General features: G+C 45.1%; 1 protein-coding gene and 1 long non-coding RNA gene across 5 annotated transcripts; both read left to right on the top strand.

Annotated features, from left to right (window-relative positions):
* Positions 1-2,019: 2,019 nt before the first annotated feature.
* On the top strand, positions 2,020-34,478 carry LOC127314309 (intermembrane lipid transfer protein VPS13). 3 transcript variants are annotated; one of them, XM_071823227.1, is made up of 48 exons: positions 2,030-2,337; positions 2,817-2,894; positions 3,027-3,139; positions 3,231-3,324; positions 3,766-3,809; positions 3,906-3,974; positions 4,846-4,919; positions 5,682-5,889; positions 6,054-6,119; positions 6,209-6,288; positions 6,657-6,806; positions 7,540-7,603; positions 8,455-8,556; positions 8,763-8,942; positions 9,038-9,160; positions 9,600-9,746; positions 9,827-9,916; positions 10,016-10,117; positions 10,627-10,685; positions 10,767-10,869; positions 12,068-12,256; positions 12,359-12,475; positions 12,658-12,920; positions 13,004-14,535; positions 14,628-15,787; positions 16,464-16,592; positions 16,666-16,818; positions 17,195-17,788; positions 17,857-17,928; positions 18,438-18,902; positions 18,978-19,164; positions 19,245-19,485; positions 19,597-19,971; positions 20,446-20,562; positions 20,908-21,181; positions 21,262-21,375; positions 21,560-21,643; positions 30,022-30,072; positions 30,154-30,327; positions 30,416-30,732; positions 30,816-31,160; positions 31,252-31,333; positions 31,956-32,102; positions 32,416-32,520; positions 32,601-32,711; positions 32,799-32,903; positions 33,175-33,244; positions 33,317-34,478. In XM_071823227.1, exons 1-48 carry the CDS (start codon positions 2,241-2,243, stop codon positions 33,976-33,978), a joined length of 10,278 nt encoding a protein of 3,425 aa, XP_071679328.1. In that variant the 5' UTR covers positions 2,030-2,240; the 3' UTR covers positions 33,979-34,478. The 3 variants fall into 3 exon arrangements, with proteins under 3 accessions (XP_071679330.1, XP_071679329.1, XP_071679328.1); XM_071823228.1 differs by lacking the exons at positions 33,175-33,244; positions 33,317-34,478 and adding an exon at positions 32,987-33,168 and having other exon boundaries at positions 2,026-2,337; XM_071823229.1 differs by lacking the exons at positions 30,022-30,072; positions 30,154-30,327; positions 30,416-30,732; ... (6 more) ...; positions 33,175-33,244; positions 33,317-34,478 and adding an exon at positions 21,731-23,051 and having other exon boundaries at positions 2,020-2,337.
* A 1,476-nt stretch (positions 34,479-35,954) lies between these two features.
* On the top strand, positions 35,955-44,013 carry LOC139833455 (uncharacterized). Of its 2 annotated transcripts, none has more exons than XR_011749255.1 (3): positions 35,955-36,471; positions 37,006-38,105; positions 43,704-44,013. It is a non-coding gene; the product is annotated as an uncharacterized lncRNA (long non-coding RNA). The 2 variants fall into 2 exon arrangements; XR_011749256.1 differs by having other exon boundaries at positions 43,708-44,013.
* The last annotated feature ends 27,561 nt before the right edge of the window (positions 44,014-71,574 follow it).

Below are 71,574 nucleotides of genomic sequence, written 5' to 3' on the forward strand. Positions count from 1 at the left end.
TCCATCTAGGAATATCAATGATTTCATCAAAAATACATCCAACCAAGAGATAATAGCTCAACGTAATTTTCTATGTAATGCAACTATCCCAAGAAAATGTTTTGAACCTTACAACATGAAAAATAACCCCTAAATAAGTTTGAATCTGCTTCATCATTTTACATAATTAGATGTATATATAAAGTGAACACATTCTGGCAAATGAGCAACTACACAATCAGAAATATTCCTTGAGAATCGGCAACTGGAAGCATATTTCGAAACCTTCTTTTCAGATTTCAGAGATCACATCAGTACAAAGCCATTTTGTATGGTAGGGACTGCTTTTCATGTGACATTCTGACTAAGAGGAAGACTGATGATTAACGCAATGAATTATACAGATAAACCGGATACTTGGACACGCATGTTAGAAATGTTGAACCGGTGAATTCCTAGCTTGTACTGCTGCTACAGAAGCTCATGGGTACAGTCAAACTGTTGCATGTCCAGCGCAAGAGCGACCCAGAATAAGAAGCCGATGATTGGCCATCGCCATGGTCAAACTCGCGTCGCTGGTTTTCCAGTGTAATTATCCCCAATAGTGAAAACAAATCTTTCTAGTCTGACCATTCGGGTGAGATACTAATGTGTAGTAGTAGTAAATATTGAACATTGGACTGGACTGGCCAATTGGAACAGTCCAAACACGGGCTCTCATATGAATTGCAATACGCAAGAGTGAAAATCCAGAACTCGTTATCAGTGCCATGTTTCTTCATGTGTAATTCTCCCCACTCCTGAAAACAATTTTTTCCTTCCTGCAAGAAGTTTTCTTTTCAGACTATTGCTAAAGATCGAATATCAGTGGACACCATTCAAAAATATTCAACTGTAGCAAAAGAACGAATCAAGCATAGATCGTTGAAAGAGATCCTGAAAGATGCACCAAGTAATACATAGACGGTAAAAAAGGCATGGCAACAGGAGGAACCTGGACATGAATAAAATCACCGGCAGGTGATTTGCTCTTCCCAGAACGTGTTACCAATGCCTATGCTCTGGATTGTAACCGAATTATGTCTCTTGATTAATTGAAACTTTTTAATACTCAAAAAAAAAATCACCGGCAGGTAAGGAAATCCAAAATATATTGAGGGGATCTTCTTATGGTAGGCAGGTTATGCCAGTGGCCTCCTGCAGTAATGCATGTGTCATCTGCTCTCCCACTAATTCCCGTGTGTTCTTGCAGAGACCTCTCTCCAACTTCATAATATTTAAGAGTAGATCAAGGAGAACAATGTCAGGTCAGTCCGCAGCTCATGACCATGGTCATGACGATGTCGGCGACGGATGAGCAGATTTGATAAGAGAAACCGCGGATCTGCCGAGAAGAACAACAAATTAAGCTTTGGTTTCTGACTGGGCTATTCATCTGTTGACTCCTCGAGGCTAGCTGCTAGCTCATGGGAACAAATAGCTAGAGGATTCCGTAATCAACAGTAGATGTATTTTCCGGGAGCCATACACTATAGGTCTATGGAAACGAACCCTCGGTGGTAAAGATGAACAGGTTAAGTAGAGATTGGGTAAAGGAAGGGGAAGAGAAAAAGGCAGGACGTAGAGGGTTGGGTGGAGTTGGAGGCGAGGAGACTCGATCCAAGGTGGTTATGGAAGGTGGAAAGATGGGGATGCAGAGAGGCGACGAAAAGTTCTCGTTCGTATGCTGTAAAAGAATTGATCGACATGGGTAGCACGACTTCATGCAAATGGTGGGAGCTCCATGGGACAACGTGGACACAGAATTAGGTGATGTGGTGGGACTGCTGAGGTGGCATAGCTGCATGTCAAAAGAAATATTTTAGTGGGGATAGACTTCTTAGTTATATATAGGATATAGGATACTGACATGCTAGTTCGTCATCGTAATACCAAGTATCCAAAGTACGGATACGGCCGTACAGAAATACGGTGCCGATTTGCGTGCATCGCACGGCTCCACGCAGGCAGCCACGCACCGGGGGAGCGGCCGGCTGGAGCCCGAATGCCCCGAACATCAGCAACACGAATCGAATCGCCGTCGCCTCCCTCCGCCTCCGCCTCCTCCTCCTCCTCCAAGCAAACGGAACTCCCAAACCCAACTCGACCTCCTCCCCTCCCCTCCACCCCGCGGCCTCGCCTCCACTCCACCCCGCGCCTCCACCACGCCATGGGAGCGCTGGTCCACTAGGGCTACTCCACCCTCACCCTCCCCCGCCGCCATGTTCGAGGGGGTGGTGAGCCAGGTGCTCGCCGGCCTGCTCGGCCGCTACGTCAAGGGCATCCAGAAGGAGCAGCTCAAGATCGGCATCTGGAACGGTTCGTCCTCGATCCCCCGCCTCCCAAGAGCACACCCGCGTCCCACTGCTTGGTTTGCCCCAATCACCCGCGAGCCAGCCAGCGGGTGTCCTGATCCCCGTTGTTCTCTACTTCGTGGCCCCGCGGCCGCCGCGGCAGCAAATTCGTTCGTCGGTTAATTCCACGACCGCGTCTAGTTCCCCGGATGTTCGAGTTCTGATTAACGCGTGGCTGGCATTGCGCTTGGTCGTCGTACCGGGAACTTTTCTCTGCACAGTTCGTGTCGATTTAATAATAATAATTATTATTATTAATAATAATAATTATTATTATTATGCTTGTTCATGCTTTGCGTCGGTCATTCGTACTGATACACGTACGAGTTGCTCCCGCTTAGAATTAGTACCACTCATGCGGCTTAGCTCCGGATTGGGCCGTCTCTCTGAACTCTGATGATGATGATGGCTAAGCGTCTGACCTGACGGCTTCATTTTCTGCAGAGGAAATCCTGCTGGAAAACGTAGAGCTCATTCTGGAAGCCTTCGACTACCTGCAGCTGCCATTCGCGCTCAAGACCGGTACGATCTGTCACCCCACTTCGACTGTCTGGCCGGATGCTGTCAACAGTACTTCTGCTATTTCGCTCGTCTGTAGATGAAAGCATGTGCAGGTGTAAATTCTAAGCTGTTCATGTTCCGCCGTTCCCGCAGGACGGATTGGGAAGCTAAGCATAAAGATTCCGTGGAAGAAACTCGGGTGGGACCCTATCATTATCGTCATCGAGGATGTGTTTGTGTGTGCGTGTCCACGGGAGGATTCCGAGGCATGCCACTGTTTTATCTGGTCGTGCGTACATTGGTTAGTTAGCGTGTCGATGGTGTTCTGACTCGGTGAATGCTCTGTTTCTTTACCAGTGGGGATCCGAGTCTCTTGATAAGAGGGAACTGGCGGGGAAATTGGCTAAACTTAATGCCATAGAGCTTGCTAAATTTTCCAGAAGAGTCACAGGTTTGTCGTGATTCCTCTGCTCTTCGTCATCTTCTGCAAATCACGTAGATCAGTTTGTCACTGCAATTCACTTCACCTGTCACCGTGCTAACTTCAGCTGTATGTGCTAGACTGCTAGTGGTAACTTCAGGTTTCTTTTCCTTACAGTTTTCGTTTACTTTTTTTTTGCATGTACATTAGCATGTATTATGAAAAGAAAATCTGCAATGTACATTTACATATATACTAAATACTGAATATGAGATCAGTTTCACAAAGATGCGAAAACGGAGTTTCCGAGGACATGTTATATCTACGAAATCACATCAGTATATCTCTAGGATTCCACTGATGAATTAACTATTACCAATTCATACCACACTTATTTACTTATATTTTTCACATTGTTAGTATAATTTTTGCAAATGGGATGCTGAAAATCCTGATTCTCTTGACTTCTAGATAACCAAACGGGACAATCACTTCTATCTTACATGTCAGCAAAGGTAATCAAATTATGGTTTTATTGTTTGAACAATTAAAACATTGATATGCTGAAACACTGGTAATTTTTGCTGCACTTGTTGGACTCTTATTGGCAGATACTGGACAACATCCAAGTTTCCATACGAAATGTTCACATCATATATGCTGAATCCCACAAAGATCAGGTATTCATGTTTATGTCGTACATTCCTTTTCTGTGGATTGAGTGACGTGTACAATTTTTATTTTAGTCACATGGAATTATGCTTTTGTTGCCAGATGGAAAAAGTTAGGAAGTATTTGAAGCTACTAATTACTGGGAAAACATCAATTACAAACCCATTTTTGTTATCATGGGGACGGTTGGGTTTAACTTGTATTGATCAGATTTAGAGGGACTTAGGTGGATTATTTGTTGTGTTATTTCTAAATCTATAAAGAGGCCATTTCCAAAATACTCATCCATGTGGCTCCTACATCGTGACCATTAAATTCTCTTTTTTTTCTTCTTCCGCTTTTATGTATTTTTGGGAGTTATACCACTCGATTTCTTCTTCTATCATGTAATGCTCTACTGTTAGAGTTTGAATAGTATAACCCAGTGGTATGTTTGCAGGAGACGTTCCTGCTGTTTTTAATTTGTAAAGCATAAAGGTCAACTGGTACCTGTTGTGCCTAGTCTGAACTTAGTTACATATCTACATACATACAGTCTGGCATATTGTTAATAAAACTCTTGGAATATCCACAGGTCGATATTCTATAGAAACTTCCTAAATGCTCTTTGTTATCCGAAACATCAATGGTTGTGCCACAGATAAATACTACTCCCTCTGTTTATAAATGTAAGACATTTTAGCTAGCTAGTCTAGCCTACTTAATCGTCTTATATTACCAAACGGAGGGAGTAGTAGAAAACTCGTTGCTTTTCAAGTGCATTTTACGCATGTATCACCTCTTCAATTCTGATCTTCAGTGCTGTCTTCATGTTTTTCCTGTTGTTATGTCTAGTATTCTCAGCTATACATGTTTTTCTGGGTAATATATCATTATCAGGGGGGCTTCATATTTGGTTTGGAATTCAGCAGTCTGTCAATACAAACAGATACGCAGAAGCAAAGCTTTGCCATGTGAGTGCGCCTGATCATTTGTTTTTCTATTTAAACCAAGAAAAAAGCTTCACTTTGCTAGTTAAGTCTAATCTTTTTTGTATACAACTGTTGTGGTACTGAAGATTAGGACAAAGTTTTGCATATAAACTGAGATGTTTTCTTAATAGCAACGAAAATGCTTCAAGTGACTGAAGTTACTTAAAATGTTAAAAACCAGTGGGAGCTGGAGCATATTTTGAGAGAGTGATTCTACATAACTAAGTCGACTTATGAGCTACGGGTCTTGAAGGAATCCAAAATTTCACTAGAAATTTAACTTCAGTTTCCTGTGGTGGCCTAAAAGTTTACAGTAACACACTTTAGTATTTTGGCTATATGCATTGGTGTAGCTAAAACAAAAAAGGAGACCCATGGACACTAGCACCCAGGGCATATTCTTATAGAAGAAGCTAAATGAGCCGCAAATCCGCGTCACATGAGATTCGAACCCGGGTTGCGGGGTAGCCACCAACTCGAGTTAATCATCTAACCCTCCGGTCATTCTCATGCATCGGTATAGCTGCTATGCAATATACCGTGAAAATCATCAAGACTTGTCATTTCGTTGTAAAAAATGTCGTCTACACTTTTTCCAAATAAAAACATGTTAATGGCTGGCTATCTATGGGCCAATATGCCTGTAAATGTTACTGTTTATCTTTATTATTTGTTAGGTTTGTCGATAGCTGAGAATTTCAAACATTGGATGGTGAATGTGTATTTTTTTTTCTTGTGCTTTAGGTCATTGATGGCTAGGTCCAGACAAGATGAAGTAAACAAGAAAATAAATATATCGAATGTTGGCATTTACTGTCATCAGTTAGAAGAACAGCATGATCTATATGATGTTGGTGCTCTTACTGAAGCTCATTCTAATTCCAGTCTTGGGTTGGCCCACCCAAGAGATGATTATCTTATAAATCCATTTTGTGTGACCGTGTCTGTGCTTGTAAGTGCATCTCTTCTTTGCACATATTTTCATCAATGATGGTATTATGAGGCATCTTTATTTGGCAAAAAGGCTGTCAAAAGCTTTCTGGTTACCTTTAAATCCGCCAATTTTTTCACTGAATGCTGAGCAGCTTGTCCTATGGAATTTCATCTTTATCACAGGCCAACAACTCTGGAAAGCGTGACGGTGCGCCTCAGTATGACATGACTGCAGAACTAACTGCATTGGTTCGTTCTTTTTCATTATTATTAACACAATGTAGATGTGTTGATCACTTCAGGGTTGATTTATCCTTACATTTTCATTTTCTCTGTAGGTTCTATCAATTGATGAAATCCAGCTTCAGCAAATTTTGAATCTTTGTGATTACTTCACCATCTGTGCTCTGCGGAAAAAGTATGCTGCTCTAATTTACATGACCAAAAACTAGTTTCTGATTACTGACATCTATTATAGGTTCCATTTCCATGTATTTGTTCATACTCCATTGGATTAATTATTTGCTCTTTTTTGTCAAAATCTTATTCTGACCTAAATGTAAACCTTAATGCACAATATTCCTCTTTTCTGCGTTGATGGAATAATGCTGTTGTAAATCTTCTAGCATCATGACCTGTGCTTGAACACTATGAGATCTTTGGTTTCACTGGTTCAGGGATTTGCTAAGTATGAACAAAAGATTACTTGAGCATTTGCTGACAGGATAACGTAATGTAACAATAAAGTCACCACTACCTTTAATGCTTATTGCCACTATTTCACAGATATGGACGTTACCGTCCGCCTGAGAGCTTTTTATCTAAGAGCCATAAAGGTTGGCAAAAAAGGTGGTGGCAGTATGCCCTGGAATCTATTATAGCAGATGTTCGCAGAAAATTGGAGAAAACTTCTTGGAGGTTCTTGGGACAGCGACTGTGAGTTTCTTATTAACTCTTCTCTGTTCAACTTGATCGGCAAGGTGTGCAAAGAGAAACTGTAGTTGAGTGGGTCCCAATTATTGCTAGACAGAATGATATCCATATATTTGAAACAAGTGTAAGTATGTAGGCTTTCGTAATCGCTTACAGAGGGTAGATTTGAAGGTTGCTTGAAATTTGTTTCTGAGGGCAAGGAACCTGATGAGTTGGCCCTTATCCTTTTTATATCAAGTTTAGGTTTGCCAATGGTAGCAAATTCAGTAAAGTATTTCATAAATATATACTCTACGTTGCTGTTTTCATTTTAAACAAGCTTTAGGGAGCTCAGAGCTTCACACCTAAACAATGCATGGAGCCTATCTGCTGACAAATAGTATCAGAAAGTCAGCATTTTCTGTACTGTAGGATACTAGCAATCACTGACTTAGGTTTTTTGTTCTAACCTAACAACTGCCACTCTTGTTCTTTAATTGAAAAGCAGAATATGGCTTTGTTGCTTAAACACTTCTAGTTTAATGATTTATGACTATGTAGTTATGTTTTTGTACTCTTTTTTGTGTGTTAACATGTTGCATTGACATGTGCAGTTTAACGATCTTAGTTTAAGTGATGTTGACCAATTTTCCATCTTTTGCTCATACAACATTTTTAAATCTATCATTTTCTTGATTAGTGTGTGCATATATTAGTTTCAAATGCTTTATGTATGTCTGTCTGGTATGGTTAACAGGGGAAACCGTCGGAAATATGTCAATCTGTACCGAACGAAATTGGAGCTATTGCAGAAAGGACAGGTGGTGTGATTTTCTCAGTATGGCATGCATTTCCTCATAATTTTTTTAGTGTTTCTGACGCACACATGAACAGATGGTTGTTACCAATAAAAAAAGGAAAGCCAATAGGGCAGGAGGAAGGGGTCTATACTACACTTTGTCATTATGTCAGACAAAATTGGTCATAAGATGTATTTACTGCTTTGTTTTCTATTATCTGTATAGACCGAATGCATATAATACACACCAACATCAGTACTATGTCAGCCGAAATTGGTGATAACATGCATTTTCTGCATGTTTTGTATTGTGTGTGTGTGATAGGCCAAATGGATATACGTACCAACATTAATACTACTCCCTCCGATCCATAATAAGTTTCGAGGTTTTAGTTAAAATTTAAGCTAATTTGAACTAAAACCCCGACACTTGTTATGGATCTGAGGGAGTACTTTCCTTAAGGATCGTGTTAACTATTTAGAAGTACCTATTGCGGAACTGTATGAACATTCTGTATGAAGAACATTATTGTCCTAAATGGACATGTTTTGTTAGTTGGAGCAAACATCTGATTCCAACTTTGTATAAATCATGTGCACGCCGGACTGACGTTCTGTATCATTTTTGTGTAACGAAATCAACTTACGAAGGAAAACGATGATATATCACATAAACATTTTTATTGTACGATGGTGTACCTACCATTCCCGGTCATATTTGTTTGACTAGATCCCGTTAAATATGTATATATGTCCATCCAGTTGTTTTGGTCACACAGGCTACATAGCACCAGTTAGATAAAATAATAGCGCAGGATGTATGATTATACAATGCTTTCCACGAACTTACTTGTTCAAGCTTGCCATTTTCAGCCTGTAAGTAATGACATTCTACAAAAGCTGGAAAGTCTGGACAAAGATTGTGATATAGATGATATAGTTAACTACAGAACAATTGCGGAGCAACAACTACAGGTACTTTGTACTTTTATTTGAAAAATAGTACTTCCTCCGATCCATATTACATGCCTCTAATATGGATGTATCTAGAACTAAGATGTGTCTAGATACATCTATGTTAGTGGCAAGTAATATGGATCAGAGGGAGTAGTAATGATACTATGAGTTATTGGAGGAGTTGGAGAGAGGCACCAGTGTAACATCTCAGTGGTTATTGGCAGGAGTTGTCTGCAAAATCTACAAAAGACAACTTTCCTAGTCCAGGAAGTCCTCGAACCGATGAGCAGTTAGCTGGGGCAGGCCGAGGATGGTTAAACTGGCTTTCTCTTGGAATGCTTGGTGCTGGTGGAACAGCTGACACTAGTTCATTTGCTGGTGTTGTTTCAGAAGACATTATTAAGGTTATATTCTAAACTATTGATCCATGACATATTCTTTTAGCATCTGCCAGTTTTAATGTAATGATATTCAGGAACATCTTAGTTTTTCATTTCAGGATATATACGAGGGGACGGAATTTCATCCTGTTTCTTCTGCTGAAAATCAGTTGACAAAAGAAAACTACTACTCTTTGAAATTATCTATTCCTCAGATACTTACTACTGTCACCTTCAAGCAAGTGTCTCCTCCCCTGTCCTCTCTGTGGTGGTTGTTTCATATTTTTATCTTGCAGTAATTCTGTTATTTGTAATAATAGCTTTACACTCAGTGTGTCATTGCTATGGTGTGCCATGCCATAGAAACAATTTAGTAAGTAAAGTTAGTCAAAGATAGTATTTGCTATTTTTAGTAAAATATTTCAGTAATGGCTCTAAATAGAACAGTTTGTACTTATTAGTTATCATTTCCTAAGATATTAAAACATAAGTACCCCCAAAAGCCCACTGTAATTTAGTAAAATATTTCCATTGACTCGTTCCGTTTTAAACAATTACAAATTACTTTTACTATTCTGTTTGCTGCCTGATTTTCGGTTTCTTGTTTACATGGTTTAGATTATGTGAGAGGCTCTTTGTTATCGTGATATTGTCTAACTTATGTGCTGATTTATTAGGAAGTTTGGCATGAAGCTTATTGATGCAATGTTTAGTGGGTTTGGGACTGAATATAAAATATGGGATGATTCAGCAACTATCCTTGCCTGGCTTGATTCACTTGAGATTACTAACCCGGCTAATAAAAGTAAAATCTTGCTGGCTGAAAAGGTACACATTACAGTTTGATCCTCAAGAGTTTTTTTTGGCCCTTCTGTGAACTGTATCTTTTAAACCGTAACATATTTTAGTGTAGCACTGTTGATGGTCTGGGAACACCTGTTATCAGTGTTCAACTTGACTTTCCGAAGTCAAATGAAAGCTCAGAAGCTTCAACACGGGTACTTGTATTCTTTACAGAAGATGGGTGAATTCATTGCATAGTATCCCTGTGGTGTTCTTCGTTGCTGATTTCTGTTATTTTGCCTGCCATTTGTTAGGTTGTTGTCCAGGAATTCAATGCCATCTACGAACCAGAATTCTTCTTCAATCTTCTGCACATCTATAAGATTTTTTCATCTTTCCAATTTCAGCACGATAGGGTAAGCATTCATGTTGTACGTTTATGCTCCACCGTTTGAGGAAAGATATACTATTTTCTGGGGTCTTGCTTTATTTTGTGAGTTTGTTTACAAATCAAATTTATTAAATATGGCTAACTGAAGCAAGAGAAAGATTCAATAGCCAATAAGCTAGTTGGATTATCAAGTGAAACTATTTTTGTGACTACATAGGCTGTATAAGGAACATTTACTGCAACTATATTCCACCGTCTGTAAAATCTGTGTTTCTCCATTCGTAGAAGTGCAGGGTAAGATCCAGCAATCTTGAATATGATATCCTCTTCCAATTTTCTTCTAAAAATCAGCTTTGATTTTAGGCATACTATGTTATTTTTTGTTTATTCTGAGTTGATATGAGCTCTCTCTGTCACCTGTTGTGCCTTTCAAGTACTTGAATATATGTTAACTTTTGCTAGGTTAGAGATTTTTGTCACCTGAAACGAGTTTAAATGCCAAAGTAATATTCTAGCAATTCTACATGCATGCAGGTGCTTTCTTCACTAAATCGTTTTGATAATTTTGGAACAAGACTTCTCTCCAAACTAAAGTATGTTCTCTCCTATTTACTTCGATATTTTTCTTGTTGTGTGCCAGTTGAATATAAGTAATTGTTTCAATTTGATTCTAGGTACATGTCTGGGAACCAAAAGAAACATCTTTGGGATTTAAGGATTCACCACTTCGTGTTTAGGCTACCATCACAAGATTGTGGAAGAGAAGAACTTACTATGGTATGTGCTAATGATAAACACCAGTGTTTTACATTTTGGCCATGGAGCATGTTAGTTCCATGGAATTTCTATGCTCACAAGGGTCCATGGATCAGGTTTCCAGATCCCCTTTGGGTTGGTTGCTACTTAATTGATTTCCCGGACATAACCGAGATTACAAAAATCAAATGAATTTTATTTGTTTCATTTGAGAATTAAATTTGACATTGTAGTAATAAACTAATAATTACAATACTAGGCAAATTTGTAGGGTATAACTACTCTCCTATGCTCATAGTGTTTCATAATATAAGGTCTCATGTGCCCTCGATTTTGTTTTGAATATAAAGCACCTATGGAAATGAACGTTGCAGTTAGTACACTTTTTGTATTTTACCTCCTTTTATGTTAGAATTGGGTCAAAAGTGTACTTCTTGAAATGGGTGGAAAAGTTTGCCTTTTTCCGTAAACCTTGATTTGATATTTCAAAATCTCGATTTGAAGTGCTACAGTATTTGTAATACTCCCTCCAATCCATAATAAATGTCGGTCCAAATTTGAATTAAAGCCCCAACACTTATTATGGATCGGAGGCAGTAATAAACAGAGGACATAATTGTTAACCGAAAGACAGTAACCTTGAAGTGTGGCAGCAGTCAGAGGAAATAGCTGGTCAGGTTGGTGAGATACCAGCGCCTAGTGGTGTGCTTAAACAGGATGTGTAGCAGTTGGTCAAGATAAACATATAAGGATAATGCATTCGTGGTGAATGCAAGCTAACAACAGATATTGACGTGCTTTATCGATAACAAATGAATTTCAGTAGTAATGATCTCAGCATGTAATACTGTGCATAGAATAGCCATAGGTTACTTTCACTTTGTCCATTTCACCGAATTCGGCAGCAGAAACAGTCATGCCATACAACAACAGCCAGTGCAATAGTTGAGATCAAGTCTGAATGGATTTACTTTATGGTCCCCGTTCTACATTACCATCCAATAGATTCTACCTCTGCAGCTAGGCTATATACGATTTCCACTTGATTTTTCCAGTCACACACAGGGAGGTGAATGAAATCATATGTAGGTTTTATATACGATTGGATGGTTCCAGCTCAATAGTATTGAAGGAAAGATGGTTCCAGCTGTCCCTCTTTATTTTTGAACTTCTGGTTCGTGGTAGGTAGCTTTGTCGTTGAAACCAGTGCAAATTGCAGGTTTTTGAGGCTGAAGATGTATCCGTGCGATCCAAAGATACAGTTGAGGAGGAATCTCAGGCGCAAGCCAATTGTTTTCTTGATTACATATCAAAGAAAACATCTACTTATTTTTCTGACAGCCTGCTGCCTGGTTTACAGTTGGATGACCTATATAATCATTTTGAGGTTAGCCTCACTGGATTCAAGGTTAGGCTCTGTGCATATTCTGTTTCGCTTTTTCCTTATTCAGCATCCACATGAACCAGTGAGAAATGTACATATATATGATGTATATATGTATGTTCGCAGGTGAAGGTGTCAATGGCTGGTAGACATGATAAAACCTCCACATTGGTCAAACTGGATGCTTCTATTGTTTTTGGATTGTGCATATTCTTGGATGAACCGATGCTGAAACAATTGGAGGTATTGTTTTTGAAGGATAGACGATTTCTTGTATGGTTTTAATGTTCTGGATCCTATTATATTCACAGGAATGCATACAGAAGATGGTTCGGTGTATAGTATATACTATGCGCTCATATATATTTTTCCTCTTTGTATGTAAGTCTCTGTGAACGTACTTTTTGGAACCATTGTTTTGGCAGGTTACTTCTCTTGTGCCATCTGCCGATATCTATTTTTCTCAGACAATGTACAGCGCTATTGTTAATGTGTCTACCTATCTGAAAGAAAGTAACCTAGTTGGAATCAACACTTCTGATGATACCAAGACCTGTGGACCCGAGAAACCTGCCTCAAATATGTCTGCATCTCTCAAGCTGGACAAATTGAGTGTAATTATTGACCTTGAAGACGATGGCAAGGAATGTTCATTCATCACTGTTGGTGTTGGAGATATTGATATCAGGTTAATCAATGTTCACAATCTTGCAATCTTGATTTGAATATCTTCTGTGATTTTATTGTGTGAATTGGTGTTGTTGTTTGTAGGTATGCTATGTGGGAATTACCAGAACTCTGGGTCATCACCAAGATGGTTGAAATTACGTCCACTGATCTGAAGAACAAATCGAGCTTGGATGTGCTATGTTCATCAGGAAACTCTAGAACTACTACTAACATGACAGGACGTCCTGAAAGTTCTGCTACTGAAGCTTGCTTAAAGTTGCACTACAGAACTCATAAATATAATGAACAAGTTCATCATGTATACCAGCTGAACTTAAATGATGTTGATCTGCATGTCCATCCTTCTGTAGTCGGCCAGATAAACAAGTTTTTGAGAAGTCTTGATGCACTATCTCCAGCTGGCAATGTTGTTGTGTCCCCAGCATTGGACCACAGTTCCATGAAATCTAAAGCAACCACTTCCAAATTTCCGAAGCTTTCCTTGTCAAATTTCTGTCCAGCTGAGAGCACATCATATGGTGGAGTTTCTGTTGATCACTTCCCTTTTTTACGTGCTGATATCATATCTGATTTTGGATGTTTAGAAACTCAAGGTGTTCAGGCCTTAGATATTGCATCTTCAAAGAGTAAACAGTGTGATGAGAGTTCAGGTTTAAATGGCCACTGTGGATCAGAGCTTGCAAGCAGCATACTGTGTAAAACTGAGCATTCTAACTGTTCATCCATATCCCCAAATGCTACCAATAATGTCAGCGCAACTATTCTGGATCTATCACTTGTTTCAGTTAGAGTGCATTTCCATGAATCATGTGGTATTTTAGCAACACTAACTGTTCCTGAGTCTATAGCAACACTGTCACTGGCAGACACAAACTCATGGGACCTATTATTGTCTGCTAAAGATATAATGCTTGCTTCATCGTGGACATCACCAAGTATTAATGAGCAACTCTGGAGTGCTTATTCACATGGTAATGCTAATGTACTCAACATACATGTTAAAAAAGATTTATCTGCACTCTCAACTGAAGTATGTATTGCAACCCAAAATGTTTGCTGCGTATTGCCATCAAAGTTGCTGGCGATGTTTATTGGATATTTTCTATTGGATGATTGGAATCCTGTGGTGGAACAGCGTCACTCTGTGGCAAGTAATGATAAGTGTTCTGGAGAATTGCATGACAGTATCACCTACAAATTTGAGATATGTGATTGTGTTATACTTTTTCCTGTCGAAAATCAAGAGATTTTTTGTATAAAGCTTGGTGTTCCATATTTTTTCTGTGAGTTCATTGCAACTGGAATCTCAGCAGAATTTGTCAAGCGTATTCCTAAAGAATTCTTCAGTTCAGAGTGTATGCTCTCCAGTAGATCTGATGTCATCAGCCTATGCTCAAGAAATGCATCCATATCGCTTGTATTCCTGAATGAGCAAAGAAATATTATCCTGAAGTTTGATGAGGACATGCCTACCAGAATCCATTCTCTTGTGGAAAAGCTTGATGCTGGTATATGGATTCAAGTTCCTTGCAAAGAACTATCCTGCTCTGAGCAGCCTTTGTTGCCCACATTCATCATGAGCAAAATATCAAAATGCAACTTAATTGCTGAAGGTATAGATTTGGGTCATACTTCTGCTTTTAAACATTTCTTGAAATGTATTGGTTCTACAATAATAGCATGTACTTTGTCTTCTCTTGTACAGATCTGAATTTTATGGATGGGCTGGAGGCAGTTTTTCGTATCACTGATGAGTTAAGTTCAATCGTCAAAGAAAGTAGAATGTACAAAGGCAATGCCCGGCAATTTTTAGAATGTGGAAGTTCCAATGAGGAGAGCGTTGAATCTAATGAGCCTACTAATATCACTATTTTTGCCAAGGATCTGATGATTCTCTTTGGTCACTCAAAAGATAAAGATTTACCATTGGAGAATGTTGCCACTGCAAACCTTGAGTTTGGTATTTCTGCTGTAATGGTTGGTGAAAACCCCGAGCGTGTTGACATGGATATTGTCTCTTTAGCTCTGCAATCATCTGGTGGTCACACTCTTGTCTCCATAGTTTCTGATGGGCCATCTTCTCCTGTTCTAATTAAGTTTACGAAGCATCTTGCTGGGCGAGACGAGATATTAATTGCTGTACCTCTTTTCGAGACTTGGTTATATTTAGTTGATTGGGATATCATTATCAACCATTTTCATTCCTACATAAGAAAGGAAGATAACAGTCTGGATGCGGGGCATCCAGCAGCTTTGCCTCATTTTTCAGACTCTGCAACGTCATCATTTCTTGCATCAGATTTTAGTTCGCAAGACAACTCTTACTTGGTGGTAACATGTGAAAATATTGTTGTTGTTGTTCATGTACCTATCTGGGAGAAAGAACAAATTCAGACAAACAATTATACAGGGGTTGATGGGAGTTCTGGTTCTAATTCAATGCACTGTACAGATGATACTCAATGCATTGAACCAAGAGGTTGCAAGTTTATCACCTTAACTGTTGAGAGTAAACATTTGGTGGTCATGTTCGGTGAAAGTTGGGCGAAATTCAAATGTGATTTAGATAGAGGAGAAGTAATTTTGGAGATGATTCAAGTGGACAAGGGTGCCTCTGTTCCGTTCATGCATATCTCCAAGATTAAAGTTAGTGGTTATATTGATCAATCAGAAATGAAATCACCACACCTTTCCGTTGATCTACAAGCAGAATACATGGATGTTAGTTTTTCGCACCAAATATTTAGTTTCTGGCGCAGTATGGAACTCAGATTTCCTAAATCGTCATCATCGGCTTCTTCGTTTTGTTCTGTGACGTTCAAGGCTGGGTTAAGAAAAGGTTCTCTCCTGCTAAATGATGGAAGGGTATGTTATGCTACACTGCTAGTTGTTGATTTCTTGTGATGAAATTCCACAGTCTAAGGATTAGGTGTCTATCAGATCTACCTAAACCAGCTATTTATTGAATATTTTATTCAGGTTTGTGAGATTGATATCACTGCAAAAAGTTGCAGTCTCAGGTGACCTTGCCATTTTCTTGGTCATCTGGTAGATAAAATGTCAACATAATTTGAATATATTGCCTTCAAGAAAGGAGCATTATGAAATATGAAGTACTAAAGTGAGCTGAATAGTGTTGAAAATGTTATAATGAAATGTTAGCTGGTACTACCTCCGCTCTAAAATAAGTGTCGCAACTTTGTCTAGATTTGGATGTACCTAGACAAATTTTAGTGTGTAGATACATCCGTATCTATAAAAAGTTGCGACACTTATTTTAGAGCGGAGGGAGTACCTTCCAAAGAAGGTTTAGTACCATGACCAGTAATGGATCGTTAACTCTGTTTGGTCAAACCTTGCAGTTCAATTTGTAAAGCGACTTTATAGTTTTATTTTGTCCTTAACAAAAAGAGAGTTTATTTTGGAATTAATCGAACAAGAAAATTTGGTTTATGTTTGCGTGTGCTTTATATGTACCCAAATACGCTCAAGTCAAGAATTAACATTTGACTCATTCTGATTCTTGGTAATGCTTTGACAGTGGAGTAGTCACGGGCCTGTTATAGAAACCTTGGTGAAGAACCTGTTACTGCAATTTAGTCAAATGCGTGATGGAACGGAAGTTTCTGTTTCTGTTGATTTTTTAATAAATTACAACAATATTGACAAGGTAAAGTCATCCTTTGTACTTGTCCAGTATTTCGTTCTTCATGGTAAAGGAATAACAATAGATACATGTGCAGGTTATGTGGGAGCCTTTTATAGAGCCCTCAAGCATTCAGTTAAATGTACTTCAAAAATGTGCTGATGATGCACTGGATGTATCTCCCAGTACCGAGGTGTCGCTGAATTCAAGCAAGCAGCTTAATGTAAATATATCAGAACCCTTGATCGAGGTACATGATCCTGGCATATTATACTTTCCAAACATGTCAAGAAGCAATTTGTTTTGTTTATCAATATTATATGTTTTTGATTAAATGGTGATTCAGGAACTAGGACAGTAGGTTCTGCAGATATATTGTAGCTATATATCTGTTCTCAAGGAACATTGACACATTCTCCGTCCAAAAATAAGTGACTCAACTTTTTCTAGATACGGATGTATTTAGATGCACAACCGTATCTAGAAAAAGTTGAGTCACTTATTTTTGGACGGAGGGAGTACTTAGCTTAATTTCTTAAAAATCAACTCAGTAATGTGGTATCTGCATGTGTTCTAAATCCTGATTCTCAGATATGTTGCTCTGATCTCATGATTTGCATCTGCAGGCTATCCTCAGACTTAGTGAGATGATTACAGATTCTCTTAATCCAAGTAGTGGTGGGGGTCTTCGAGAAGATCCTGGAATCCTGAGATTAAGCCGTGATGTGCACACACGAAGATATGCGCCATATATTCTCTCAAATGACACATCATTGCCATTTAGTTTCAAGGTGTATCGTGGTGCTGTTAATTCAGATGACATTGATAGTTTCTCTGTAGTAGATGAAAATTCTGTGCCAGCAGGATATTCTGTCCCAATTTATGTTGAAGAAACTCTAGATGAATTCTTCTTCCAGCACAGGGAAGCACGATCTTCTGAACACCTCATTGAGAAATGGATGAGTGCAGTCTCACACTATATGATTTCCATTGAGTTTGACGGAACTTCCGGGTCCTCTAAGCCAATTTCGATTGACCTTGTGGGCATTTACTTCTTTGAAGTAAACTTCTCTTCGAGTAAGAAGCCAGTTATTTGTGAAGAAAGCTTGGAAGCATTTGGATCCAATAGAAAGGGTAGTCATCATGATGGATTAATTGTGCCTGTCGTACTTGATGTTTCCTTACAGAATTATAGCAAACTCGTACGCGTTTACTCGACGGTAATAACCTTTTAAATGATCAGTTACATCATTAGCTGCATGCACGGGCTTATGGTCTCTTTTTATAGGTCATACTCCACAATGCAACATCAATGCCCCTTGAGTTGCGGTTTGATATACCATTTGGTGTTTCTTCAAAGGTATATCCATATACACCCTAATTCTCTTTGCAACTGTTTCAAAAAATATTGATAAAGGTAAATGGATGTTGGCCTCATTGTGCCGTTAGATTGTTCAGTCGTGTTTTAGATTAGAGAAAAACATGAAAAAAACTGGTTTGAAACTTGGCAAACAGCAGGTGGTTGGTAACTCCTGTTCGAACTTTAATGTCACGTTGATGCAAAATATTAATTTATGTGAAATAAAAGTAGACCAGGTGCCAAAGAACAATTCAACGATGAGCTCCGGTAGCTTGCCTGCTACCAGCAGCTTTTAACTCTGGTTGTATTCTTGCACAATGTGCAGAGTATGCTGCAGGGTGGATGCCCTGCTTAAGTCTGTGCATTTTTTCGCTTCTAAACGTGTTATTGTATACTTCATTGTCTACCTAATATCAACCTCTTGGCCACTCACAGTCGTGAACTCTTGATTACATTGATGAGCCACGAGGAACCAAACATGAGATTTCTCAAGAAACCTTGTTCTGCAGGTAATCGGGCCGATTCTTCCAAACAAAGAGATTCCCCTGCCGGTTCATTTGTCCGAGGCTGGTCACATTAGGTGGCATCCTGTCGGCAGAACTTATTTGTGGAGTGAAACTCACTCCTTATCAAGTTTACTTTCACGTGAAAGCAGGGTCGGGTTTATGAAATCGTCTGTGTGCTATCCTTCTCACCCTAGTAACGATCCATTTCGCTGCTGTGTATCTGTTGAAGAGTACACTGTCCCTTCATCTAGTAGTTCCCAGAGAGGTCAGTACTGCACTGACCATTTGAATGCACAACCAAATCTCGGAAATCCTGCTTCAAAGGCTTCTAAACAGACATCGACAAGGATACATTTTATCCGGCAAGTCAGACTTAGTACGCCTCTTCTCATAAAGAATTATCTCCCTGTATGCATATCTTTGACAATAGATAATGGGGGGGTTGCGCATCAGGTTTCACTTAAGGAGGCAAGTTTCTGACACCATGCAGATATATCATCTAACTCTAATTTTTCTCTAATCTGCTACTCAATCTATTTCCAGGTCGGCACTGCCTCTATTTATTTTGTTGACCCCTCCAACGATCTTGGAATCACATTTCATATTCAAGATTACAGGTCCTTGGCCATAAAGTTTCCCCGTGTGGAATCATTTTCTACTGGAACCACATCAAATGGCTTACAATTTTCCTCAACAGAGACGATTGCATTCTACTCAAATGTGTCAAAATGTATGTAGTTCGGTCTTTCTCTCTACTCTGAATAATTTGATAGTGAATACCTAAAACTTTGGTAGTTGTTTCTTCTGCAGGTCCTTTCAATGTTACACTGGAGAAAGCAACAGATGCTCGTTCTGGTGCAAGAGAGCTGTACCTTTCTGTGCCATTTCTGTTGTACAATTGCACAGATCTCTTGCTTACAGTCACAGAAAGCAGCTATGAGAGGAGCGGGTCCACCCTTGTTATCCCTTGTAATTTTGAGTTAGATGGGCACACTCGACATGTGCTTGGAAAAAATGGCCTTTCTCTTGTTTCAGAAGACCCATCCATGCAGTCAGTGGCTCTCTGCCCCTTAAAGCATCCATATGCTTGTGTTAAAATCTTAACTTTGTTTTTTTTTTGGTTCTTATATCTGTAGTAACTTGTGTGTGTTTCTTATACCAGAGGCTTTGCAAATAAAATCCCAAAGTTGGATTTTATTGATGGATGCAGCTCTCATTCCAACAGAAGAGCTATAAATAGCAGTGAGCATGTGCAGAAAGAATGTGACAAAGATGCTAAAGCTTATATGTTTGCTCCTGCTGGACATACACCTGCAACTGAACTCTTGGTTAAGCTGAATGCATCTGTACCTAATAGCGGAACTGAAGCAAATCGACGAGATTGGTCGAGTCCATTTCTCCTTGTCCCTGCCAGTGGTTCAACGAGTCTCACTATTCCACAATCATCTACTTCTAGTGCCTTTTTAGTTGCTGTAACTTCTGTACCTGTTTCAACAGAACTCTTTGGGAGAACAAAGGCTGTCGCTTTCCAGCCAAGGTAATTGGAAGATACCATTTCATCACCTGTTTGTTATGGCAATAACATTGTTTTTCAGTACCCATAATTACCTATTTGTTTTCAGCGCTCGTGATTATCTGTCAAGTTATAGTAAGTTTTGGAGCCAGGTCCACTCACTGGAAAGAAAAGCAAAGCACATCAAAAATGGAAACGATTGTAGCTTACCATAATTATTTAGTTTTCCCATAACAAATGAAACTTAGCACACAGAGCTGTGCAGTAGCATTTTGTGGTTCATTCTTTTTAATATGGTTAACTGTGGTCGTCATTATAGTTCTGGAATGCTATAATTTCAGGCGTATGTCTCTTTTATCTTATTGCATTGTAACTTAGCCCTGTAGCCAACCAAAACTATTATTCAGTTTCTTTCATTTTTTCCTGCCATGTAACTCTTTCGTTCTATGGTGGCCTGGCTAATGAGTTACTCCATCATCTGTTTCCCCTGTTTTGCAGGTATGTGATTTGTAATGCCTGCACCAATGATCTGTTCTATAAACAAAAGGGAACAAGATTTTCTAAGCATTTAAGTTCTGGGCAACACTCTTTTCTTCACTGGGCTGATACAGCCAGGTGAGTTACTATCCTTTGTTTCTGGAGCTTAGCCATGAATTTTTGTTCTCAATTAGCTTTGCTTAGTTTGCTTTTATGAAATGGTAAAACGATAAATATGGAGGAGCTTATGGTTCATGAATATATATATATATATATATATATTCAGAAATTTGGATTCAGATGGTGGATGGCTCATTTTTCCAGTGGTTCATTCATTTCACAGCCCCTGTTAAGACTGATGGGACTTGCATTACAAACTACTGATTTCAGCTGTCAATCTTATCAGAATGTTATGGTTATCTGTTTTCTCTATACATCCTTTTCCAGTCTTTACTGTTTGTGCTGATAAAACTCTGTTTGCAGAGAGTTGCTTGTCTCGATTCGATTTGATGGGCCGGGATGGCAATGGTCTGGTAGTTTTTTCCCTGACCACCTGGGAGATGCTCAAGTGAAAATGAGGAATAGTGCCTCAGGTGTGTCAAACATGGTTCGAGTGGAAGTACAAAATGCTGATATAGACATACACAACAACAAAATTGCTGGAAGAAATAATAGCACCACCGGTACAATACTGATTCTGCTGTCTGATGACAAGACTGGTTTCGTACCTTACAGGATTGACAACTTTTCTCTCGAGGTAAATAGTTCTTGCTCTGTAGCTTTCTTGAAACTGTATGGCTCTCAAGTTTATATGATTTCTTTTTTTTATAAATCCAGAAATTGCGGATATATCAGCAGAGATGTGAATCTATTGAAACAATCGTATATCCTTACACGTCTTGTCAATATGCCTGGGATGAACCTTGCTATCCTCACCGTCTTACTGTTGAGGTAGTTTATTGAGCTTATAATTTACTCCCTCCGTTCGGAATAAATCGACATGACTGCTGCACATGGAATAGCTTACATATGTACAGATGTTGTGTCGATTAAACATGAACAGAGGGAGTATTTTCTTCAGATTATTGTGTTAAACAAGTATACTAAATGGTTTCTCTTCCGTACAATCGTATAGGTTCCTGGGGAACGGAGTTTGGGTACATATAATCTGGATGTTCTCAGTGATGATGTTCATGTGTCCCTACCTTCCACGCCTGAGGTAATTTAATGTCTTCAACTTGGACTAGCATGTCGTGCCAACTCGCCATTTTTCTTGTTAACAAGCTAATATTGACTGGAATTTCAGAAGAACTACTTAATCACGAGTCATTTTTTAATGCAAGCTCTAGGCGTCGGCCAGTCGACCAAGTGTATCCAATCAGCTAGCTCGACAACCAATCAGCCATGCAATCAAATGCCATTCAAGGCTTGGCCTTTCCTCACCCACCGTTCTCTGTCCTCTTCCACGTCTCACCTCCCTGTGGAAAAAACTTATCCCTTTTCTTTCTGGCCACCTCCCTCCCTGCTATGAGCTGGCCTCACCTCATATGACACAATATTGCAGCTAGAGATCAAGAGGACGAAGAAACTAACAAGGAATCAGAGGAAGACACCAAAGAGGGGAGAGTACTGTAACAAAATCGAACTTCCGTTGCAACAGAACTTTTTAATACTACCTCCGTTTCAAAGAATAAGGCACACACGTATTCCAAGATGAACTTTGACCATAAAAATTGAGCAACAAAATTTTAATTATTTTTCGAGAAAACGCAATGACATTGCGTTTCTTTTCATTGCAAAGGAGAAGAATAGTTTGTTACAAGATCACACCTCCATGGAGGGTGAAAAACAACCGGCAACTAACAGAAAAACTAGTGCACATCCCAGTCTACAGGTAACACGGCGCGAAGGCCAAGGGCTCCAGCTCTCGCCCAAAGTGCCGCCTCTGCCTTGATCTTGTCATTCACTCTCTGGATGGACGGCTGCTCTCCATCGAAGACACACGAGTTTCGGTGCTTCCAAATCAACCAGGGCACAAGAAGCGTGGCGGTTGCAAGGCCTTTTCGCATTGGCTTGGGTGTGTGCTGCCTTGCAGTAGTCCACCATTCGTGGAGGGTAGGCTCGCCGTCAGGAGGTCGACAAGTAAGCCGTAGCCAGGACAGTGTGTCGTACCAAACCTGCCTAGAGAAGGGGCAAGCCAAGGTGAGGTGATGCATGGACTCGGCCTCTTGGTCGCATAGCAGGCACCGAGGATGGTGCTGCAGCCCTCGCCGTCGTAGCCGCTCCGCCGTCCAGCACCGGTCTTTGTTAGCCAACCAATGGAAGAATTTGACGCGCGGAGGCGCCCAAGTTTTCCACAGCAGCTTCCAGGCCGGGCAAGCCCTGGACCCCTGGAATGTGCTCCGGTAGCAGGACTTAGCCGAGTAAACGCCGTTTGTGCTCCATCTCCAGACGATCTGATCAGGCTGGTCTGTGAGGACAGTCGCCTCCACCCGTGTCCAGAGCATAAGGTACTGGCCCAGCTCTTGGAGTCCAAGCACGCCGTGGATGTCACGCGCCCAGCTGTGGTCGAGCAGCCCATCTCTGATGGAGGTTGCCTTCCGACGTCTCTTAGGGATACATGCGTATAGCTCGAAGCGATTTGACCGACAGTGCGACCGGCGATCCATCCGTCTTCCCGAGAATCTGCCGAGGTGTCCGTCGCCGACGATCATGTGCGTCGAGGCAAAGAACAGGCTCTGCTCTGGCGCGAGAATTGCAGCTCAAGCCCACTCCATGCTCGACTTGATCCGTTCCGTTATACCAAAGCCATCGCATCCGAAGCGCGAGCCCGGCCCTCTCCATGTCCCGAACACCAAGGCCTCCAAGAGATAGAGGCCTGCATACAGCTTGCCGATTAACGTGGCAATGCCCGCCGTTGGCCTCGGCGCGGCCGTCCCAAAGGAAGCCTCTCTGGATTTTCTCAAGGAGCTTTAGGATGCATTTCGGCGGCTGCAAAGACAAGGATCTGATGTAGGGGGATCGCAGCGAGAACAGATTTCACAAGGACTAGCCTTCCGGAGCGGTCCATGAGCCTAGACTTCCGGGTGGGTAGCTTGGCCGCGGTTTTGCCGACCGCTGCATCTCTGCGCACGGGTAGGGCGGCGGAGCGTGAGCGGTATGCCAAGGTAGGTCGGTGGCAGCTCCGCAAGCCGGCATCCCGAGTTGCCGCGATCACCTCGTTGTCGTCCGGCTCACAGTTGAGCATAGTGGCGGAGCTTTTACCATAGTTGACGAGGAGCCCAGAGGCTCGGCCAAACAGGTGTAGGATCGCCCTCACGGCGCCGGTATCCTCCCTGGTAGGATGGCAAAACATCACCACATCATCGGCATATAGGGAAACCACCGGGATCATCTTAGTCGGGTGCGGCGCTGAAGAATTCCGGCATCAACAGCGCATGATCAGCCGCCCCGCAGTGTCAACGGCCGGGACGAACAAGCTGCGGCGACAGAGGGTCGCCTTGCCACGCCCCGGCGATGCCAGACAGGCCCAGGGCATCCGTTGACCAACACTCGTGTGCTCGCGAGAGGAAAGGAGTATCGCGAGCCAGTCCAAGAACTTGGCGCCGAACCCGTACCTCCGGAGGACGTCGAACAGAAAGCCCGTGGAGATGGTGTCGAATGCTTTGGCAAGATCGAGCTTTAGCAGCACTCTCGGCGCACGCAGCTGGTGCAGCTGTCGCATGGACTGTCGGACAAGAACGAAGTTGTCATGGAGACTACGTCCACCGATGAAAGCATTCTGGTTCTTGCTGACAAGGCGATCAAGCTTTGGGGCCAAGCGCAGCGACAAAACTTTCGCTGCAACCTTGCCGATGAGGTGCACGAGGCTGATGGGGCGGTAATCACCGAGAGTCTCGGCATCCGGGCGTTTTGGCAGCAAGGTAAGCAGGGCCTGGTTGAGCTTGTGGAAGCCTCTGCCCCGGAGCTCGTTCGATTCTTTGGAAGACAGCCAATATGTCGTGCTTGACCAGGGGGCCAGCAGGCCTGAAGGAATTCAGCAGTTGAATCCATCGGGCCCTGGCGCCTTGCGAGCAGGAAGGCGCTTGACAGCAGCCCATACCTCGTCGTCCGTGAACGGCTCGTCGAGCTCAGCAAGGTCCGCGGCGGGGTCGATCAGATGCTCCAATTGTAGGGTACAGTCACGGTCAGCCGTCGAGCCAATGAGGGCGTCGAAATGGGCAAACGCCGCCTCCGCCATCTCGGCTGGTTGGTCAATCACCCGGTTTCCCACCATGAAGCTGTGAATGCGATTCTTTTGACGACGGTAGGAACATTGCTGGTGGAAAAAAGCCGTATTCGCGTCGCCATCCCTAAGATTGGCGATCCTAGCCCTTTGCCTTGCGATCGTGCGCTCGAGGGATGCATACCCAAGGTGGGAGAGCTTCAGCGCCTTGTGAAGCCATATCTCATGCGGCGTAAGTGTCCGGTCCTCGCGGGCTTTGTCGAATCGCGCATAAGCTCCTACGGATGGCCAGCTTGTGGCGCACGTTCCCCACCAGCTTGGCGGCCCGGCTTGTGAGCTTGCTGGCCGTCGCCTGGAGGCGTAGCATGAGCCGCTCGAAGGGGTCGGTGCTGCCCACCGAGGCCCGGGCCTCGGCAACCACTTCTGAAAGCCGTTAAGGCGAATCCGTAACTCCTCAAAATGGAAGCGGCGATGAACCGGCGGCGTGGGTGAGCGATCAAGCGACGAGGGGACTATGATCGGAGACTACGAGATGCGAGGCAGCGAAGGCTGCACTCGCCAATGAGCTCTTCCCGATCAGGTGCACGGCACCTGTCGAGGAGGACGAGTGTCGGAGGATCCTGCCCATTGGTCCAAGTGTATCGCCGGCCGCTCAAGTAAATTTCCTTCAAAGCGAGGTCGTTGATGCAGCGCCTAAAGCGACCCATCATACGCCTATCCGAGTTGTTGTTGTTCTTGTCTTCGTCCCAGTAGATAAGGTTGAAGTCTCCGCAGATCATCCAAGGCCCCGGCAGTTTGGTCGCAACTCGCGTATCTCGCGGAGGAACTCCACCTTGTCGGCCTCCTCTTGTGGCCCATAAACCACAGATAGCCACCGAGTGCGGTGGCGACAATGTGCACCTTGGCCGTGAGAATGTTGGTGGTGAATATGGGATCGGTGATGGCCACCGTCCTACTCGCCACGCCAAGAGGATACCACCGCGTGTACCGTCCGCAGTAGGTAAACAAAATCGTCGAACTCGGCACCAAGCGTCTCCGTAATGAGACCGTAGTAGAATAAGTTGATCTTTGTTTCTGGAAGCACACGATAGAGGCATTCGTGGTCGCTACAAGTGCACGGATGGCGATCCTACGTGCCTTGGAGTTGAGCCCACGCACGTTCCAAACTAGCATCTTAAGGTTTTCTAACATGATGGACGGAATCGACGTAGGGAACTAGCATGCGGCTAGATCTGCGGCACTTGGCCTCGGGCAAAGACCGTGCAAGGCAAAGCATCAGGGGCCCGAGGGAGCTCTGCGTCGACCAGGGCGGCAATGGCGCGCAGGATGTCGATGGGAATCGGCATCGCAAACACCTTGTCGTAGGCCTTCATCGTCTCGGGGTTATCTTCTCATGGAGGTCAAGCAGCCCCGGCGTGCGCAGGACACTGGACATGGGCGCGTCTCTCCGCCGTTGGCGGCGCGGTGGTTCCCATTGTCGAAGCAGCCACGGCGGCCGATCGGCCACGTCTCGGAGAGAACACCGGAGGCCTCCGCGGGCGTTTCCCAGAGTGGGCAGCGCAGCACCAAGGCTGCCGGTGGCGGCGGTCGGGAACTCTCCCAACGTAAAGGATGGTGGGCTGCCGTGGCTGCGCTGCGCTGCGCGCGCGCGTTGCGGAGACGGCGCATGACCACCGGTGGCGACCTGAACTTGCTCGGCGTGGTGGTGGCTGCGTCGGTTGTTTCTCGTGGGCCGCAGCATCTTCGGGCCGGCGGCCCCCGGGCTTGCGCATCCGGGGCTGCGTCTCTTCCACTTGCGAGACGAGGTCGTCTGGGCGGTGTCGCGAGGCCAGCTCAGCCCTAGGACTCGTTGGCGTTTCTTCCCGCCCAAGGTCCGTGGACCGGTCCACACTAGCGTCCACGCCCGCGCCAGAGGCTGATGGTGGCGATGCACAGGAGTTGCCCGACAACCGATCCTCCTCGGTCACTGGCGAGGGGATGGGGACCTCGCTCCCTTCGAAAGAAGGAGCTGTTGGCGCCGTATCTTGGTTCCGACAAACCAGGTGGGCCTCGGGCTAGGTGTGGGCGCAGCTGGATTGGCGCCATAGGCGGTAGACGACGATGGGGTGGAAGCCGTGGTGGGGTCCGGCGCAGTGGTGGTCGGGGGAGCGGCCACAGGGGAGGTGCCATCTGCCCCTTCCCTTGTCCCGTTCTGGACTTGGTCAGATCCTGGTGGTGGACTGTGCGCCGTAGTGGGGTCGGGTGCAGAGTCCTTCCTGCGCCAAAAGCTTCGTCTGCTTTGCCGTCGTGGCCCACCCTGGCCAGGCCAAGGCTGCATGGTCCGTACGTCGGAGCTGCGGCCGAGCACGCGGCGGCCGGCGCATTGCGTCGCACGCCACACCGTCGGCGCGTCTACCCCGTTGCATGACAGCCCGTGGCAGCGGCGAATCCATGGCCAAGCCGTCGGCCCGCCCGGTGGTGGCGGCGAGTCATTGTTCGGGCGCCGGCGTTGCGTCCACGGCCGCGCCGCCGAGCTTGGGGCCGTCCATCGTCGTGATCGCACGGCCATCGCCGGCACCTCCGGTGCCACGACCAGGGTCGTCCGCACGCTGCGTGGCGGAGCGATGGCCGCGGCAGGCCAACGTCGATGGAGATGGGGTACGTGAGCGTCCGGAGCGTGGGCGCCTGGGACATGGATTGCGCGGGGATGATCTCCACAACCTCGAGCACGGCATGGCGCCGGATGGCGTCGGGATCCCGAGCACGAGCGGTTAGCGGAAGGTGGCCATGTCGGCGCGGGTGCGAGTCTCGGCGTGCGGGCTCTCAACCCGGCCAACTACCGCGCAGCAAGGCCTCCGCCGTGGACAGCTGCCGAGGCTGTGCGGGGATGCCGCGGAGGCGTACCTCGACGCGTTGATCAAGCTGTCCACGGCCCGGCGTGGGCGAGCTTGCACCATGGCCGCAGGTTGAGCGAGAAGCCGGTGGTGCGAGGAAGTGGTCGCCGGAGACACGGTTGCGGTTGTCTTTGGGAGGCGAAGATGATGAGGAAGTCCTCGGGATGGTGCGGGTGGACGGAGAACTCGTCGGGGTGCGGTCGAAAGTCGCGCAGAGCGAGGTGCGAGACGGCGTCGGCGGTGACCGCCGGCCGCGTGCCGATGATGGTCGCGACCATGGCACGGCGCGGGACAGCCTCTGCCTCCTCCATCTCGGCGGTGCAGGGCACGATGACACGGTCCGGCTCCAAGGCGCCCACGATCGGCGCAGCGCCGAAGAAACCACCATGGCGCGTTCCTGGTGTTGAAGAGGCGGCGGCGGGCGGCGGTGGTGGCGGCGGTGCCGCACGGGCCCGGAGGGCGGGGGCGCGCTGCAGCGGCGGGAGGCGGGCGCGGGCACGGTCGTAGTCGCGCTGTTCCGGCGTGCGATTCCGGGAGCCATGGCCGGAGAGCAGGCAGCGGCGGCAGCGCGGTTCGTTGATGCGATCACGGACGGCATGCCCGAGCTCCAAGCAGCGGAAACAGAGCCCCGCCTCTGCCTCCGGCGAGGGGCTGCGCCGCGGCTGCCGCTGCGTGGCGCCGGCGTCGTGCTGCGGTCGGCGCCGCTGGTGGTGCTGCGCCGAGGCCGGAGCCATCCCTCCGCGTCGGCGCCGCGAGTTGCCGCAGGAGCGGGGCGGTGGACCTCCGAGCGGGGGCCGAGGCGAGTGGAGGCGGGTGCGCGTTGAGGCGCCGCCGCCGCCGGCGCAGCAGCAGGCCGCCGGGCGGAGAGGCCGGCGAGGCGCGCGCGGCGGCGTGCGCGCAACGCTGCTGTAGCTGCGCGAGCCGCGGCTGGAGGAGCCGTCGTCGTCGGAGGCCAGCCACCGGTCGCTGCGGCGGCGGCCGCCGTTGCTGTCGTCGGAGGCCATGCCGCAGAGGAGGAAGAAGGGGCTGGGAGGGAGGGAACCTACCGGAAGGGCTTGTCGGCGGCGGGGCTACAGGCTGGAGGGGAGGGGGCGCGCGCTGCGTCTAGAATCGTGTGGCCTCATCGGCTCCAAAATTTTAATTATAATTAGTATCTTTTTTTTTCTCGAACACATGCCAAAGCATGCGTCATAATATATTAGAAGAAAACCGTCGAGAAGACGGGAGCATACAGGGAGTAGCAGAGCTACAAAAGGAAAACAAGAAAGAAAGAAAGAAAACTGTACAGGGCTAACTTTGTTAGTCCTAGGGACTTTAGGAATTATAATTAGTATCGTTAGATTCGTATTGAAAAGCACTTTCTAATGATGCTAATTTCATACAAATAATCTTTATATATAAGTAATTCTTGGTCAAACAAAAAACACGTAAAACGAGGACGCCTTATGCTTTGAAACGGAGGGAGTATGAAGTAAAATTCAAAAACTTATGTAGCAATTATTGATCAAATGCAGAATTATGGAAAAATAATATTTTCCCAATCAAAGATGAACTTATGCAACATAACAGCCAAGTCTTTTCTCTGTTACACAGCACCACCTATTTGTGCCAACCTAAATCGTTTGTCTCTTTTTGCAACGACCAAGAGTAAAATAGCAACAAAAATCACAGTTTGCTACATTCCCACCTCTTCCCTACCAGATGCGGTGGTGAGTAAAAGCTTCATCTCATTTGTCAGCATGGAAGTTGGGGAGTGTGGCCACACCCCAAGTGAAATCTCCCCAAGCTAAGAGTAAGAGGTCCCACTTGGACACGTGCATGAGGTCGCCATCAGCCTATTTTGGTGCAAACGGGAGGGCCCCTCGTGCTCGACGGCAGCAACTACCCAGAGGCCAGAGCCTTCTCCGATCTGCTGGTTAGGACTTCGAAGAGAGAGAGAGATGAAGAGGGAGAGGGAGGAAGGGGACGAGGGAGGGAGGGACCTGCATTGAACGATAGATGGATGGAGTGGTGCTTCACAGGATAAGGACGTGCTATGCCATGTGCTTGACCGTAAGATTTGGACTCGATCAACACCTTCAGAAGCATTTGAAGTGTGCGCCAGATCAGCTGGCCAAGGACATTTACCTTTGTTTAGGCACCTTTTGTGCTTTCAAACTTTTTGTGTGGAGAAGTATGTTACATTGGGAATTGTTTTATTTTACCAGATTAAACATAGTTATGTTTATAATGATCAGGGAAAATCACTACTTAATCACATCTAAGAAAGGGCCAAGGCTGAATGTTTTGCTTGGTTTTTATGTACTCCCTCCGTTCCATATTAGTTGTCGCTAATTTAGATGTATCTAGACACATTTTTTGTGTGTCTAGATACATCTGAAAATCTGCGACAGCTAATATGGGACGGAGGGAGTATCCCAATCTTAATCTGTCTGCTTAAAGATTGTTGATATTTTCCAGTTGCTTTCTGACCTTCTGTTTCAAAAATATTTTTGACAGAAAGCCGAAAGAAAATTCAGCATATCGGTGCATGCGGAGGGAGCAATAAAGGTTATTTTAAAGCCCACTAAGTATCAAGATTTGGACAATGCATTTTCTTGGTCGTTTTTAATTTGCAATAATAAACTGCAGGTGCTCAGTATTATTGATTCGAACTGTCACAACATGGACACAAAAGAAACAGGTTTTCTTGGATCAAGGGAACCAAAAGATGATCAGAAACAGGAGATTGAGTTGAACCTCACTGAAGTTATCAGAATACACTTACCATTCATAGGGATATCCTTGATAAGCTCTTCTCCTCAGGTGAACAGAGTGCTACGGTTGATGCTGAATCCCACCAAGAAATTTTCAGCACAGCATTTATTTTACTATACTTCTTTTTCTTTGACAGGAATTGTTGTTTGCTTCTGCCAAGGATATGAGAATTGTTGCCATGCAGAGCTTAGATCAGCAGCGATTCACAGTTGATATTCAAAGTATGCAAATTGATAATCAGTTCTCTGACAGCCCATACCCTGTCACGCTGTCATTTGAGGGAAGTCATAAGGGGAAGTCTGCTAATTTTCTGAAGGGTATAGACACCAAGTTGAAATCCCAAAATGAGAGTAAAAATTCTTCTAATACCCTAGAACCCGTGCTGCAGTTTGCTGCAGTTAAATGGAGAACTAGAGATGCATCATTTGTTTCGTACCAACGTATAAACATAAGGTATTATTTACCCTACCGGTGTATGTTATTTCAGATGTTCATATCTGAACTTGTGGTAACTTTCTTCATTTGGTGGTTTGCAGTGTAGCACCTTTCTGCCTAGAACTTGAAGAACGACTTGTCCTGAGCATGATTGACTTTTTTAGATCCGTTTCCTCTAGAGTACATTTTGGTCAGTTGGATAAAAGTGTAGACTCCAATATTTTATATGGTGGTGCTGATATTTTTGGTGAATACGAGAAAATTTCAAAGAACTTATCAGACAAGCCTCAAAGCTCCTACACGGTGGACGCTTATCAAGACAGTGGACTGCTGCCTTCTGTTATCCCGATTGGTGCACCATGGCAACAGATACACCTATTAGCCAGGAAACAGAAAAAAGTATATATTGAATTGTTTGAGTTGACTCCTGTCAAGTTAACGTTCAGGTTATCTCTTCTCCGTGTTTATGTTTTCTGAATACCTACCACTGCAGAAAAAACATTATCAGTTTACCAGTGATTGTGTCTTTTGATGCAGTTTTACTAGCACTCCATGGCTCAGTAGGAATGAAGGTGGTTCATACTCCAGCACAAGCTTCAATAACAGTACTGCTATTCAGGTGAAAAGTACTCCATCCCTTGTAGGGAGATATATTTGCATAAGAATTTGACCGTGCCTTTTAGAGGATAGTTAGTTGCTCATAGATATCTACTGGCCCTATAAATGTTACTACTTCCTTAAAAAAATGTCTTTGAAAACCCTTCTTTATAAGAGTGGTATTTACATAAGAGCAGTGGCTGTGCTTTTATTATCTACATAAATTCGTTCTTCCTTTTTTTGTGAGGAAACTACACAAGTTTATTTTATACGGTGATAGTATAGTAGCAGCATCCTTCAACAAAAGCTGGACCCATTGAGTTCTCTTTTCTCTCGGAGAGTGCGCTGCTGATTGTTACAGATAGTATGTCACCTGTGGCTCTGCCTTAAATGGATATTTTATGCTAACTTCAACTCCCCAAATATGCTGGAGTTCCAAAACAATAAATTTGCTTGGCCTGAAGCTCTAATCTATTGTAGGAAATTTGGACTACTAATGTCCATGTGTAAATAGTTACCTGGTAGCACATCTGCACATGTATTGTTCACAGCAATAAATTTGCTTCTTCTGTATGTATGCTCTGTGAAGTTATTTACAAGTGTATTTCCTTGTATGTTATCTTAATTATGCATTTGGATTGCAGAGAGGCCTGATGGCCCTCATTGATGTTGAAGGAGTACCAGTTCATCTAGGAGAAATAATGGTAGAAAATCTTATGGCAAGTTGGCAATCAATTCAGGATATTCTTGTGAGGCACTATAGCAGGCAGTTGCTTCATGAACTCTATAAGGTAAATGGGCACACCATTCAAGCTATCGTTTGTTCTAGTCAAGTATGATTTTTTGCATCTCAGTATGCTGTCCAAAATAACCTTACTAAGCTTATTGACAATGTTGGAACCAAAAACTTGGATGTCTGTTATCTCTCTCAGATCTTCTGCAGTGCCTGAGTGGCTGCAACCATGTGTTTGTGCCAACATTTTGTCCATTTCATTCTCTTTTCCTGTTAAGGACTACCTTGGTTCATATTTTCTGGATTTCAATAGTTTATAGTTACTACATGAATTTGGGAGCAGAATTTGTGGTAATATACTGTAAGTGCAGGTTTTTGGCTCTGCTGGTGTTATAGGTAACCCTATGGGTTTTGCCCGGAATGTTGGATTTGGTTTAAAGGACTTCATGTCTGCCTCAAGGAAAGGGAAATTGCAGGTTTGTAAATGCAGGTCTTAGAAAGAATTAGCAATTCTCTAATCCTTTTTCTTAAAGATCTATAATTTGCTCTTTGACAGAGTCCTGTTGAGCTATTAAACGGTATTGCACAAGGTTCAAAAAATCTTATTGGAAATACAGTTTATGCAGTCAGTAGTGCCACTTCTCACTTTAGTAAAACTGCCTATAAGGTATTTTGCTGAGCTCCAGTTTGATATTTGGAAGTTACGCTCTCCAGAATTCTCAGTCTCACAGCTCACGTAAATTTCATTATGTAGGGCCTTGTTGCATTTACATATGATGAGCAAGCCGCTTCCAAATTGGATGAACGGGAAAGACAGCTAGGTTTGCATGGGGAAGGCGTACTGAATGGGTTTCTTGAGGTGAAATCCATCTCTCTTGATCAAGTATTACTGTTTTACCCTTTATAGCCAAAGCATGTTGACCTGTAATTACTAAATCGCAGATGACCTCCTTTTCATTGGAGCCTGACGAGTTGTTCTTGATACATAATTTTGATAGTTCTACACGATTTATTAACTGCAACCGTTCACTGACATACTCCTACACGTTCAGTTTTCACTGTCCCATAGAATGTTATTGGACTTATCTCTAAACTGCATACATTGTTTGCATCTCAATCTTGTTCTGCAGGGTCTGACTGGGCTTCTCCAATCACCAATCAGAGGTGCTGAGAAACATGGTCTTCCTGGGGTTATATCAGGTAATGCCATTTTGATAGGCCTTTGTAAACAGCTGTTATTGTTTGTGACATTGACCTGTATCTGTTCTGCAGGTATAGCGATGGGAACAGCTGGGCTTGTGGCTAGGCCTATGGCCAGTATTCTTGAAGCCACAGGCAGAACTGCACAGAGCATAAGAAACCGAAGCAATCCTCATGAATCCAACCGCTTGCGTGTCCGTTTCTCTAGGCCTGTGGCCAGAGATCGTCCTTTGTTCCCATACTCCTGGGAAGAAGCAATTGGAGTATCTCTGCTTCTCCAAGCTGATGGTGGCAGGCTGAAGGATGAGACATTTGTCATGTGCAAGACAGTCCGAGAGCCTGGAAAGTTCCTCGTGCTTACTGAGAAACTGCTCCTGTTAGTCTCGAGCCGGTACTTGGTGGATCTAGGGTCACCCCAGTTTGCCGGTGTTCCTCCTGACCCACAGTGGGTGATTGAAACTGAGATGAAGCTCAAATCTATTGTTCATCTGGACAGAGCTCAGGAGGTAGTTAACATTGTTGGGAGCAACGGAGAAACATCTCCAAGGGACAAAAGAGGCAGATCAAGAGACATTCCCAGGAGCTCCGCCTTCATTCCACTATTTCATTTCAGTGTTGAGCTGCCAAACATCGAAGACGCAGAGGGCACGTTGCAGTTCTTAACGGCACTTATCGAAAAGGGGAAGGCAAGGAGATGGGATAAGAACATCCTTCACCGGAGCAACATTAGCTGAGATGTGTTTCTAGGTCTTGATCCTTACTACAGTTGTTGTCAGAGGGAGCAATCAGCATACACCTCAGACCAAGATCACTGCACAGCATCACGTGAACGTGGATGACCCTTGGAACAGCTCAACTTGTGGCTGCTGCATCATACGACACAAGACGTTTGACGAAGGCACGTTAAGCACAAATGATCGTCATCTGTAAGCATCAGTTGTTAATATCATTAGTAAATCAGGATAGATTCTGACATACAAGGAGGGACTGGAGTAGCTGGCGTAGTTTTGTGGTATAACGGTGGAAACCCAACAATCCCAACATTTCTCCTGGATGGTCCACCACGGAACAGGTAGGATTGAGGTTTTGGTTTTTCTGGTAGACCAGATGTACAAATGTAGGTTTAGAGAATTTTGTCCACAGCTTTGTAAATGAATGTGGCACTCAAATTTTTCTTGAATGAATTCAAGTCAATATATGGTCCCATCCAACCATTGTCGGGACCTTTTAGCTATTTAATTGACTCGGATTTGCCAAAATGTTGATACGAGTTACTGATTTACAAGATTACTATCTTAAAAATTGAATTAAAATAAAGTTGAATGGGCAAAATTGTCCTCACATGCCTTCGCATGATTATGTATGACTATGCAAAATGTAGCTCAACACTCCGTTCATATGGCCATACTCAGAATATATGATTAAGAGAACTGGGCTCGTAGCATGGCCCTTACTAATAAATTGCAACTTACCAACTTCATGCTGGGGTCATAAAATTTTATACGCCGCATAAGACTCTATAGTCAGTTTGTAAATATCAACCAAGTAGTACCCCCACCCCACACCCTTCTGCATATTTTCTTTGGACACGTCTAGCGAGCGGATGCATGCCCGTTGGTTATTCTGAGCAATCATACCAAAATGGAAAGTGCTCACACAAATGAAAAGATGTGTCCAGCTGTCAAAGAAATGGTAGGCTAGCTAATATCACTTTGTTGTTTTAAAAAAGCTGTAACTTTTAAACCGTGCGGTGAAATTACAATCCGTTTTCACTTTTAGAATCCGAACGACGAGAGCTTCGAAACTAGAACACATTTTCATATGTTTCGACGCAATTTTTTAACAAGCAACTTTGATGCGCGATAGAGCAACTTTGTTGTGCGGGAAAACAATTTTGGTATGCGGCAAAGCAACTTTGGTGTGCAACAAAAACACTTGATTCACAACGATGGTAGGCTTTACAACAGCTGCAGCAACAACTCCTAATGTTACTCTAGGACACTAAAATTGCTCGACCGAGTACCAAAGTTGCTCGCATGACACTAAAAATTGCTCGATCGGGCGCCAAAGTTGCTCTGCAGGGTTCAAAAACTGCATCGCCGGGCACCAAAGTTGCTCTGCAGTGCACTTAAGTTGCTTCGTCACACATTGAAATTGCTCCCATGGACACCAAAATTATTGTCGGGCACCAAAGTTGTGCCTTCGTGTACCAAAAAATGTACATGTTCGTTGCACACCAAAGTTGCTTTGTCGGACACCAAAGTTGGTTTGCTGCACAATAAAGTTGCTCTGCCGCGCATTAAAGTTGTTTGTTAAAAAAAATCGTCGAAACATATGAAAATGTGGTCTAGTTTCGAAGCTCTCGTCATGGAGATTTTAGTAGTGAAAACGAATTGTAATTCTGTCGCACGGTTTAAAAGTTATAGTTTTTTTAAAAATGACACATGATATCAGCTAGCTTACCATTTCATTGACAAATGGACTGCCTGGTGCGTGTGCCCGGGACGTCCATCCAGCACGCGCCCGCCCGTAAGATTTCAGGATTTTCTTTTGTATTTGCGTCAAAAAAACTTATAGCGCGTCTGATTTGCCCCTTGAGGGCTCGTTTGGTTGCCCCTATTCCCTAGGGGTTCCGCGGCCTTTCCCTGGCCCAGGAAACCCCGGCCTGAATTGGTCCGGGTCAAGTTACCGCGCCGTTTGGTTTTCTACGAGGGGAGGAAGCCCGGCCCTTCCGCGTCTGTTCCCTAGGCGTCCGTTCCGCGAGTCAAGAGGTGTGGAACTCATTCCCCGTCTGGCTCTCGCGACAGGGAGGCGGCGCTCCTTCCTCCGGCGACTCTCCTTCCTCCGGCGGCGACCGGACGAGGGCTCAAACCGGACCGAGATCCCTCTACCTCTTGCATCTCCCGTCTCCCCTCTCCAAGATCTGCTCCAGCGGCGACCGGACGAGAGATCGGATCGAGTCCTCCTCCTCGTCCAAGATCTGATGGCCTTCCTGCTTCTCCTCCTCCCCCTTGTTTTTCTCCCCAGCTCCCGACGACGACGGGCCGGCGTGCTAATTAGTTACTTCTCCCGATCTTGTAGTTGTGGTGGGGAAGAAAGGACGAGGCGGCGGAACAAAGGACGGGGCGGCGGAACAAAGTACGGGGCGGCGGGTGGCGACCAAGTACAGCGGCGATTTCATCTTAGGCTGCCGCTCCCTCTGTTCGTCCACCGCTAGGTACTGGGAGGTATAAATCATCTTCGTTATTTTCCTATGTCTTTCAAGTGCATCTAGTACAAACTAGACAAGTAGCTAGTGTGTTTTCTGATAGATGTAGCAAGCTAGAGGTACTGCTCCTTGATGGATCGAGAATTGAGCTCACAAATTGTGGCTAGCTAGTGGATTTCAGGACACCAAACATCGAGTTGGTTGCAGAGAATTTCATAAATAACTTAAAAAAATTACTTAGCTATTCTAGGTTTGTGGCTCTATGAATATATTCGTAGCTAGATGCTACACACCTCACCACACCTGAAGATTCTAACTTCAGGACTGGCTATGTGTCTAGATTACTGACGATGTCATGGTACGAAACTGCACAATACTTGCCTGATGGAGTTTAGCTTGATTCTGTTTGTCGAAATCCCTTCATCCTTGTTCCAATTATAACCGCAATAGTATTTCTTTTGGCACCGTTAGTGCAAAACTATAAAACACGGATGCACTCTTACCACTGAAATTGCAAGGTGTGCTTATCGTCTTGTGACTGTTATTGATGCAGAGGTTGTCGAGATCAAGGCCAGCCTGCGTCCCGAGATCCAGGTTGCTGCTCAAGACTGCCGGGTGAAGAAGGGTGGTGCTTTCACCGGTGAAGTCAGGTTAGTATCCAGTTTTGTGCAGTTATGTCGAGCCTTCTCAGCATTAACACGGTCAGAACTACTGGGTGAAGTGTCATGTTGGCTTTTAACACGGTCTAGAACGAGTACTCTCATTTATGAACCAAACTTGTACATTGATGTTAGATTCGTTTAGTGGCTGATGCCTGGTTGTCCAAGCCGACATACTAATTAATTAGTCAAATGGAGAATACATGAGTTTTCTGACATGAATTGACATGTTCTTTTAGAAAAGCTTTTCTTACTTACTGAATTAGATGTGGTTCTAGTAAAGCTTAATCATTTCTTGATCTAGCACTCCTTACTTATTTACTCCTTGTTGGTTGGCAGAGCTTAACATTGGCAACGGCACTATATTGGCACACTGTGCACTCTTTATTTACTTACTATATTGGCACCTTTACCCAGTAAACATTGGCTACGGTAAACATTGGCTGCTAGTTCATAGCCTCTGTATCATTGCTAGTATGGTTGCTATTACGTCCTCTGTTGGTTTTCACTTTGCTTCCCATGCGACTTCGTGGAGTTAAACTTGCAAAATAGATTCAGGACATGCATTGTTACCTTTTCCAGTTTACATACATGACTACTTGTAGATTAGATTTTTGTATCGCTGGTGCTTACTGTATCTGGTCTGTTCATAGAAAAGGAATACTAGTAGTTTAGCTAGGAACGGGAGATGCTAGTAGACTGTACTAGTAGTCGTATGACATGCTCTGTCTTTGCTGATTGGTTGTAATAATCAATAAGTGCTAAACTGAAACACTGGTATGGGTATATGATCAAAAAGACCAATTCATCATTGCAAGTTGTGTGGCGGCACTAGAAATAATGGAGGAAGAGGAACTTTCCATTGCAGAGAAGTCAAAGGCGCTGCGGCTTTTCAAATGCCAGCTCAATCGAGAGATTTTTCTCAATACAAAGGACCCAATCCTTCGGACTTTTTGGTTGAAATAAGAAATCTCTGCGATGGAGAAAACATAAGGTGTGAATTCTAGAACTTGTTTGCACTGCACTTCTGTATTTGTCATGTTTTTTGTGCTCCTGTATCTCAGGTGATTATGCTTTTCGATTGCTTTTGTTAAAAATATCGGGAGTATATTGCTTAGTCAATCAACACTAGTGGAGAAGAGGCCTTTGGACCCAAGCAAATGACCCACTGCTGAACCAAACAGGGTCCAATGCCCCCATTGGACCCGGTTCGTTTCTGCCCAGGACGACCCCACCCGCTGGCGCCTGTCCTGTAGCGGCCTTTGGACCCGGTTTGTCATACAAACCGGGACCAAAGGGTCCACCCGCAGGGCGCGGCAGGCCGTGTCAGCTTGGGGGACCCTTTAGTCCCGGTTTGTATGACAAACCGGGTCCAAAGGCCCCCCTCTGGCTATATAACCTTGCCCCTGCCCAAGTGTGAGCCACACTTAGCCATTTTTTCACTATCTTCACAAGAGGGTGTATTGCTCTCCTCTCTTCTTCACATGCACAAGAGGTGTTTGATGAAATGCTTAAGAGGATTTGCCACTTGAGTTTACACAAATCAAGCCACACTTAACTTGCTTTTTTCTTCTTCATCGAGGTTAACAACTTTATCCTTTTCATCTGCAATTGATAAAATGCATGTGTATATATACATCGTGATGTTCTGTAATGGTTTTGATCAGCTTAATTATATCATGCAGATGAATCGGCAATGGATGTACATTGACCGACGGTTTGACGAGTTCACTGCGGGCCTGGATAATTTTATGGCCGTGGCGGAGGCAAACAAACATGGTGGCTTCATGTATTGTCCATGTGTGGACTGCAAGAATACCGTAAATTACGCTCGCTCGAGTCTCATTCACAGCCACCTTCTGCGATCCGGTTTCATGCCCAGTTACTATTGTTGGACCAAGCACGGAGAAAGAGGGGTTATGATGGAAGACAATGACGAAGAGGAAGAGGATGATGACGGTTATCCCAATTTCCCTGAATACGATGATACTGCAGAAGGCAATGAAGACAATGAAGTAGAAGATCAAGAGGCACCAGATGAGCCTGCTGATGATGATCTTGGCCGGGCCATTGCTGATGCAAGGAGAGAATGTGAAACTGAAAAGGAAAGGTTGGCCTTCGACAAGATGATAGAAGATCACAACAAATTGTTATACCCAACTTGCGAAGATGGCCATAAAAAGCTAGGCGACAGCGGAATTGTTGCAATGGAAGGCAGAAGCAGTGTCACTAACTCAGGATTTGGAAAGTTGCTGACAATAATTAAGAGGAAGCTTCCAAGGGGTAACGAATTGCCCGCCAGTACGTACGAAGCGAAGAAGATTGTCTGCCCTCTAGGATTAGATGTGCAAAAGATACATGCATGCATTAATAACTGCATCCTCTACCGCGATGAGTACGAGAATTTGGATGCATGTCCGGTGTACCTTTGCATTGCGGTATAAGATCGACGAGATGACCCTGGTGATGTTGAGGGCGAGCGCCCAGGAAGAGGGTTCTGCCAAGGTTATGTGGTATGCTCCTATAATACCACGGCTGAAACGCTTGTTCGAAATAAAGAGCATGCTAGGTTGTTGCGATGGCACAAAGAAGACCGTAAGAAAGACGTGATGTTGAGGCACCCTGCTGATGGCTCCCAATGGAGAAAAATCGATAGAGAGTTCCCAAACTTTGCACAGGATGCAAGGAACTTACGGTTTGGTCTCGGTCTGAGATGGCATGAATCCTTTTGGAGAGCAGAGCTGCAGCCATAGCACCTGGCCTGTGACTCTTTGTATATATAACCTTCCTCCTTGGTTGTGCATGAAGCGGAAGTTCATTATGATGCCAGTGCTCATACAAGGCCCGAAGCAACCCGGGAACGACATTGATGTGTACACGAAGCCATTAGTCGAAGAACTTCTACAGCTGTGGTCCCTAGCAGGTGTACGTGTGTGGGACGAGCACAAGCAGGAGGAATTTGACCTAAGAGCGATGCTTTTCGTAACCATCAATGACTGGCCTGCTCTTGGTAACATTTCAGGACAGTCAAACAAGGGATACAATGCATGCACACACTGTTTACATGAGCTCGAAGGTGATTATTTGGAAAAAGGTCAGAAGGTCGTGTGCAGGGCATCGTCGATTTCTTAGGCTTACCCATCCCGTAAGAAAGAAAGGCAAGCATTACAACGGTGAGGCTGATCACCGGAGGAAGCCTCTCATCGTGATGGTGTTGATATATTTGGTATGGTCAAGGATCTAGATGTAATATTTGGAAAGGGTCCTGGCGGACGGTCTGTTCCGAATGACGATGCCGGACACGCGCCCATGTGGAAGAAGAAATCTATATTTTGGGATCTACCCTATTGGGAAGTCTTAGAGGTCCGCTCTTCAATCGATGTGATGCACGTGACGAAGAATCTTTGCGTGAACCTGCTAGGCTTTCTGGGTGTGTACGGGAAGACAAAAGATACACCAGAAGCACGGGAGGACCAGCAACGTTGGAAAGACCCCAAAAAGCTGCATGAGAGAGTTAAAGGACGTCATTTATCCAGCTACGCTCTTACAAAAGCAGAGAAGGAAATATTTTTTGAATGTCTTAGCAGTATCAAGGTCCCGTCTAGCTTCTCCTCCAATATAAAGGGAATAATAAATATGGAGAAGAAAACATTCCAGAACTTGAAGTCTCATGACTGTCACGTGATAATGACACAGTTGCTTCCGATTGCATTGAGGGGGCTTCTACCGGAAAATGTTCGACTGCCCATTGTGAAGCTATGTGCATTCCTCAATGCAATTTCTCAGAAGGTAATAAATCCAGAAATTCTACCGAGGTTGCAGAATGATGTGGTCCAATGTCTCGTTAGTTTTGAGCTGGTGTTCCCACCATCCTTCTTCAATATTATGACACATCTCCTCGTTCACCTGGTCGATGAGATTTCCATTCTCGGTCCTGTGTTTCTACACAATATGTTCCCCTTCGAGAGGTTCATGGGAGTCTTGAAGAAATATGTTCATAACCGTGCTAGGCCAGAAGGAAGCATCTCCAAGGGCTATGGAACAGAGGAGGTCATTGAATTCTGTGTTGACTTTATTCCTGACCTTAAGCCGATTGGTGTTCCTGAATCGCGGCATGAAGGGAGACTAAGTGGAAAAGGCACGCTAGGAAGGAAATCAATGATATGTAGGGACGGGATTTCTTTGACTCAAGCACACTACACAGTCCTACAAAGTTCCACCTTGGTGGCTCCGTATATCGGTGACCACAAGAACTTTCTACGCTCCCAGAACCCGGGGCAGTCGAACGATTGGATTAGACGTGAACACATGTCGACTTTCGGCGGTTGGTTGCAAAAACATCTCCTGAATAACGAACATATTGAAGATCAGTTGTACTTGCTGGCCCAGACACCATCTTCGACTGTAGTGACTTTTCAAGGGTACGAGATAAATGGGAATACATTTTACACGATCGCCCAAGATAAAAAGAGCACCAACCAAAACATTGACGTAGAAGAACTGTTTCAGTTATTCAATCAAGACGCCCTCGACAAAGCTGTCATCAGTTGCTACTGCCTGTAAGTGATTTATTTGTGTAATTAAGTTTGTAGCTCATTCATTTGCACTAACAATTATCCTCATTATATTCTTTGTGTACGCTATACATTTAATTATGCAGAATGAAGAAGCTGGAATACAAAAGAGGCAAGCTCCTACCGCTGGGGTTCATAGACCCAAACACAGTTCATGAAGTTACGGTTTCAGACTTCGCCAAGGACACAGAGGACAACATCGTAATGTTTTTAGAGAAGCAAGCAGACAAAGAGGATATATTCTTTCCCTACAACTTCAAGTGAGTGTTATATATAACATACATTATGCTTGTGCACCTTCCACTTTATTCTCGTAATCATTGAGCTATGCTTGTGCAGTTTCCATTTTATTCTCCTAATCATTGATCTTCACCTTGGAGTCGTAAACGTCATGGACTCGAAACGTAAAGAATATGCGGAATGGGCGGACATGGCTGCCATCCTCCAGAGGTAGTTTCAATCAATTTCGTATTGGCATCTTCATCTGCTCTAATTCGAAGATATCATCAACTAATCAATTACTCATTTACTCATTATTTTTTGCCGGGCAGGGCTTGGAAACGGTTCATCAATACTGTTCCGGGTGAATGGAAACCGGAGCTTACATTTAGAGATTACCCTGTAAGTAGTACTATATATATAGCTATGTCCGTGAAACTTTATATATGATATTTACTTTCAATACGATGCTTGATTATTAGTTTGATCGAACTATTTTTTCGTAAAGTGTATGAGGCAGGAAAAAGGGAATAACTTATGTGGATACTACGTCTGCACCTTCATGCGTGACATGTCCTGTCCCAAGGGTGGGGATCCCCAAATACACCACACTCGTGTACGATAACAAATTTTCACAATTAATCTTAATTAGTACCATCTATTGTATTGAGTTCCATTCATATATTGATCTCCTTTTTTAAATATAGATGACACGCTGGACACTCTCATAACAGCGGATCAAATAAAAGCAATTCAAGAGGAAATCGCGGGATTCTTTATTACCGAGGTCCTTACCCCAGGTGGAGAGCACTATCGGAAGATCGTGACGTCGGACGATATTCGTTCAGGAAAAGTTGTATTGTAAATATGCATGCATTACGTGTACTGTGTTGACTATGTCGTGTACTGTTGACGATGTCTATATATATTCATGACGATTTTTTGTGGTTTCTTGAATGATATATATATGCATTGCTGAAACTCTGCCGCGGCAAGGGAAAGCATTGTTTCTCTGCCGCGGCAGAAACGCTGGTACAACCGAAATCTGTGCCGCGCGAGAGAAATAGCAATTCTTCGCAGCGCGAGGAACATAGGCCCGGTTCGTACCACGAACCGGGACCAAAGCCCTTCCAGCGCGAGCTCCCTGGTCGCACCACGTGTTGAGGCCTTTAGGCCCGGTTTATCTTTGAACCGGGACTAAAGGGTACCCCCTTTAGTCCCGCCTTGTTGGTCCCGGTTCAGGAACCGGGTCTAAAGGCCCAAATGGACCGGGCCTATTGCCCCGTTTTCCACTAGTGCAACTGCGGCTTGTTTCAAGTAATTTATATACCTATGGTGTGTATGGTCAACTGATCATAATGACCATTCTTAGGTCCGGTAGCTGGCAGACATGATTGGTAATAAACATTGACTGCTAGTTAGACAAGTTTATTCGACTAGCTAGTGCCACATCTTCTGTGTTTTCCCGAGATGTTATTTTTCAGAGCCTATGCGGTATGCCTACACTTTTATGTAATTGTAGTTTAACAACTCTTCGTGACCAGTTGTGTTGTCACATTGATATGTTCGTACATTTTTCTATCGACAAAGAATATATAGATGTATACCACTTCAGACTATATTTGTTTCTTAATGTTCGGACGATTAGTGACATGCCAAATATGCCTAGCCCTCTCATGCCACCAGGAACTAAATGAATTGTAAAACTGTATTTTGTCCATATATAGCTTCATATTTAGCTTGAGGATTATTTTAGCAGAGGGCTTCTACTGACTATTTGTTTTCAATATATTTTGAAGACAGGGATGATCCACCATGGGAGGAGTAGAAGAAGGCCATGCAGAAAAGCTCATGGACATGTCCCCAACGAGCTGTTTTCTTCGATTTCATGTTAAAAACTTCTATGCTACTCAAGTTTGATTGATGCTATCTGGCTTGGTGCAATTTAGATAATTGACATGTATTAATTATTGTTGCAAGATGTTTCTTTTTGTAAGATTTGCTACAAGACTTTCTACCTTTTTAATTAATTCTTCCTGGAGATGTAAAGATTGGTTGAATATGTTGTGTATTTCGAATTATAAGTATTTCTTGATATTTCTGTATTAATTTGTATGCCTGAAATTTCAAATTTCATGTGAAAAAACGTACTCTTTTGGCCTTATTTTCGAATTTCAAATGTTCCAATCCATTCCCGTCCTTTCCCTGCCAGTTCTGTCCAAATGGCAAACCTTGATGTTCCCAAGCCGGAGGGGAAACCTGTGGTTCCCGAGCGCACAGGGAAATTGACGTGGGGGAAGTACTTCCCTGGGTTTTGGGCCCATTACAACCAAACGAGCCCTGATGGAAGGAGTTGAGAAGGTTTGGTGTGTGGAACCGCCAGCTGCAGGCGACGCGGCGCTCGTTTCGCTATCGGGTCCATCTGGAGGCGGTGGGCGTGCCGTCGGTGGATTGGAATCTGGACACGGCCAAGACCATCCCTGGGTCCTCTGGTTGGGTGGAGAGGCTGCGCTCGAGACGGCCAACCGCACCGACATGGGACATGGGAGGCTTCTATTACTGCATGGACGGACGATGTGGCTTCACTCCCTAGATCCAAGCTGCTTTGGTTGGCGGAGTCGTTGCTCTTCCGAGATGATGATGATGACCTCTGCTGCCCGTCGAGGCTTTGATCCCGGATGATGCGGCGCTGTTGGACTACGAGGCGACGGTTCACGTGGTGAAGATGGAGCATACCTCTGCTCGTCCGCCTCCTAGTGGCGCTCCTAGTCGCGCCCCCAGCGGTGGTCGCATCGAAGACGACGATTTCGGCGATGATCGGGGCAACGGCCGCCCTTCCCGTGGTCACCATCAGCAGCACCTCGCACGCCCCCGTGCGGCGCTCGGCGCTGGCAACCGCGATCCGCCACGTTGGTGGAGAGGCAGTGCTGAGAGGAGGGTGGTGCTCGGCGCCACCACTGTGCTGTTGTCGTGGCCCAGCTCCACTATAAGTCAAGTGTCATGTTATTTATAACTAATTTAGAGTCAACATATATAATAGTGAGCTATAAAAATCTAGTATTTTATCAATGTATGACCTACGAGTTTCACTCTTACAAAATAACTACTCTTACAAAATGACTAGAAACACGTGCTAAAGCTGGCTTTTGCATAAGAGTTCACTCCTCCTCTCTCCTCCAACTAAACAATACTAGTAATATACTAAAACTTATTGTATTTACTCTTAAGGGTATTGGATTAGCAGCAGGAAGTGGGCGCCAGGGTTGTTGTTGTGCGTCATGGCTGGACGGCTTCCCGTGCGCCCCAAAGTGGTCCTAAATCTCTACATGGCGGGACTAAGGCCATCTTCAACGGGGCAATCCATCCCGCGCACGCGTGTCGTGTGATGGGTCGAATCGCACAAAAACATGACCTAGCGCGCGGACCCATCCTAAAAACGATGGCTGCGGCGTCTGGAACGATCCAAAGCCAGCCCAAATTTAGGTCTCGCGTGGTCGCGGACGCCGAGCGATGGCCGCTCGCGTCCTCCCCTTGTCCTCCCTTGCCCCGCGTGTATATTTTATTTTGCATTAAAATCAAATCGATAATTTTTCTTAATACTATTACCTAAGCTAGCTACCCAGGACTCGCCGCCGCGGCCATGCATTTCACTCGACACCGGCGGCCTCTATGCGTGAGGATTCCACTCCAGCTTACCAGTTGGGTGGCCCGCCGGCGGCCTTCCTCCAGCGTTCTTCCCCGGCGGCTTCCTCCGGCGTCCTCGCTGCGAGGGCGCGGGGCTCGGCCTCCTCCGGCGTGATGGTGCGCTTGCCTCTCAGGTCGCGCTCACACGCGGCGACGCGTTCCACAGCTTCACGTGCCTCGAGGCGGACGAGGTCGGCGCTCCGGGCCTCCTTGTTCCCCTGCTGGCGACGCTGACGCTCTTGCCGGCCTAGCTCCGCCTGCTCACCCGCCTCGTGGGCGCGCCAGTCGGGTGAGGGCATCTACAGGAGGCGGCGGGCAGCCTCCTGGGCGATGAGCTCGTTCTTCCACCCAATAAGGTCGCCTAGACGGCGGTGACCAGCCTGGACGGAGACCTCATGCTCCCTGCTCTCGCGTGTGAGCTTGGCGTGACGCTCCTCGATGGCGGCGCTGAGCTTTACCATCTCGCGGTGGTGGACGGCGTCTGCCTCCTCCTCGTCTGCGTGGTGGGACGCGAGCCATGCCGCATTCCTCCTGGGGTCCGGCGCCTCCTCCGCGGCCTCGTACCAGCCACCCACGTCCCCCTCCATATATCTCCTCTGCGCTCTCTGCCTCTTTCGCCACCCCCTCTGCCGCAACGCGGAATTCCTCATCATCGGCGACCGATCGTGCATCATGTCGCTCCTCCTGCGGCGTCAAAGGGAACCTAGCGCGGGCGGCGAGGGAGAGCTTCGCCCACATGGTCTGCAGTCTGCGCGGCATGGTGATGAAGGAGGAGAGGGCGCCGGAGAAGGTAGAGGAGGAAAGGGGCGGCGGAGGCGGCTGTGAGATTTGCGAGGCCACGCGCGGCGCCTTTTATGGCCCGCGGCCTTGGCGGGAATATTGGGAGCGAGCGTGTGCCCTAGTGCCTTTTTGCGTGCGCGGGAACCCCGGTGCACGCGGGAACTTTCCCGCGCGTTCTCCCTCCCGCCATTGTTGTCCCGTCAAGGCCTGCCATGGCGCAGGGCTGCCCAGGGAAGATGAGCCACATGCTGCCTTTTTGGTTCGCCGCGTTGGGCGCAGCGTGCGACCCAACGGACACGCGGACGCGGGGCGCGGTCCGCGTGTCCGTGCGGCCACCCAAACGGTCAAAACCGGACGCGCGGGTGCGCCGGTTTGGGTCTCCCCATTGGAGATGGTCTAACTTCTCTAGTTTTCCCTTGAACTTGTCGCCTTCTTCGGCGGGGGACCGTGCACCATTGGCATGGGTTGGTGGTTGTCCGAAAGCAAATCTGGTGCTTTGGCCTATGGAGGATGGACCGTTGTCCCCCGACGAGGCCGCTGCCGCCCATAGGCTCAGTTGGCTCTCTTGACTCGTGGCGCTCGACTAGGGAGCACAACCCACCCACGTCGATGTCGATGTTCACCGTGGAGCTTTCCCAGGGGGTGTCGCCTCCCAAGACCAAGGTGGTAGAGGTGGAGGAGGGGGAGATCGTCAAGTCAGGCGCAGCGATGCCTCCCGCTGCTACGTGCTCAGCGAAGGAGGCGGTCGTATTGCATAGGGAACGCCGATCAAGTAGCAGCAAAAGTGGTTGATGGTCCAGCTGGAGGTCGTCCGATAAGGAGAGGTGATTAGGGATGATGCTCTCGAGGCCTATCTCCGCTACTTCAAGGAGAAGCCGATGACGTCTAAGCACTTGATAGCCTGCTTGGCTCTGTTTGGCTGGCAAGTGAGCGTTGTCCCCTTGGTCGATGGTGGCGACGTTGACGTAGTTGTTTAGGGTGGTGGATGTGGTTCTTTTCTTAGCTCTCTTGTAGATCGTTACCATGTTAGACATGTATTTATCGATTTTGGTGTGGAATGTTCGTGGTCTTAACTCTTTGGCTCATTGTGATTTGATCTTTCAAGTGATCGCTCTTTCGAGGGCTAGTGTGGTGTGCTTCCAGGAGACAAAGTTGCAAGTGGTCTCTCGCGCCACCGTGGACCGTTGCCTAGGCAGGGAGTTCGGTGACTTCTTATTCCTCCATGTTGATGGCACTCGTGGGGTATCCGCCTCGCCTAGAAGTCCTCTGTGGTCTCCGTCTCCAACCCCCACTATTCCGACAATGCCATCACTGTGGAGGTTGGAGGTCTAGGGTCGCTAGGTTGGCAGCTAACCAGTGTTTATGGCCCGCAGCCCAAAGCGTACAAGTGAATTTTTCTCCAGGAGCTTAAGGATATTAGGGACCTTCGCCATGGCCCGTGGGCGGTGGTCGGTGATTTCAATCTCATAGTGGATGCCACAGACAAGAACAACACCAACCTCAACAGGCGCATGATGGACAAGTTTCGGCGCCTCCTCTGCAAGCTGGATCTGAAAGAGCTTTATCTCAATGGGCGTCGCTACACGTGGTCTGATGAGCAGGAGCGGGTGACGCTTGAGAGGCTTGACAGAGTCTTCTCCACTGTGGATTGGGTGGTGATCTTCCCCTCCTCCTTCTTGACGTTGCTAAGTTCGTCCACCTCGGACCATAGTCCTCTACTCCTCGGCCTGGTTACGGAGATGAGATTGATGTGACGTCGTTTTGAGGCCTTATGTCCCAACGTGGATGATTTCCTGGAGACGGTGGAGGGATCTTGGTCAGCTGGTCCGTTCATCGCCAACCCTTTCAAGCGGGTGGCCGCCACTACAAAACCCTTGACCAAATGGAACGAGCGGTTCATTGGCAGTAATAAGGAGCAGATCATGGTCGCCAATGAGCTCATCCTGAGGTTGGACATAGAGATGGAGTCGAGGCCGCTCTCGCCCAAGGAGAGAGGCTTCAGGAAGCTTCTCAAACACAAGCTCATAGGTCTGGCTTTGTTGGAGCGTGCGATTGCTAGGCAGTGATCGCGCATCAGATGGCTTGCTGAGGGAGATGCATGTACCAAGTTCTTCCATATTCATGCGAACCATCATCGCCGCAAGAACTTCATCGCTCACCTTAAGGTGGATGGCGTGGTTGTCTCAGACCAGGACGAGAAAGCTGACGCAGTGGATGCCTTCTACGGTGGCCTTCTGGGTTCCGCGTCGGACCTCGCTTACTCCCTGGACTTGGATTTCCTCGGTGTGCAGTCAAATGACCCCTCTCAGCTCGAGGAGCCCTTCTCCTAGGAGGTGGTGTGGGTTGTCATATGCTCTCAAGAGTTGGATAAGGCGCCGGGGTCGGATGGCTTTTCTAGTTGATTCTATGTGGCTTGCTAGCACATCATTAAGCCGGAGGGCATGGCGGCCTTCAAGGCCTTGTGGATCAGCGACTGCACGGGCTTCATGTGGCCAACTAGGTATTGGTTTCTCTCCTGTCGAATCATGCTAACGTGGTGGAGGTGAAGGACTTTTGGTCTATCAGCCTGATCCATAGTGGGGCGAAGCTGATGGCCAAGGTCCTTTCATCCTGCCTGGCCCCACTCGTGGTAGAGATTGTGGGGCCTTGGAGAGTGAGTTCATCCATGGACGCTATCTTCATGACAACTTCCAATTGGTGCATTTGCACGACTCGGAAGCTTCATGTGGTGAAGCGGGACGTCATCCTCCTAAAGTTCGACATCACTAAAGCGTTCGACACTGTAGGTTGGGATTTCCTGTTGGAGGTGTTGGCCAAGATTGGCTTCAGGCAAGGTGGATCGCCGTGATTTGTGGCTTGCTTGAGACCTCTTCTACACGGTTGGTGGTTAACGGAGTGCCTGTCGGCTTGATCTCCAATCGCCGCGGGCTCCGACAGGGGGACTCCCTCTCCCCCTCCTCTTCGACGTTGTTATGGACATCCTCCACCTCATGATTGAGCGGGCAGCAGTGAGTGGCTTGCTTGCAGACTTGGCAACTAGTGACGTCTAGCATAACACCTCCATGTATGCCGACGATGTGGTCACCTTCATCCACCCAACAAGGGTGGACCAACTCACTTACGGCGCCATCATGGAGGACTTTGGGGCGGCTTCAGGTATGCGCACTAACTTGGCCAAGTGCTCCATCCACCCCATCCCCTGCCAGCCCGAGCTAGTGGAGTTGGTTCGCCATATCCTTGGCTTTGAAGTGGTTTATTTCCCTTTCAAGTACCTGGGCCTTCCGCTTAACTTGAGGAAGCTCACGGTGGCGTAGTTGTATCCTTTGGTGGATAGCGCGGCCAGCCGGTTGCCTTCGTGGTGCGCGAAGCTCCTCAACCGGGGAGGTAGGACTATCTTGGTTCATACCACTATCAGTGCGATCCTAGTGCATGCCATGATGTCGCTGAATACCCCCTCCCAAGGTCTTGGAAGCGCTACTGAAGATCTATTGAGCCTTCCTGTGGAAAGGACGGCAGGAGATCAACGGTGGGCACTGCCTGGTCATGTGGGATAAGGTGGCCTCCCCTAAGTGTTTGAGCGGCTTAGGCCTCCCCAGTCTCAAACTCCCGAATATTGCCCTCCGTTGTAGATGGGACTGGCTCAAGAGAGAGGACATGGCTAAGGTGTGGGATGGGCTTGATATCCAGCTGCCCTGCTTGTGCACTATGATCTTCAACGTCACTGCATGCTATGTGCTCGACAATGCTGAGCGAGCCAGCTTTTGGAAGGATCGATGGTTGGATGGGGACAGGGTGGTAGACATTGCGCCAAACATGGTGAATTGGGTCTCTCGAAGGCGAGCTAACTCCCACTCGATAAAGGATGGTCTGGTCGGGTTGTGGTTGAGTGATGTAGCCGGATATGGGGAGTGACGCCCTCATGGGATTCTTCCTTCTGTGGCAAAGGCTTTCAACCATCGCCCTCGTACCGGAATAGGAGGATGTGCTAGTTTGGCGTTGGTATGGGGACTACCAATACTCCTCCAAGTCGTCCTATGAGATTTCGCACTCCAGGACACCCTACAACTTCAAGTTCTTCGTGTGGCTCGCCTCAAAGAACAGCTGCTGGATGGCAAACATACTAGGATCTCGTGGCTTGCCATGCCTTGCGGCCTGCCCCCTTTGCGACCAAGAGCCGGAGCTGGACCCCGCAGAGCACAGGTGAGACATGTGGACGGCAATCATACTCATTTTTGGGTGCATCTGGAGACATTGGAATGACGTATTCTTCAATGGAGTGACGCCCTCGTACATGACCATTAGGGAGAAGATTGATGGCTGTGAAATACACCATTTCTCCTCACGTGTAAACCCTTTGCTAAGTCAAGTAATTGACTGAATATCTCTCTAAGTATGCTACTAATGATTAATTATTGCAAACATGTGTGATCCCTTCTCTTTTTGTGTGATGTGCATGAAATCATGTTTTTAAGGCAAATGAACATGCAATTGCTGAAGATAATCATGTCACAATTACAACAAAGTCAACCAGGGTCGAAAAGGTGGTTCGAGGAGCAATAGCGGCATCGGTACGGGCAAGCACCGCCAGTACCGCCCGCCCATACGGTGCGCTGGAGGACACCGAGGGTCAAACCCTATTACTTTCGTGAAGGGAGGCATGCCAAAAAAATAGAGCCATCCACCAAGTCCATCTACAACTCGTTGAAGGAAATCCACCACCATAGTCCATCCATCTCCTCTCCAATTCCCTCCATAGCCATAGCCATCACCTTGTAATAGAGATCTCCCTGAGAATTGACGACCATTGGAAGAATATTTGATTTCAATGTAAGTATTTGCAACAATGATTTCTTTCTTTGATTGTGTTATTATGTGTGAGTAGTCCTCACAGGTTGGGTTGAGGTGAATCCTCGCAGCATTCATGGGCATCTTATCATATGGGAGAATTGTGTAGTGATTGAATAGGAGCTTTGTTATCTTGTATACTTGTCTCTTTGCATCGATCCGAGGACTTGTAGGTACCCAAGCCACTCTGAATTGATCAAGTGAAGAGTTGAGATAAGTGGAGAACGACATTTGACTTCGAAACCTCGGTGACAGAAAGGGGAAGTAATGGTACTGGCTTAGTGATTCTCTTGGGATAAACAACAACATCATCTATTTTAATGCTTTGGTCTGTTTTACTTAATAACGGTTGTAACTCGTAGTTGTGGGTACAACGGTTTGATCAGGAGACTATTGTTACATCTGATTTAGGGACAATAGTATTTATAGATGTGCTGCTCACAACTCTTATCACTATGTTATCTTCTACATATTATTGTGCTTTATATTTATCCTAATCCCATATGTATGCATACTTGCAGAAAAATTCTTGACACTGTCCTATTTCCATTCATTGAATACAACACCAAACAAAGTAAACTGGAAAGGTTCGATAAACATGAAATAAAACTAAGTAGCAAGTCTTGTACTCCCTCTAGTCCAAAAAAATTGTCGAACTAACCATTTTGCTAAAAGAAACATGCAATTTTATTTTCCTCAACCCGCACTCCAACTCGAAGCAGTGCGGAGGCAGAGAGACCCAACTGGAGGCATGCATGCATTCATGGTCTGGTCTGACTAAACATCCAGCCAAAAAGCTCCGCCACCAACTGCATGCATAGTCCGTTCAAAGACAAGCAATAAATGATGATTTATGAAGGTTCTAACTGTAAAATGTAATTGTACTAATGATCCAACATTTATTCCACATCTGAGGGAGTAGAAGTTTCCTTGAATTCCTTTTAGCAGTGCTTCCCAAGATTCGATTAAATCTAGATCTTCTAGGGAAAAAGCTTACAATACTACAATGCATAATCCGGATCGAAAGTATCAAAAATCAAGGTGGAGTATGATAGGTGGCGTTTGACCAAGCTGTTTTACGGCGTTCTTTTCTCTTTTCTCGAAAATGTAGATTTACTATGGCAGTACTGAGGGTAGGCTTTTGTGGGGAGCTTCCACCCCTTGTTGGTGGCAAAACCTTAGCATTCTTTGGCTCTCTTCTATGTGATTGATACACCTTTCCAAGTATAGGCGGATCTACCATGCCTTTTGCCCGGGCAGCCGCCCAGGCTTCCGGCCGGACGGCAAGCCTATTTTCGCCCCAATTTCATATGTATTTGATAAAAATTTAGCACACTAAGCTTGTTTGCCAGGCTTAAAATTTTTGTTGGGTCCTCCTATGTTTCCAAGGTGTATTCTCAAGAAAAAAAAGTATTGTAAAAGAATTCCCAAATCCCCATATGTGTACTCTTTACTAGTGGGCAAAAGACGATTGTATTTCCTCCTGCCCTTCTCTCTCCTAAAACACCTTGAGAGTCGATTTCCTCTTCTTCGGTGGCCTCGTCGGCTAGAATGACTGGGAGAGGAAATGATGGTTATCTGGTGTATATACTAGTAGTGGATCCAGGGTCTGGCATTTGTGCTGGCATAGCGTCATGGCATCTTCAGCGTTTCTCAAGCTTTAGGCGTTTGGCAGAGGTGCATCGGCATCTTGCGGAGCTCCAGTGGAGGGAGATGGTGAGTTGCATCCAATGCTCTACAACCTCTCTTCAATAAAGCTCGAGATATGCAGTTCTCTCTACCCTCACCATGTGGTCGTGGTGATAGATGGGAGAGTGCGGAGGGGCTTGTTGTTCCCGCTTTCGGAACACGGCGGGATGGTCATGTGCTTGTTGTGGTGCGCGCTTAGGAACCTTTAACAACCTTTGGAGTTCAACAACACCAGTAGCCTTGCGCTGGAGTTATCCATGGTGAGGGGAGCCACTCCTGGCTGGGAAGCACAGATCTTCCACGGCTCGCCTTCCTCCTACGGAGGATCTTCCTCTACTTCGGCGCGGGATCCATGGTCGGTGTCGCCCCAAGTGGATTTTTCCCCAGTGGCGATGCAGATACCCGGGCCTGGAGGTTGCCAAGTTGCAGCAAAGAAGACCAGAACCTGATAGTGTTTTCTACTTTTGTTAGGTTCCTATAAAATGTATGACATGTGTTGTTATTCTCTTCTTTTCTTAGGGGGCTCGTTGTAAGTTTCCACCCGCCCGCTTGGTGTTAATTTAGCTTCCAGGGCCTTGATCCCTTATTACCCGTTTAAAAGAAAAATCATGTTATATAGAAGGGTTGGTCCCAGCCATCAATAAAGACAAGTTTGTTAAGATTCGTCCACAGATTAATCACATGAAACTAGATGAGCACAAGTGAACACAAAATTTATCGCCAAGGGTGCGTATCTGAAAGTGCATGGAGCCCCCATGTGTGGTTTTGGTAATTAATGATAATCCCTATGGACTAATGTTTGCATTGAGTTATATTTGTAGGAGTTATCCATAGGCAATGCTTGAACCATATTTTGGCTTCAACGTTGCAATAAGAAGAAATTGATTAAGAATATTAAGTGTCAAGTATGTCTTGAATATGAAGATGAAGTGATCCCTCAAGTTTAACTTCAAGACATCAACATGATGAAGAATGAAGAAATGAAGTGCAAGTTCAAGATGAGCCAACTCGAAGATATCATTTGCTTGAAGCTTGCCATCCATATGGTGTTCATGGATATGTGAAGTTGCGCCGAAGAAGAAGCTCTCCCATGGTGGATTATGGGGGAGCAATCCACAAGACTTCATCAAGCAAGCACAATCAAGAAAGGCGTTCCATCTTGTTACGGTCAAGATCATCATCATTGAGCTCAAGTGGGATGCGCAAGGTTAAGGTTTGCTCTTGATAGGGTTCTTTCTTACCGGTCTCATGGTGTAGTTGGAGACCGGTTTATAGTTTAGTTGTCGTACTATCAAGAGGGCTCTCGAGTGAGTAACTCGATCGTATCCTTCGGAGAGCTTAAACCTTTGCATCCTTGCATCATCTTTCTTGGTTGTCATTTGGATCTTATCCATGTGGTGATTTAGAGCTTGTGGTTATTTCCATAGCAAACTCTAGATCATCGAAATTGGATTCCGCATGAATCACTTGTTGCATTTTCGATATTGGAGTTTTTCTCGGTTTCTCGTATTGAGAGGTTTCACTCTAAAATCCATAGAAAATTCTACACCACTTGTTCTTAAGTTTTTCACTCTTTGTGGGGTATCTCTTTTCATCCTATTTACAACAAAATTGGTTTCACCTAAATCCGAGTTTCCTAACTCAAGTTGTTGCATTTTCCATATTGGAGGTTTTACCGGGTTGACTTTTATAGATAGGTAAAACCTTTATTCATTTGTTTCTATCCTCCTTTGCTGGACTATGATGTTTCTATGCATATTTTTGTATAGCTCATTGTTGTGATTTCAACGATCCCAAGATCATCGAAATCGGAGTCCGGATGTAAAAGTGTTTAAGGTTTTCGTATCGGGTGTTTGGGTAAAAACAGGGGGCCGGAACTGCTGCCGGGAGCACCCCGGCACTGCTGCCTGGAGCACCCCGGCACTGTCGGTCTGTCGAGTTTTTGGCCCCAACAGGCAGATTTCTCTTGCCCTATTTAAGGGGGGGTCTTTTTCCCCAAAGTTCCCATCGGTTAGAGCTCGTTTTTGCCCCCATTGTTGACCTTCTTTGAGCTTGCTATCTCCCTCTCCCTCCCATGAATCTTGCATCTATTTGAGAGAAAGATAGAAGAGATCTAGATCTACATCTTCACCAATCAAATCCCTCTCTTTGTGAGGGGAATCCACTAGATCTAGATCTTGGAGAAATTTGGTGTTCCTCCTCCTTTTTGTTCTTCCTCTCTTATTTCCCCAATATCTTTTGTAGCTTTGTTGGAATTTGAGAGAGAAGTACTTGAGCATCTTCGTGGTGTTCTTGCAATTGCATTTGGTGCATCGGTTTGAGTTCTCCACGGTGATTTGTGGAAGTGAAAGCAAGAAAGTTGTTACTCTTGGGTTCTTGGAACCCTATACGGATTTGAGGCCTTGTGGCGATTTCTTGGGAGCCTCCAATTAAGTTGTGGATGCGTGCCCCAAGCTTTGTGTAAGGCCCGGTTTCCGCCTCGAAGGAAATCCCTTAGTGGAACCGTGACCTAGGCCTTTGTGGCGAGGGTCACCGGAGAATTAGGTGAGGCGCCTTCGTGGCGCTCGGTGTGTGGTGTGAGTACCACATCTTGGGGTGAGGCCTTTGTGGCGTTGGTGTGCATCGAGCAACCACACCTCAAGGTGAGGCCTCTTGTGGCGTTCGGGAGCACTAAGCCACCGCACCTCTCCAACGGAGATCAGCACTCACAAGAGTGTGAACTTGGGATAAATCATCGTCTCCCGCGTGCCTCGGTTATCTCTATACCCGAGCTCTTTACTTATGCACTTTACCTTGTGATAGCCATCATGCTTGAAGTTATATATCTTGCTATCACCTACTTGCTTATATTGCTTAGCATAAGTTGTTGGTGCACATAGGTGAACCATAGTATATAGGCTTTGGGATTGACAAAGTAAACGCTAGTTTTTTTCCGCATTTGTTAAGCCCATCTTGTAAAAGTTTTTAAACCGCCTATTCACCTCCACTCTAGGCGACATTCGTGTCCTTTCAATTGGTATCAGAGTAAGGTCTCTCATTCTTAGGCTTCACCGCCTTGAGAGCAAAGATGTCGGTTAGGGTTTTAGCGCACAATGGCTTGTTTATATTTGATGGCACAAATTATGATCTATGGAAAATTTATGTGCTTAATATTTTGCGAGGTATTTCCCCGAACATGGAGCAAATTCTTGACATGGGTTTTTCTTCTCCTAAAGATCCCCAAAATTTATCTTATAAGGAGAAGAAAAACTCTTGCCTCGATGCTCTTGCTTCTCATGTGTTTTCCATCGTTGTGAGCAATGTAGTTACTTCATCAATCATGCCTTTTGGGAGCGCTCATGAATTATGGACAAAGCTTCAAGATAAATATGATGTGTCCAATATTATTTAGGATGATTGTATTTCTTCCACTTCAGGTCATGATGAGTTCTCATCTTCATCCACTTCACCAATGTGTGGCAAGACAGAAGGTAATAATATGGTGAGTGGTGATGGAAATTACAATGTTCATATTGAGCTTACTATTGATGATTCTTCATCTCTATCTCCTTGCAATGCTTCATCTTTGTACGTAACCACATCTAGCACTATAAATCATCTACATGCTTGTGTTGATAGTCCTTGCATATCATGTGTAAGTTGCTTGAAAAATCTCATGATGATATGCTTACTTTGTCTTGTGGCCATGATAAAAATGCTTCGATTTCCTCTAGTTCTTGTGTGACTAACAATGTAGAGGAAACCAAAGATTCTATTGGTCAATACAAGATCTTGAAAGGTGCCTCAAGTAACTCCTCATGTTTATCTCACGGTTCTCATATATGCCTTTTGGCCAAGGGTTCCATGATATCTCCTACCAGGGAACCTAATATTTCTCGTGGTGATAAGGATGAGGATGAGTATGAAGAAGAGGATTGGGTTGTCTCTCTACGCGATAAGGGTAAGAGTGTATTCAAGGTTCTTTGCAAAGATAAAATTGCTATCTCTCACTTTCTTGAAATCTTGACTACCTCTATTGAGAGCCAAAAACTTATTTGGATGCGTGAGAACACCATTGATAAAATGGGTGCTCTTGAACGAGAGTATGCCAATGATGTAGCATCCCTAAAGAATGATCTTGAAGAAGAACAAAAGACCGTAGCCTCTCTTGAGGAGCAACTTGAAACCCTTGAAGTGTCTCAAAATGAAATATTTTCTAAACTCACTAAGGAAAGAGACCATGCTAAAGCTAAATAAAAAATGCTTAAAAATGAAAAGTCCAAAGTTGGTGTTGGTCATTATAAACTTGTTAAGGATCTAGATGATCTAGATAAGAGGCCTTGGAGAGCGAACACTCTATCCTCACCAAGTCACATGAGCAACTACAAGCTTCATATTTAAAAGAGCATGCTATGTTACCCTCTCTTCTTGATATGTCTTGTGATGATGCTTGTGCTACTAACTCTACTTCTTGTGAAGCATCTATCTTGAAGGAGAATGTTGAGCTAAGGGCTCAACTTGAATTGCTAACTAGCAATTATGCGAAATTGGAAGAAAATCATGGAAAGCTTTCTAGCTCCCATGAGGATCTTCTAGCCTCCCATGATAGGCTAAAGTTAGCTCATGAGGCTATCATATCAAAGGCAACACCTTGTGAGCCTCATGTGGATACTAGCACTAGTACTCAAAATGCTATATTGCCATGTGCTAGTCCTAGTAATTCATCCACTCATAATATTGCTAAATCTTGTGATGAATTATCTTCCTTGCCTTTTTGCTCTAACAATGAAGGTTCTACTTCCTCTAGTACTTGTGTTGTTACTAACCATGTAGAGGAAATCAAAGAGCACAAGGCCCAAGTCACTTCTTTGAAGAATTACTTGGTAAAGAGTCATGAAGGGAAAAGCAAACTTGGCATGATGTTGAGTGTGCAACAATCCCCCAACGACAAGAGTGGACTTGGATTCAAATCCAACAACAAGAGCAATTCCAAGACCAACAAGAATAAGAAGGGCCAAGTACAAGTTAAAGACCCGGCCAAGATTGTTTGCTTCAAGTGCAATATTAAAGGGCACCATGTTAGATCTTTCCCTTTGAAGAAGAAGCGAAAAGGGAAGCGGCCTCAAGCTCAAACTCATATTCAACCTCAAGTTGAAGAAATGCCACTTCCCAAGAAGAAACAAGCCAATGCTCCCATTGTGGAGAAATCTAGTGAGAAGAAGGAGAAGAAAAGAACTTACTACATATGTCGTGAGAAGGGCCACATCTCTTCTTTTTGCACTATTGGTACCTCATCCAACTCTATCACCATTGATGATGTTTATTCTCTTCGTAAGTATGAGGGTGGCAATGTATTTGCCAGATATGTTGGTGCTCAAAGTGGTGTCAAGAAAAGAACCATTTGGGTTGCCAAGCCTATTGTGACTAACCACTTAGGACCCAACTTAGTTGGGTACCAAGAATCCAAAACTTGATCAATAGGTGCTTGTTGGAGGGCATTGGTGACTTGGCTACACCATGAAGAATTAAGGGATCTTCATTATTTATATTATATCAATCCAAGTCTTTTGGTTATCTTGCTTCTATCATATATCCAATGTTCCTCCTTGCGGTAACATGTACTCAACTCATTTATATTGAAAGTTACTCGCCCCTTTGCATGTGTTAGTTTTGTTCCTAGCATGTGTTTGTATATGTTGTGCTTCCTACTTGCTTTTCTTGAGAAATCAAGTCTATGTATGTTGGGCTGCACACCATGTATTTATGTTTGTCTTGGAGCCTCTTTTCATCTTGTTGTATCTTATATGGCTCTTATGAGCGATTAATGGACTATCCCATTTTGGGGGAGTGATATGCCTTTGGAAATTTCACAATCCTAACAATGTGTGTACATGAGGAATATCACTTAGAATTGATATTGCAAGATTATCTAGTCTCTATGTGGTATATCATCCTCATGAGAAATTCAAATTCTAATGTCCATTAATTATCTCTAGTCGGATCTTATTTGCCTCTTGTGAAAATAAATTCATTATCACATTATGGGGGAGTAATAAGCTTTGTGCATATTACAAGCCTAGAAAATATGAACATTTGAGGTTGTGTTACATAGAATTGATATGATAAATTATCTCTCTCCTACGTGGCATGTTTGCTCAAACAAGTTCCAGTTTGTTTAAATGACTTCATTGCTAATATATTTGTGGATCTTATTTGTGAAAGTTTTTCTTGGCATCTGGGAAACCATGTGCTTCAAGTTATTCTATTAATTTCTTTGCATGTTGGTATGAATACTATTAATTGCTTTGCATATTGGTATGACTAATTGAAGATATCAAGAAACTCTCTTTGCATGATGGTTAACTCTTATCTTTTACCACATGCTTTATTTATTGTAAATATGATCTTATTTATATTTACAAACTACCACCGGGAAATATTTTCTAATACCTCTTGTCCTAGGACAATTGGCAATCTATTATGAGGTAGATATTTATTGATCATATTTACTTTGGCTCTTGTGTTTAATTGCCTTATTTATTGCCATGAATTTGTTGTGCTTTGACTCCCATGTGTCTTCCTTCCATCTTATGGATCTAATTTGTCTATTTAAACTTTCTTACCATTTTTTGTAGATATAGGTAGCGTGATGATCCTAGTTTTGTGTATTTTGTATTCATATGCAAAATCCTAGATAATGCACTAATCTTGGGGGAGCTCTCCTATATTTGTTAGAATGCGTAACATCACTTGATCTTTATCAAGAATTTGTTTTTGGGAGACAAACCTTTTCTTGTTGGTACTTTGTGCCATCATAAAAAGTGTTGAGGGTTTGGTTTATTTGTGGGAACCTTGCTCTCTTGGGAGGTAGTTATCTCATTCCTTTGTTCTTTGGTTTAATTAGATTCTTATAATGAGATAATTTTTTGGAGTCAATCTTGTGTTGATTTGATTCTTTGATATAATTTGGACAACCATTGTTTCTTGATTTATTTGGTGTTTTGTCCAAATTGTATCTTCCTTTGGTTCTTGAAAGTATTGTGCATGCATATTTAATATATGTATATCTTATGGCATGTGTTACTTTCTTTGATCCAATATATAGGGTAAACTCCATCAAATCCTTATTTGGCTAAGATGTGCATGAAAGTCAATTTCATATCTATATGTACATAGTTATGTGGAGTTTTTCCTATATGTTGTAGTGTGTCTAACTACTTTGGACCCAATTAGTTTGGGGACCATATTGTACTTACCTTTGTGTTAGGTACAATGGAGATGCATTGGATGCTTGTCTCACTCTTAGGAAGAAGTGGTGACTCAATGGTAATTTGAGGCAAGTTAGGATGGTTAACGAACTCACATCTACTACATCCACACCAATGCTATCTTGGTAACAAGTATCTTCTCATGCATATTTTTCTAGTATCTACCCATGTGGTTGCCTCTTGGCATGAATCTCTTGATTTGCAAATATTATGCTTCTTGAAAAGATTTCAATGAAACCTCTTTATTGCAAATGTGAGTATATTGAGATGAGCACATATGTTGGGAAATATATAAAATCATGCTCATGATTCATCCATCCCAACTATGCCTATCTAGCAATTTTATTGCATATCAATTCCTCAAGCTTCTCACATGTGCAATATCGATGAAAGTGCAAATTGAGTCATTTCTTTTAGTATCCTCATTTGTGATACTTGTTGCCTCTCTTAAAGCATCCCAACTATCTTCTATCCCTTGTTGATATTTGTGATGTACTTTATGTGTCTGTGGTTGAAGTTCATGAACATACAATAAGATAAAATTGAGCCTTTGGCCATGCTATTAAGCAAAAATTCTTATTGGTATATTGCATGACTTCGTCTTGGAGATCATGCTATATTTCTTGTGTATCTACTCTATGTGTACATGTTTCTTTGTGGATAAACATCTTCGTGATATTGCCCACTTAGAGAAACTTATACACATAAGAGATGATACATCTCCATTTGATATCTTATTTATTTGTTGTGTGTAGATTGGTCATGCTAAGCAATATAATTCATTGAAGATTATGATGATGCTTTTTGCTCATCCGTTTAATAGTCATATAATATGCTTTGTCATGCCTTTCACATATCCTCTTGGTTGAGCCTTTTATTATGGTGCATGTTACTTGTTGCTCAATGCAAGTGTTAAGCTTAATTTCCTATCTATGATCTATTGCAAATTTTTGTGCTTTAAAATGGTAATAAGGGAGTGAGGACTCCATGTTATGCATATTGTATTCAAATGCAACATTTTAATTTATGCATGTACCTTGGGAAGCTTCCTCATTTTATTTAAAAACACTATTTTGTGGTGATTATTAGAGTTTAATTCACTTGGTATCTTTTGTTTTGAATCATATTATGGGAGTGATGATTCCATGTTTGTGCACTTTATACTCCAATACAAATTATCTAGTTTTGTGCACAAACCTTGGGGAGCTTCCTCATATTCTTTAGAGCAATCTTCTTGATCTTATCATAATATCTATCTTTCTTTTGGTATCTTCTTTGTGGTTCATTTGGTTGCTTGCTTCATTTGTTGAAGCTTCTTGACTTTATTATATTTTTGCAATCTTTGATCCCCTCTATAGTGTGATTCCTTCCAAATATTCGTCATTGGATACGTGCATTTGATTCCACTAAAATTATGAGAAATGCACACGGTATGGAGGAACTCTCACTATATCGGCCTTCTAAATTTTTCACCCATTTCGGCAATTGGTGCCAATGGGGGAGAGGTTTGGAGGGTTTAAGATAATTTTATTATGTCTTTGCTTTGTGCTTAAGCATGTGCCTCTCTTGTATTGCATCTTGTTGCTTTGCATAGTTGAATATTTAGAGGAAACTCCACTAGGCTTTGAATGCCAATGTATGCAATAAAATTCAAGTTCATTCACACGTGCATATATTATGGGGGAGTTTGCTCTATGTATTCAAATTGTTTGTTACTTAAATTCCTTATATAAACCCTCTCAAAGAGATTGTCATCAATTACCAAAATAGGGGAGATTGAAAGTGCATGGAGCCCCCATGTGTGGTTTTGGTAATTAATGACAATCCCTATGGACTAATGTTTGCATTGAGTTATATTTGTAGGAGTTGTCCATAGGCAATGCTTGAACCATATGTTGGCTTCAATGTTGCAATAAGAAGAAATTGATTAAGAATATTAAGTGTCAAGTATGTCTTGAAGATGAAGATGAAGTGATCCCTCAAGTTTAACTTCAAGACATCAACATGATGAAGAATGAAGAAATGAAGTGCAAGTTCAAGATGAGCCAACTCGAAGATATCATTTGCTTGAAGCTTGCCATCCATATGGTGTTCATGGATATGTGAAGTTGCGCCGAAGAAGAAGCTCTCCCATGGTGGATTATGCGGGAGCAATCCACAAGACTTTGTCAAGCAAACACAATCAAAAAAGGGGTTCCATCTTGTTGCGGTCAAGATCGCCATCATCGAGCTCAAGTGGAACACGCAAGGTTAAGGTTTTCTCTTGATAGGGTTTCTTTCTTACCGGTCTCATGGTGTAGTTGGAGACCGGTTTATAGTTTAGTTGTCGTACTATTAAGAGGGCTCTCGAGTGAGTAACTCGATCGTATCCTTCGGAGAGCTCAAACCCTTGCATCCTTGCATCATCTTTTTTGGTTGTTATTTGGATCTTATCCATGTGTTGATTTAGATCTTGTGGTTATTTCCATAGTAAACTCTAGATCATCGAAATTGGATTCCGCATGAATCACTTGTTGCATTTTCGATATTGGAGTTTTTCTCGGTTTCTCGTATTGAGAGGTTTCACTCTAAAATCCATAGAAAAATCTACCCCACTTGTTCTTAAGTTTTTTCACTCTTTGTGCGGTATCTCTTTTCATCCTCTTTACAACAAAATTGGTTTCACCTAAATCCGAGTTTCCTAACTCAAGTTGTTGCATTTTCCATATTGGAGGTTTTACCGGGTTGAATTTTATAGATAGGTAAAACCTTTATTCATTTGTTTCTATCCTCCTTTGCTGTACTATGATGTTTCTACACATATTATTGTATATCTTGTTGTTGTGATTTCAACGAGCCCAAGATCATCGAAATCGAAGTCCGGATGCAAAAGTTATTAAGATTTTCGTATCGAGTGTTTGGGTAAAAACAGGGGGCCGGAACTGCCGCCGGGAGCACCCCGGCACTGCCGGCCTGTCGCGTTTTTGGCCCCAACGGGCAGATTTTTCTTGCCCTATTTAAGAGGTCTTCTTCCCCAAATTTTCCCATCGGTTAGAGCTCGTTTTTGCCGCCATTGTTTACCTTCTTTGAGCTTGCTATCTCCCTCTCCCTCCCATGAATCTTGCATCTATTTGAGGAAAGATAGAGGAGATCTAGATCAACATCTTCACCAATCAAATCCCTCTCTTTGTGAGGGGAATCCACTAGATCTACATCTTGAAGAAATTTGGTGTTCCTCCTTCTTTTTGTTCTTCCTCTCTTATTCCCCCAATAGCTTTTGTAGCTTTGTTGGAATTTGAGAGAGAAGTACTTGAGCATCTTTGTGGTGTTCTTGCAATTGCATTTGGTGCATCGGTTTGAGTTCTCCACGGTGATTCGTGGAAGTGAAAGCAAAAAAATTGTTACTCTTGGGTTCTTGGAACTCTAGACGGATTTGAGGCCTTGTGTCGATTTCTTGGGAGCCTCCAATTAAGTTGTGGATGCATGCCCCAAGCTTTGTGTAAGGACCGGTTTCCGCCTCGAAGGAAATCCCTTAGTGGAACCGTGACCTAGGCCTTTGTGGCGAGGGTCACCGGAGAATAAGGTGAGGCGCCTTCGTGGCGCTCGGTGTGTGGTGTGAGTACCGTATCTTGGGGTGAGGCCTTTGTGGTGTTGGTGTGCATTGAGCAACCACACCTCAAGGGGAGGCCTCTTGTGTCATTCGGGAACACTAAGCCACCGCACCTCTCCAATGGAGATCAGCACTAACAAGAGTGTGAACTCGGGATAAATCATCGTCTCCCGCGTGCCTCGGTTATCTCTATACCGGAGCTCATTACTTATGCACTTTACCTTGTGATAGCCATCGTGCTTGAAGTTATATATCTTGCTATCACCTAGTTGCTTATATTGCTTAGCATAAGTTGTTGGTGCACATAGGTGAACCATAGTATATAGGCTTTGGGCTTGACAAAATAAACGCTAGTTTTATTCCGCATTTGTTAATCCCATCTCGTAAAAAATTTTAAACCACCTATTCACACCCCCTCCCCTCTTGGCGACATCTGTGTCCTTTCAGTATCGCACCCTCTAGTTTCCCTCTCTTTATTTGTTTTTCTGTTTTCTCATATTACAATCTTATGACCCTGGCCTTGCTTATATACCCGCAAGCCAACCTGACTATGTCCCCAATCACCAACTTACAAACCGACTCAGAATACTAAGGGCATCTCCAACGGGGCGACGCAAACGGACGCTGAGCGACCGTTTGCGTCCGCCATGACCGAAAATGCGTCTGGGCCCTCCTCCTACGGGGCGATGCAAAGTGACCAGGCTGTCCGCGGTGACGCAAACCTGGCCCAAATATGCGCCAGGTTTGCGTCTCCGCGGACGCTCCGCGGTCGTACCGAAACTTACGTAGGACCCGCGCGTCAGTGGGAGGGGGTTCGATAACATTCCCGCCAGTGGCCATTCCCTGCGCGAAAAATCAAGGTAGACCGGCGTGCAGTCCTGAAGCGATGGACGTCCTCGCCGCTGCAGCCACCACCATGGATTCCGAGGTAACCCTCGCACCCGCCGCCGCCCCACACTCCCCCATAGCCACGACCATAGCCACAATGGAGGTTGCAGCTCCGGCGGAAACAAAGCGGGCTGCCACCAGCGGCCGGGACGCTAAGCCGAAGGCGGCAAAGAAGGTGTTGTCCAAGGAGGAGAAAGGCTTCGAGGCCGCGAATCATCGCAGTCGGCGCAAGGACATGAAGGAGAGGAATGCAGCGGCCGTCGCCCTGGATGCCAGCCAGCAGGCGTGGCAAATGCAGCTGAAAGCCGGCGCCACGCAAGTAGGCCTCCATCCGAGCTTAGCGGAGGCCTACATGCTCGTCAAGCGAGAGGGGATCGTCAGCGTCGCTCCTCCGGCCTCGTCGGTGAGCTCGGTAAGTTCCCAGCTGCGTCCTGGAACTCCCGCTCCCTTGGAGGTCCACGCGGCGTCGCGGTTCGCCTCCGGCGTGGCGCCGCTGCGGTTTAACGGGGCGCTGTTTCCCGACCTCAACCTGACGCCTAGAAGCGGTGGCTCGTGCCCGGGCGCGACACACAAGACGCGTCAGCTGCCGGAAGAGAGCATGCCGGTGCCCCGCATCATGTTTGACGAAATGGCACCAACTGCCCCGACGATGGACGGCCTGGTACGTGAGCTCTCTCACTGTGTGCGACTGTCGTGTATCATGTGTCTAACGTCCAGTGATTCGTAGGCCTACTGGAAGGACCGGAATGACAAAGACTTCGAGGCCATGATCTTCGGCGGCGGTTTCATTGGCGACGCCGAGGCTGGGATAGGCCCGCATGATGAGTGGGCACCGACGCAAGATGCGGAGGACATCGATGCCACACGACTGTTCTCCACCCAGCCCACGCAGCCAACACCCGTGTGCGTCGACGACTATGAGGACGCGCCAACAGGGTATGTCCTCACCACGGACAATGCTACAAGATGAAAGGGGAGAGCCACAGGACACAAGGATTCATCGACGACGATGATAAGTGTTTGTGCAACGCGTGGCTGGCAACAAGCCATGACTGTATTAATGGCGCCCAACAAAAGGGCAAGGTGTACTGGGCCAAGGTCATGCAGGAGTATAATGAGAGAAAGATGCACGAGCCCTACCACATCCCAAGCCCTCGCACGGAAGAGTCCATCAGAAAAAGATGAAACTACATCAAACAAGAGACAAGCAAGTTCTGCTCCGCCGTCGAACATACTATCAACCACCCCGTTAGCGGCGCTGGCGTGATTTCAGTGGTAAACAAGAGACAATCATCATCATTTTATTATATTTACATCATTCTATGTACATCATTAGCGGCGTTGGCGTGATTGCAGGTATCCCGGGCCTTGGAGAGGTTCAAGGCAGTGCATAAGAAGGGCTACCATATGGTTCATTGTTGGGAGAAGCTCAAGGACGCGCAAAAGTGGAAGACAAACTTTGCGGCCTACGATGAAGTTGTGAAGAATGGACAGCGGTTAACCTCGACGGCGAGGACGACGATCATGGCCGTCAAGCCCTTCCACCTCGTCCCCGAGGCCATAAGCCAACCAAGGCCGATCTAGCCCGGGAGGCACAGGCCATTGCGTTCACCCAGAGCTTGGAGAAGATGATGACCGACAATCATGCCTCCATGGCTACTAGGGACGAGAAGAAGCGTCTGGAAAAAGAGGTCGCAGTTGTCATCTACCTCAACCTCACGAAAGAGGTCATTGAGGTCCAAAGGATGGACGTCGAGGCTAAAAAGGCAGACGTCGAGGCCAAATTGCGTGACGCCGAGGCCAGGAGGATGGACGCCGAGGCCAAGACCCGTGCAGAGGATACAAGGATCATGCTAGCCGACTTAAGCAGGGTCGACGACGACACCAGGACCTAGTTCATGAAGAGGCGCATCGAAATCCGCGTGCGAGACGCCTGATCAGCAGCGCCATGCGCCCAGCACCATGGCCTCCTTTTGGACTTTTTATGATGTTCAGGCCTTGTCGTGTCCCTTTTGGACTCCACTTTGCGGCGTACCATGTGCAAAGTGTGATGAATTTATTTCAGACCTTAATTTGACGTAATTTGATGCTATAATTTCGTACAAATTTGAGCTAATTTGAGGCTGTAACCTCTTTTCTGAAATTAAACTGGCCCGCGCCGAAAATGCGTCTGTCCGCTGGAGCCACCCATCCCAAACGGACGCAAGACCATTTTCGCGTCCGCGGGCCGACACAAACGAAACATCCGCGGACAATTTAAACGTCTGAAATGCGTCGCATACCTAGTTAACTAGCTAACTCCAAACTCTAACACGTATTAGCACTAGAAGCTAACACGTACTAGTACTACTACTTGGACTCGTACTCAAACTTTCTAAGTTTCCAAGCCATGACCTGCCGCCATGCAAAGAAACGGAAAAGACACTTATAACGAACTAAACAAAATACTGACCAAGCTGAACTAGGGCAAGATTATTTCTAACAAAGTTTGTCTTGATCTCTTTCGTTTCTTTGCACCTTCCTCGACGTCGCCCACTACCCCTCGGGCCGGAACCCTAGATCGATATATCTGCCACGCCGCTCCGCGTGTCCAATCCGGAGCAGTGGCAATGGAAGTGCAGCACCCCGACTTCCCTAGCTGGGTGGTGCTGGACCAAAGGTTCCGTTACAAGGACCGCCTCTCGTTCCGCGCCGACGACGAGACCTCCGCGGAGGCAGTTGCCACCACCGGCGAGCGTGTCCGCGTGGCCTTCACCCTCCACCCGCTGCCGGGGTCCTCCCGCCTCCGCCTCTACAGCCCGGAAGAGCGGAAGGAGTCTTGCAAGGACACCATCGTGGCGGCCCACGGCGACGCCGTCCTCCTCAGCTACGAGGTGGAGTACTTCCGTGGCCTCTCTAGCCAGCTGATGCATCCAACGGATTATTTCCTCTACAGGGCCGGTACCTTCGGTCCCAAGCTCTCCCTGCTCCCACGCAGCTACTCCACCGAGGAGGAGGTCACGGTCGCCGCCGCGTCGGACTGGAGAACCAAGTCGCGCATGTGGAACCAATTCGCCATTGGCCTTCTGACTGCTGGTGAAGATTTTGTGGTGGCGGAGCTTGAGTTCGACCGGTGGGTCGACTCTGACGCTCCTCTGGAAGCCGAGAGCTCTTCCGGCTCCGCTCACCGCCGTCGCAGGGGGGAGCTGCCGACGGCCAGTGGGAGCTCCTGCATGTAAATAGCCGTGACGGCAAGAGCAAGGCCAGCTTCCGGGACGTTCTTTCGTGGGAAACACATAAAGTTGTCCCTTACTCTTGTTACCTGTGCTGGGTAGATTACTACAGAGGTGTCTTGTTCTGCAATGTCTTCCACGGTAGCCCTGACCTCCATTACAAAGCGTTACCTGTCAAAGACGTACCCCCCACTGGTGATGCTGCCATTGCTGCTGCGCACACATCCCGGATCGTGTGTGTCACCAAAGGAGGGGCCATGATGTTTGTCAACGTCGACAGGAGCAGCGATACGTGCAGCTGTAAGCGCGGTTCTGATTTCGCCATCGTTGTCTGGAAACTGGAGGAAAGAGGCCACGGTGACTATACCTGGGAGGAGCATTTCAGGATTGAAGCTGGTGAACTCTGGGCTATGCCTATGGATGGTTACGATCACAGTCAGTACCCCCGTCTTGTGCCGCGGTTCCCTCTTGTGAGTATGGATGACCCCTTCATCCTCTACTTCGTGTTGAATGATTGCCTCACTTCAGCCCTTGACAATTCGAAGATATGGATAGTCACTCTCGACATGAAGAGCAGGACCATCCTGCGATGTGATGGTATTGGAGCGTACCCATCCGACGGTGATGCCGGCATGGCCTCTTACAACATCTTTGGCAACTGTGGCTTCTTTCCCAGCGAATTCTCCAAGTACCTGAAGAAGCTCTCCACGAGGTAATAGAATCATTTGAACTGTTTACCCATTCATGTACGTTTCTTTCTTTCATTATTGTTTATTTTTATCTTGCTTGTGATATTTCCGTGTGTTGTTACTTGTTAGTTAGTATTCCCTCTGGTCACGTACGTGCAACTTAACTACCTGAACCCGGATGGCCCTTCTCTGACTAAACTTTGCAAACGTCGCTTGATATTATCATCAGTTTTCATTCAACAAAAAGAGTGTAGTTTTCATATCTCATCTCATCTTAGAGTTTTGTACGCGGATGATGCTCCAGTTCGGCATATAAGGCATTTCCATGCCTAGACAATTTGGAAAGCAAACTGATGAGCCAAAGTGCGGACTTTTCTTTGGTTGTCCTGTAATGCGCTAGATGATGGCCGTACAATTCTACCTGCCAGCTATCCCTACATGCCCCTGAGGCCGCTTCTCACCTTTGAAGTAAGGTGACCAGACCACAGCTTTGCACTTAACCAAACACTTGTTTGCTTGCACTCACTGAACAGGTGCTCTTGGCAGATCTTTATGGGATAAAATCTGAATAATGGCTGTATGCATCTCTTTGATGCTGTTAAGACTGAGAGTTTCAACGTAACAACGTGAGAACAAGAAGAGCAACAATGTGTTAAATAAATACACATAACTAGTACCACCAGGAAGCACAATGTGCACTAGCAGACGAGCAATGTGAACAAGCAAATCAAAGAACTTGTAGAACTAGTACCACTACGAAGCACAAGCAGAGCAACAATTTGCAGATGCAAATCACATAATTAGGACCCTTTAGAGCCTTCTCCAAATCCTCTGGTTTCGTGGTTGCCTGGTTCACTGCAAGGCCTGCGACACATCGGTTGTGAGCCGTCTGCTTACCAACGGTGAGATGCGAGCGGCAGAGAGATGGAGGAGCACCGACCATCGAGAGTAATGGCAAATGGGGTGAAAGAGTGGGGTCTTCATCGGTGAGGGGAGTGGAGTGGGAGGTTCTGTTGAAACTTCGCAACTTCGATGGCAAAGCCGCCTCTTATACATCATGTAAAACGTCTGAGAAAAGTGGAACCGTCGCAACTTCAATGGCACTAGAATGACCTATTTTGAGTTCACGCAAGCTTTGAGGACATTACCCAATGTAGGCATATATAGCATCGTAGAGAGTTTTTTTCAATTCTAGCATGTTTCTTACCATATGTAAGCTGAAGGTTGAAAGAGCTCTAAAACTAGGATTTACTAGTGGTTTAGTTAAGGTGTTTTGTTTCTCCAATCTTCTCATTTTAAGATCTTGAGTTTGATTCACATAATAGATAGAAGCATACTGCCATGCTTATTTCCATTTACTGAAACAAGGGATCCATCCAACTATGTATGACCTTTGAAAGATGTAATATAATTTTCCAAATGCTAAGAGAACAGTGAGTAACTTCACTGTCAATGTGATAAAACTCCTGCGGGGTCTGGGGAAGGTGTTAGTGGCAAGCCTTACCCTCACGAAGTGCAATGTGAGGAGACCGCGACTCGAACCTGGGATCTCTCGGTCACAGACGGTGAGGCTCTACCGCTGCACCAGACCCGCCCTTCCACAGATGTTTCAGAAATAAAAACAAAAAAATAAAGAGATAACAGAATGTGAGGCTTGCGTTGGATGGAGGTTGTACATGCCTGAGGACCTATTATGATAGATTCCCGTGATTCTATAATTATTGCCTTTTGGATTAATTACTCTTATCTGTACTGAAATCGTTATCAAGATGATTCTCGTGGTGGATAGTGATCAACTACATCCTGAATTTTGTAGGGACACTGATGAGGCCCCGTCTACTGTTGTGCCACCATGTCGATTCTTCTACGTGGGCACAATGAAAGTGCATATCTAATTTCCAAGCATTCGATTCTTCTACGTGTAGCATCAAAGATGGGGAAACAACGTTAATTTGATCATTTACGCTTTATCACACACTGCTCTCTTGGAGAAAAAGTACACTTCCTGATCGCCTGCGAAACTGAATGCCCTGTTTCAGTTTTACTGCCGTGGCTCCATATATGTTGCTAGATTGGATGCTATCTGTTGCTATATGGATGCACGAAGTGCAATGTGAGGAGACCGTGACTCGAACCTGGGACCTCTCGGTCACAGGCGGTGAGGCTCTACCGCTGCACCAGACCCGCCCTTCCACAGATGTTTTAGAAATAAAAACAAAAAAACAAAGAGATAACAGAATATGAGCCTTGCGTTGGATGGAGGTTGTACATGCCTGAGGACCTATTATGATAGATTACTGTGATTCTGTAATTATTGCCTTTTGGATTAATTACTCTTATCTGTACTGAAATCGTTATCAAGATGATTCTCGTGGTGGATAGTGATCAACTACATCCTGAATTTTGTAGGGACACTGATGAGGCCCCGTCTACTGTTGTGCCACCATGTCGATTCTTCTACGTGGGCACAATGAAAGTGCATATCTAATTTCCAAGCATTTCATTCTTCTACGTGTAGCATCAAAGATGGGGAAACAACGTTAATTTGATCATTTACGCCGTATCACACACTGCTCTCTTGGAGAAAAAGTACATGCGCCTGCAAAACTGAAGTTTCAGTTTTACCGCCGTGGCTCCATATATGTTGATAGATTGGATGCTATCTGTTGCTATATGGATGCTTATTTCTGTGGGTATGGAGGGGCGTTTCTAGTCCCGGGCTCAACTGAGCTCGTTTTTTGGACCGTCCAAGGTGACTTGGGATCTGTGCCACCAGGGCTGACGTTGTCAGGTGCGTCGTCGAAAAACGGGTAAAACAGTTGTCTACGCGTAGTGTACGACAGGTTACGGTGTCACAAGAACTGACGGACGTTGGGGAGGGCAGCCGGGCGTCCCGCGACGACCGTTACTTTGTTCTGGTGGTACATGTGTGCATTTTCCTGAACTGCATTGACAAGCACAGTGGCCAACAGATTAATGACAGAGATCAACCGACTAATGAGCGCAGGCGCCCGACCTGTGCACACCGTCGGGCTGCTGCGAGATCG

Source organism: Lolium perenne, chromosome 7 (assembly GCF_019359855.2).
Source record: "Lolium perenne isolate Kyuss_39 chromosome 7, Kyuss_2.0, whole genome shotgun sequence".
NCBI classification, from domain to species: Eukaryota; Viridiplantae; Streptophyta; class Magnoliopsida; order Poales; family Poaceae; genus Lolium; species Lolium perenne.

Bases quoted from the DNA above. Each gene is read 5' to 3' on its own strand.
- LOC127314309 (XM_071823227.1), top strand. From the start codon at position 2,241: ATGTTCGAGGGGGTGGTGAGCCAGGTGCTCGCCGGCCTGCTCGGCCGC. The intron at 7,604-8,454 runs GTGGTGTGATTT...TGCCATTTTCAG, and splicing joins AGCTATTGCAGAAAGGACAG to CCTGTAAGTAATGACATTCT. The intron at 10,118-10,626 runs GTAAGCATTCAT...ACATGCATGCAG, and splicing joins TCCAATTTCAGCACGATAGG to GTGCTTTCTTCACTAAATCG.